This window comes from Chenopodium quinoa, unplaced genomic scaffold (assembly GCF_001683475.1).
Source record: "Chenopodium quinoa cultivar QQ74 unplaced genomic scaffold, ASM168347v1, whole genome shotgun sequence".
NCBI lineage: Eukaryota > Viridiplantae > Streptophyta > Magnoliopsida > Caryophyllales > Amaranthaceae > Chenopodium > Chenopodium quinoa.
The window spans coordinates 37993-110081 of NW_018745137.1; the positions used below are offsets into that span (position 1 = coordinate 37993).

A 72089-nucleotide genomic window follows, 5' to 3' on the forward strand; every position below is an offset into this window, starting at 1 on the left:
CTATAATTTTGAAATTCTATTTATTATTTTTTTTTAAATATGGGAGGATACTATCCGACTTACTCCGAAAAAAAACGACACAAAAAAAGACTACCTTAAAATACGGTCAAAAAGTGGTGCACGACTAAAGAAAAAAGTGTGTGAACACGATATGTGAGTGATTAAGTGAGGTTATGGACGCGTGTTTTGACCGTACAGCTAGACATGACACCAAACTGGACATATAAACTACATACGTACGCACAAAAACCGAAAAAAGACTAACGGGACACATTTCCTGAGCACCGTGTCACGGTGCTAACTGCCGTGACACGGTGCAGTCTACCGTCAGACGGTAGAAAGCCCCGTGTCACGGCACTGTTCACTGTGGCGCGGCAGAACATGTCGTGACACGGTGCGCAGTTCCAGGTCTGTTTTGTGATTTTAATCGATTTTTGTCGATTTTAGGTCCGTACTAGTTACTATGTGATAATAAAAACCCTCGGCCATGGGTTAAACAAAAAAGAGTAAACACATGAAGGTTAGCACCAAACAGCCATGTAGCACTTAGTCACGATGATATAAAAAAAGTTCGCAACCTAGAGTCAAGATCTATGTTCAACTTTTGGTCAAGCTTTGGGTGTCAAAAGGGTACCATGGTTAAGAGTTTGGACGCGTTAGCAAGGCAGCCTCCCCTTGAGGGTGTATGCCAACAAGCGGCTCCGCGAGTTCGTGATGAAATCGAACTCGACGGTTTGGGTGGATTTAATAACTTGGATGAACCCTTATTGCCATGAGCGTTTTTGGGTTGATAGAGCTTAAACCCCCCGGGGCTAAGACGCATGTAGAACACCGGACTGATTTTAGGACTTCCGTGACACGGCAAAAATTCCCGTGCCACGGTACAGCACACCGTCAGACGGTGTACTAAACCGTGTGACGGAAAATTTTGCCGTGGCACGGCAGTCAGAAAATCTGACTGGTGCCCTAATTTCCTTCGTACGAAATCAAGTTATTCAATTTTTTCTACGGGGCAGACCTAAATGCAACGTTAAAACGTCTATGCATATGCAAAAATGCCAAATTAATCACAGGAATATTTTTCAAGAATCTTTCAAGTCTCATCCACTCATCTTAATTAAATACTGATCACTCAAATCAATAAATAACCAAGAATCCTCCCAAGTAGAGTCGTCGCTCGAAGTGCGCCTACGTTAAAAGCATGTTGTGAATTCTTGGTACTCATAGGAAGTGGAAATTGACATATACGATTAGGGACAAGGAAAGTAGGGAGCCGCCAACAAGTTTTTAAGGAACTTGTAAACCGTTCACGGATCATAAAAGGCAACCACGATAAAGGGACAACGAAGGCAACAACGATTGACCCGTGAAGGTTACACCCCATTCATAATCCATGAGATTACTAACTCCATATGGTTCGGAACCACGAAAGGAGGATCGGGGATGATGGTACGAAGTGAGTCATGGAGTCACATTCGCCCGTATTGGACTCTACTCGATTCTTATAGTGAAAAGCATTCCTGTGATCTCAAAGGCATACAAACAAAGATTCAATTTGCTCCAAACTATTATTAGGCTAAATTGGTTTAATATTAATGCAATATATCGTTCTAAAATATTGTGACCACTTGATTAAACAACAAGATTAAAAAGGAACCTAAACCGGTTGTCCAAATTATCTTATTAGGCGTGATTTTCAACTACATATTCCCTTTAACACGCAATATGGTGATCAATAAATAATAATTAATATTGGAAGCAATTTAGCAATAATTCCAACAATATAAAATCATTAGAAAAATAATAGAAATAAGTGGAACATAATTCTTACTTTGATTCTGTTTGTTTGCAACTACAAAATAATAAACGAGTTAGTAACTTCAAGGAAATAATAATAAAACAATAATCAAATTAAACTAAATAAATTAGAGTTGATTTGGGGCCAAACTCTCAAACAGTTCTACCTTTCACGCCTTGGCTTAAGGACAGAACCAAAAGTAAAGTATGGACTCCTGGGAGTGCTTGAAGAATGAATTTTGAAATAAAAAGGGTAGGCTAGTGTTTAGGCTAAAGCATAAAAGAGAGAAAAAACTAGAGAATTAATTGCTGCCCCGTACATCAGAAATGAGGGGGTATTTATAGAGAAAATGTGATGAGGGAACACACGGAACCCTAAAATGATAAAAACCCTAAAAACGTATCCCGCTACACGGCAAACTGTATCGTGACACGGGAAGTCCCACCATCAAACGGGAAGTATTCCCGTGACACGGTGCAAATTTTGAGTGACGCGGGAAATTTTTAGTAAACGGGGAAGAAAACGCGTTAAGGGTTTACGCGGAAAGGACACGGAAATTCCCGTGTCACAGCAATTTTCCCGTGTCACGGGAAATCCCACCGTCAGACGGGAATGATTCTCGTGACACGGTGGATTCCTGCCGTGGCGCGGGAATTTTCAGCCCGCTTTTCCGTCTAAATACATTTTTAACCCTAATTTCGTTCAGCATTTTAAGTGTCGATTGATAATTTCAGGCCTTTTTATGATTTATTATTATTTGAGCTAAAATAAGAAAATAAGTAAATAAAATAAATAAAAGGTTTGGGCCAAAATTAAATAATAAAACAATAAAATAAAAAAGGTTTGGGCTAAAATTAAATAATAAGTTTGGGCTGAAATTAAAACTATGCTTTTACCAAAAATCAAGACTAATCCATGGACTATTCAAAAATACGATTTTTTAAGCACTCTCGAGATTAAATACTGAACCCGGCCAATAGTGGCGGTGAAAGGTTGTTCATCATCGAGTTTGATTTTGGGGAGACATTTTTAGGTGTCTACACCCGCACCTCTACGTGAGGTTGCCTACGTATCCATTATGAATCAGGCCGAACGTAGCTCTATGAGAACCTTGCACAAGTGTGTGTATACCTCAAAGAGGTCTTTTAAGGGTTGTAACGTGGTTAGGCTAAAAGTTGAATAAGAAAGGGGATAAAGGCTCAAAATCCTATATAAGCCCTCAAGGTGTGCAACCTTGATTTTGAAATCTTTATATTTTTATGCTTAAGGTTTCCTCACTTTTTAACTCTCTTTTGTTTATTCTTTGCTCTCTCTTTTTTTGCTTTATCATTTTTTCAAATTCAATCCCTTTTTTATTAGCATGAGCAATCCTGATCAAGCGGTATATCACTCACGTGGCATTCATGTTTCTCAGGCACGGTACCAAGCACTGGATAAGAAACGCAATCTGAGACATGTTCATATCTATGACATGTTTATATTAAAGACATTGGAACACTTGCCCTTTTGTACACTTTTATTGCTTTCTTTATTTTTATTTTTGAGATCTAGGTAAAATCACTCAAGCTTTTGTATTTGCATAAGTTGCACACCATCCCTTCCCAAGGTTAGGTTGATGTGGGTTGAAAAAATAAAGGTTTATCGTTAGACAAGGCTCAAAGTGGTTTGTCAAGAAAGGATTATGTATTTGAAAGGTGAAGAGGATATGATATGGCTACAAGAGGTGCCTCAAGTCATAAGTATATCTTGTGCTTAGTCCGGCGTGGTTTTTTTTTATTTTTGTATGAATGCAATGCAATGATCATATGCAAGAAAAATAAATGCTCATTTTATTAAAAAGAGAAAGAAAAATTTAACAAAATAAAATCTAAGGAAAATAAAAGGTGTCTATGCTAGACTTATTGAGGAAATGGTGAATAAAGGAAATTTAAAAAGAGGCCACAAAATCTTGTCATTGAAGCTTGCCTCTTGTCTTGTGCCTTATCATCGCTCGGTCATCTTGCGAGCTGGAGGTATGGGAAGCTTGTTATTAACGATCAAATATTGGATGGCCTCTTTTAGCTTCCAAAAACTCTTAGTAGTATGTCCCCTACCTTGATGGCATTTTCAATGAGCATCAGCATTCCAGTTGGGTGACCTGTTTTGGGTGCTGGATCTTGAAGAGGTCCAATAGGAGTGACGAGTCCTTTGGCATGGAGTCGATCGAAAGTGGTATCGTAGTTCATCCCAATGGGGGTGAAATCTTTCCTTAGTTGTTTCTTAGGTCTCTGAATATCCATGGATAAGACTTCATTGAGATCAAAGGTTCTAGCATTGTTTCTAGAGTGGGTGTTTTAAGAAGAAGAAGGATTGTCGTTCTTCTTTCCTTTACAGCTACTGTTGTTGCTATTGTTAGTAGCTTTTTGTTTTGCAAGATCATCTTCAATATCAATACCTATGTCATAGACGGCCTTGAAAGTATTCAAATTGTGTTGAGTTTCAAATACTTTGAATATTTTTCTTAGAGGTTCTAGATGAACATCCTTACAGACTCCTATCAATCACTCCACTTATTGAAGAAAGAGGTGAATCCTTCGTTTTCTTTTCTTTAGCATCTCAAGTTGTCTATGGTCAGTTTCAACTTGAATGTTACATTTGTACCTATCAATGAAAGCATTTACTATTCCATCCCAAGTATAGATCTTTTCTTTGTCAAGGGAAAAGAACCATTGTTAGCAAATGTTTTCAAGAGATAGAGAGAACAAAGAGTAAAAGACTTTCCTATCAATCCCCTTAATATTCATTACGGTTTTAAAAGCTCTTAAGTGGAAATAAGGATTGTCAGTAGGTTTGAACCTAGGGAAGTCATTGGCATTAAACTTTTGCGGAAGAAGCTACTTGTCCACCGAGACCCCTGGTGAACTAATGCCGTGGAACTTGTAGTCATTGGAAAGCTTGCTCAAGATTTCCTCCATTCGCTGCATTTTTTATTGTCTTGCAGGGTCATTGACTGAAAGAGCCATAGCCTTCATCATTTCAGTTACATTGACCAAGTTTTACCTAAGTTCATTGACTTCTTTCTGAGATGCCATTTTCTTCTTAGCTTTTCTCTTTTTTCAAATCGATTTATCAAAAAGTAGTATTTGGATGAAAGTATGCACAAGTAGTCAAGTAGTCACAATATGATGCAATGAGTTTGCAACCTAACCATGGCTCTAGTTCTCTAAAGTTCAAGGATAAGGGTTAGTCAAAGAGGGTCCATGGTTATGAGTCCGGATGCACCGCTTGGAATCATTACCTTTGTAAAGGTTGGCGCGTGTGGATGGGACCCCGCGAGTTTAACTCGCTTCCACAGTTTGGTAAATTCAACAAACTCGAATGTACCCTTCGTTGCTATAAGAGTTCGATTGGGTAGATGGAGCGTGAATTCTCAGAGGGTTATGGCCATAAGTAGAACACATATGGGGTCAGAAAAGTGAGAAAAACTCAATCAGGAAGAAGAATAGAGAAAACAGTACTAGCATCGGTCGAAACAAAGAAGGTAGATTTCTAGCTCGGTATTGGAAGAACATTGGCGCGAGACAACAGGGCATGTTGCCAAAAGATAACCCTGTCGCCAAACCACATTGTTATCGCACGATGACAGAGCCATCGCATGGCGCTGGCACTGTTTTCTTGGCGCCGGTTCCTACATGCCTCAACAGCTTTCTGTTCTTTGAATTTTCCAATTGTTCGTAGAGTTTTTTCGATCCTATTTGTGAAAGATATTTCCCAAATTACCTATGTGTAAAAATCCTATGTTTTTTACGCATTATGGATGGTCTATCCAATGCGGACCTTTTTTATGCATATGTCAATAATGCCAATAAAAATTACGCACGTGAATACTTAGAATGTTTCGAGTCTCATCCACTCATTCTAAATTATTTCCAAAATAAATTTAGGAATTAAAATAGAAATCCTCCCTAGCGAAGTTGCCAAAAAAATGTAGAGAATATTTCAAGCATCCCACACTTGAGCCCCGTTGTGACATACACTTAAGCATGGTGGCGTCCAAAGGGAAGGAAGCTAACAAATTTTAGGAACTTGTAAATCGTTCATAGGGTGAATTTTACACCCCTTCACGATCCATGAGATTGCTAACTCCATAGTGGTCCGGAACCATGACTAGATATTCGGGGATGTAGGTAAAAATCCAACCTAAATCTTGTGAATGATGAATATTGTATTTTGAAAAGGGCTAGGCTTAGAAGAGGAATAGATAGGGAATAAGCTTTAGCTTATAGAGAGAAGAGTGATGATCGGTGATTATTGATGATTCTTGGTGAATAAAAACGGGGAAATACGACCCTATTTATAGAGAAAATAGTCCGGAAACGATAGAAAAAAGTTAGAATTCAAATCGGAAAAGAATTGGCTTCCATCGCAAAAAACAGGATCCAGTGCGAAACGACAGGAATCACGCATGGCGACAGAGTCTGTCGTAATGCGACAAGGCTGTCGTTTGGCGCTGCGATAATTTTTTGCGGATTGTTTTTATCATATCTCTTGATCCAAAAGTCCAAATAAGTCATATAATATGTTGTTGGAAAGCTCTTAAATTCTAATTTTTCAAACCTATTAGAATCGAATTGAAATCTTTTGTAGAATAAAATATATGACCGAAATAGTGGAAGGGTGTTAGTTTTGGATAGAGTTTCGTATTTCTTTCATCTTTTTCGTTATAGCTCGGAATTAATATTATAATATATCATTGGAAAGATCATTTCAAGATCTATCCAACCATATAAAATTTGGATAAAAATTATGATGCAATAAAATAATATCTGAACATATTCCATTTCGCACAGAACAAGGACTTTCAAAAAGAGAATTTTTATTCAATTTCGAATTCTTTGATCTTATCTTTTCAAAAAAGCATAATTAAGATATTTTAAAAACTTATAGAAGTTCTTAATAAATCCTATAAACTTATAGAATCTTCTAATAAATTCTAATTAGTTTAGGAATGAGATTAAACCTTTGGACCCTCCACATGATCATTGGGCCGTAGGTAAAATCCGGTTTGGGTCCAGTTTAGTATTTTGGCCATAACTTCCTCATTATTCATCGCAATTGGGGTTATAATATATCGTCAGAAAGTTCTTTTTAAGACACATCCAACTACACCATTATTAGACCCTTATCATGGACCAAACTAAATTGGACTTGCTATTTTCATAAATAGAGTTATAAATGAAATATTTTCAAAAAAAAGAATGAAGTATTTTTATTAAAACAACCGCATCACAAGACTTTTCACATTTCTCACCTTGTTCGATAATCAATAACGTGAAAGATATTCATCACTAGGTTTGGTTTTTTGGGGAGACACATTTGGGTGTCTACATAGGCCAAACTTAATTCGATCATGTGATCCTTGAGTTAAAAGAGACCTTACATGTGAGGGGGGAGTATTGAAGTATATGCTACCAAATAACACATGTAAGTGTCCCACATTGGTTGAATAAGAGAGAGTAAATCACTTTATAATGCTAAGGGGCTACTTTTCCTGTTGCCATATGATTTTGGGATGGAACCTCCTTTGGACTTGTAAAGTGGACTCTCTCTCTCTCTTAGCTTGTGAGTGCGACCCATACTCGTATTTAACATGTTATCAGAGTCAGGCCCATGGTTTGGGACCTCTAATGGCTTGAGTATATTGCTAGGCCTATGGTTTGGGACCTTTAATGGCATTGAGTATTCTGGGCCAAATTGAATTGGATCATGTGATCATTGAGTTTACAGGGACCTTGCATGTGATGGGGAATGTTGCAATATATCCTACCAAATAACACATGTAAGTATCCCTCATTGGTTGAAAAAGAGAGTTAATTACTTTATAAAGCTAAGGAGCTACTCCTCCTGTTGCCATATGGTTTTGCAATGGAACCTCTTTTGGACTTGTGAAGTGAATTCTCTCTCTCTCTCTCTCTTAGTTTGTGGGTGCAGCCCACACTAGTATTTAATATGCTATTAGATCCAGGTCCATGTTTTGGGACCTCTAATGGCTTAAGTATATTGCTAGACCCATGGTTTGGGACCTTTAATGGCATTAAGTATTTTTGGGCCAAATTTAGAATTGTTAATTAGAAATCACCTTTTATTAGTACTGTCAAACGGTTTGACAGTTCGGGTTCGGTTCGGTTTAAAAAAGGTTCAGTGTTAAATCGGGTCGGTTTGAAATCGGTTTAAGCGTCTCGCGGGTCAGTTTCAGTTCGGTTTAAATAATTATCGGTTCAATTCGGTTTCGGCTTATTCTTGAGCGGTTTTAATTCAGTTCGGGTTGTAAAAAGTTCGGGTAGTAAATGTTTCGGTGCATATGGGTTGCGGTTGGTTAACGGTTCGGTGTAAACGGTTTTTATCCCAGTTTAAACAGTTTTGGTTGGAAACAGTTTCAGGTTAGAAACAGTTCGGTTCTTTTTCGGTTCAGTTTATAACTAATTCGTTTCTTTTTTGGTTCAGTTTATAACTGGTTCGGTTCTTCTACGGTTTAACATTATTCGGATCGGATCCATTTCGAGTTTACTAAATTACAGTTCGAGTCGGTTTTCGGTTTAAAAAAATTGAATGTTTATCGAGTCATTTGGATTCGAGCAATTAAATGATTTTGGTTTGAAATTTGATAGAACTTGCTAACCTTTTGTTGGTTAACAAGTTTTATATTAAGTCGAGACTTCATCATTTCTTAAATAGGCATCGTATTATATACAAATTCTCAATGATTTTAGAAATACATATCATAATCTGTTTCATGTTTAGCCATATTAGTCTTACTAGTTTGTAGCCGATTCGTTTATAAGCGGTCTGGTTCATCAAATGATTCGGTTTGCAAGCGGTTTGGTTAATAAATGGTTCGGTTTATATACAGTTCGGTGCAAACAGGTTGCGGGTTGTTAACGGTTCGGTGTAAACGGTTTTTATCTCAGTTCAAATGGTTTCGGGTTGAAAGCGGTTTCGGGTTAGAAACAGTTCGGTTCTTTTTCGGTTCGGTTTGATTTCAGTTCGGTTTAGAACTGGTTCGGTTCATTAACGGGTTCGGTTCATTAACAGGTTTGGTTCTTATACGGTGTAACGTTATTCGAATCGGTTCGATTTCGGGTTCATTCACATACGGTTTGGGTCAGTTTTCGGTTTCAAAAAACGGTTTTTAATCGGTTCGGTTCTCATTTGGGTCGGTTTATTTCAGGCAGTTAAACGGTTTCGGTTTGAAATTTGACAGCTCTACCTTTTATACATTATTTTATAATTTTGATTGTATATGATTTGGTTTTCTCACATTTTATATTTCATTATTTAATTGTATATTATTATAAATATTAAACGTACAAATAAATGTGCTTAAAGGTAATTTTGTATAAAACAATCAATAGCCAACAACCATATTTACCAAACGAATTTATTAATAGCCAACCATCAATCAACCATTATAAAAAAAAGTCAATACAAAACAACTAATCAGACCGGTCAAGAAAAATTATTAATAACCAAACAAGGCTTATGTATTCAAGTATTTTAGTAAGGATTTTTGTCAAATTAAAGAACAATATCATTAGCTTGTCCCCATAGAATGGGAACAACAATTGAAGTAATTGAGTAATTGAACCACTATAAACAAGGTGTGCAACACAGACCAGATCGATATAGTTTTGACATAAGCTCCGAAGTACCAAATGGGATCCTTAATTCAAAAAAAAAAAAAAAAAAAAAAAAAAAAAAAAAAAAAAAAAATTGGCGTTTTTTCTCCCCTCTAAATTTTTTATCGTATATTTTCAGCTTTGTCATGAAGCTTCAATGAAATGGGCTAAAATAAGATATATGGTTGTAGGGAATATTTCAAGCATTAATCCCCTAGCTTGAACCCCACTGTGATCATACACTAAAGTACGGTGGCGTCCAAAGGGAAAGAAGATAGAGCAAAAGAGTCGCCAACAAGTTTTAGGAACTTGTAAACCGTTCACGAGGTGAAGGTTACACCCCTTAACGATCCAAGAGATCGTCAACTCCATAAGGTCTTGAACCAAATAGGGTTCGGGGATGAAGGTACAAATCCAACCTAAAAGAGATTGAACCTGCCCTAATAATAGGCCTCTACTTTATTCAGATCGTATTCATGTGCGCTTTCTGACTAACATGTAATCAATAGGTTTAACCCTAAACCTGTTTATCTATGTTGGTTGAATATTAATGCACAAACAAATCTATTATTGGCGATCACTTGAATTATACTCATATTAACCCTAAACAAGATTATTAATTATCTTATTAAGCGTGATTACAAGTACCAAATCCCTTTAAACATGCATAAAAGGCGTGATCAAGCAATAACAATAAAAATCAAGCAACATAATAAAAATAATAATTATAACCATAATAATTAAAATAATCATGATTATAACAATTATAACCTTAATTAACATAATCATGTTAAAGCATAATAATAATAGCAAGATCCTAGGCATGATACTAACAAGATTAATAACAAACCCTAGCATGTCACTAAACAATAAAAATCAAAGCTTTAACCCTAACATGATACTAACATGAATAAATATTAGGAAGAACATAGGAAGCATCATAACAATCATACTTGATATTAAAGTTACCCTAGACATGATACTAGGAATCAAAATAACAATCTAAGCATGATTTCTACATAATAACATCAATAAAAACCATTAAAGTACTTACTTGGATGCCTCGTACCTCTTTCTAATAACAAAATACACAAATTAGTAACTTCAAGGAAAATAATAAACAAGAATTAAATTAAATAATTGAAATAGAGATTTGGAACCAAACCCTCAGAAATTAAACCTTTCACGTCTAGGGCGAAGGCAACTTCGAACAATGCTAGGTGTTTCTAAATCTAATGAATGCGGAATTTTTATATTTGTGAAAAGGCTAGTTTAGAAAAGAGAGAAAGAGTAATCAAGAAAACTTGATGCGAGTTGGTGAAAACTGAGAATATTTGATGATTGTTGATGATGAAAATGGAGTTTCTACGACGCTATTTATAAAGAAAAACAGCCAAAAAGATAAAATATCAAAAACAGAGTTCTAACGCGGATAAAACAATGTTAGCGCCAACGCCGGCCATTGACGCCAGATGCCAACATTAGCGCCAGGCGCCAATGCTAGCGCCAGGCGCTACAGCTGGCATTTGGCGTTGACTCAGAAATTACACGCGTTTTCTTAAAATCAGATAGAAATTGTCGTACGGGAGGATAAAATTGTGTTTTTCCTCAAAATGTTCTTTGATTATTAAAACTCTGAAAAGTCAACAAAAGTCAATTTATCAAAGCTAATTGAATTAGGAATGAAAAGAACCTTCTAGAAGAATATAGAAGACTAAAATCATTCCTAATTGCATTAGGAATGATAAATCCATATTAGGCCCCTCCTCTAGAACATTGGGCCGCATATAAGGCTCAAACCGGGCCCAGTTCAGTAATTTGGCCATAACTTCCTCAATATTCATCGGAATTGGGCTTATAATATATCGTTGGAAATCTCTTTTCAAATCCTATCCAACTACACTACTATTGGACCCATATCATGGACCAACCAAACTGGATTGGCTGTTTTCTTAAAATAGGTTTTCAAAAATAGAGAGAAGAGAAAAGAAATTAAAACTTTCCGCAACACTAAACTTTCCACACTTTCACTTCATTCGATTATGATTTGACGTGAAAGGTACTCATCACTGGATTTGGTTTTGGGGAGACACAAATGGGTGTCTACAATGACCTTCGCTAGACTGGATTGCAATTGATACGTGCGGAATTACATACTACTTCCGTTTTATATTATTTACAACGATTACACATTTTTCCCCTCAACTTTATTATGTCAAATCGTTGTAACTAATATGAAATGGAGGTAATAAATAAAAGGAAAAATACTCTTTAATAATCTCAACTATTGGCGGAGGTTTATTTTTTTAAAATCCTAACTATGCCCTGACTTTGCCTCCAACAGTCCCAACGAGTCAACACCAAGTCAATGACTTTTTGTGACAGGTAACCAATACACATATCAGCACGTGATTGGTCTAAAATAAAAAATAAATAAATAAATAACTGAAAACCCCAATAACCACCACTACCTCCCCTTACGCCACCGCAAACGCCAAGGCCAACCCCCACCCCCGAAAGAAAACGGTTGGCGTTTCCCCTAACCTCCGAAAATGGCCAGCCGGCTGGCCGCTCCCTAGCCCAAAAAACCAACCTACCCACCCTCCCTTGAAACAACCTTCCCCGCCGTTGAAAACGACCCTCCTCCCTTCCCCAACCCCCGAATTCGTCCCCCTAAGTGATTTCCAAGGTGTGGGAGGGCTTGAGGAGCAGCGATGAAGGATTTTTTTTTTTTTACTTTGTTTTGATTTTCGGGTGAAGGGGAAGGGAAGGGAAGAGAGTGGTTTAGGGGGTGGGGTGGGTCGGCTATGTGTATGGTGTTTGGGAAGGACGGCCGACCATTATGAGGGGTTAGGGAGGTGGTCAGGAGGTATTTGGTGGGTTGTGGGTTGATTTGACGGTGGGTAGTGGGTTGATTTCACGGTGGAGATTTTTTTATTTTGTTTTTTTATATTAGGCCAATCATGTGCTGACATGTGGCATTTCAAAAAAAAATTACCCTTCTAGCAAGTAATCGATTTTTGAGACTTTTGGAGGCAAAGTTGAGGCATAGTTAGGATCTATAACTATAAATAAAGTAGAAACCGCTGACATCACCGCTGCAGATGTGTTAGTTTTTTATTAAAAAAAAATTCCCGCCAACACTATAAATGACATCATCCTTTTTAAGTGTTTTTCCCCTTTAAAAATACAGCTAATGTTTGGAAAAGCTAAATTAATTACATATTTTCATAAAAACTTAATATTTTTTTACTAAATTGACTAACAACACAATTTTCATATAGAGAAAAAAAATTACTACGTAATTGATAGTAGCTCTTTCATTTTTCCTTCCTTCCTCCTATATTAACCACTAAACACTAATCCTGTCATTTTTTAAATTTTATTTTAATTATGAATTTATTAAGCATATATAATATCATGTCTTCTACAAAGTAATATATATGATCAAATATCTTATTGCTAAAACCGTGCATCGCACGGGATTAACCTAGTTATTAAAATAAAAAAATAAAAATAAAAAATAAAATAAAAGATAGTTGGGATTTATTAATTAAAGTGTATTTTTTCCTAAAAAAAATTCGTTGGTCAATTAAAAATTTATAGCCCATTAAAACATAGTCAGCCTTAATTAAAACAAATTCCCTATGCTATTATCTTAAATTTCCTAATTCTGTTACATAATTAATGGATATTTTTAGATAAGCATTTCTCATTCCAGAGAATAATGGATAAAATTGTATGATGTGGTATAATCAATTATCGATTCATTTCCTAAACAATCAACTAATTATGTTTGTCACAGTTAAATTTTCTTAATTATATTCACATTATTATACCTACAATCTCCTTAATGAATTCACATTATAATTTCTTTACTATTAATAAAAAGATTCATTCATTTTTGTAAACAAACTAGCCATCAACTAGTACCTCTGCCTATATATACACACACATTCATACAGCAATTTGCAAGCCTAGCACTTTCTTTAAATTGTTATTACTCCCTCAAATATTAGCAAAAGCCATATCTTGTAAACCTACCAATTTCCTTTTGCCATCGTTAAACAATGTACACACCATAATTTTACAAATAAATTTTGTGCTGAATTAATCCTCCATTAATTCTAGCATAACAAGCTACTAATTAAGATATTCCTTCAACCAACGTTTATGCAATGGCTAGCAAAAGCAAAATTAAACGCGGTAGTCGAGTGCCAATTCCTAGCCAAAAGCCGTTCGCTACAACCTTGACGTCTAACCTCAAGGAGACGTTTTTCCCGGATGATCCTTTTAGGAAATGGAAAAAACAGCCATTTCAAAGGAGATTACTTCTAGGATTACAATATTTTGTACCAATCTTCGAATGGGCGCCTCGTTATCAATTCAAGTTGTTCAAAGCGGATTTGATCGCCGGGATAACCATTGCTAGTCTTGCTATTCCTCAAGGAATTAGTTATGCTAATTTGGCTACTTTACCTCCTCTTATCGGCCTATGTAAGTTTTTTTTTTTTTTTTTTTTTTTTAAGCAATGTAAGTAGTTTTAGATACCAATACTTTATAGTTTTCTATACATGCGTTACAAATGTTACCGATGGTCTTACAACAACATATACGATTATACGTGGTACTTAATTTATCATTGACATCAGTTTTTGAGTAGCAGAGTTCATAATTTACATAACAAATAGATAAAATTAGAGTGATTTTTGATTAAATTAGTGACTGATTTTAGGGTAATTGGTTATTAATTACTGAATGTTCTATTGATAGAATCAAGGTGAATTTTTATTAAATTAGTGACGAATTTTAAGGTGATTGGTTATTAATTGGTGAATTGGATTTGTGGTTAGTTTATGTGGTTAGTTTATCAGTTTATGTGATTTGTAGTTAGAGAATTGCACTTGCATTTGAAAAGAATTATGATACTCCGTAATACGGAGTACATTTATATGACTTTTAATTATGCCAAAAAAAAAAGAAAAAAAAAAAAAACTCCGTATAAATATATATTTGCGTAAAGTAATTTTCTTAAGGGTAACTTGTTTATAGCAAATTTCATTATCCACATAGTCATAGAGATGACATGTTAGTAAGATAGAAGGTTTAATATACATATCTTTTTTATAAATGGTAAGGAGAAGGATCTTGTTTTGATTCTCGTTAAATTTTTATTTTTCTTTTAATTTTTTTTTTTTTTGGTATAGTATTTACATATATGGTTCTCGGAGGTTAGAAGGAAAGTTAACATATCCTCACCCTCAAGTGTCATAGTTATAGGACCTTATGACCTCATAATTACAAGGTGAATCCGTAACCAATTACACCAAGCCGTATTTGATAATAATTCATATATAATATCCATTGTATTGATCAAAGCCAATGGAGTCAAAATTACACTTTGTACACAACCTTATCTAACACTTATATATTGGTGCCACATAAGATATGACTCATCATATCTATTTTTACTATCTATTCAATAGTTTTACTATGACTATGATAATAGAAATGGTAGTAAATGAGGGAATGAAATTTAAGAAAATTAATAAATATTATTGAAATTAAGGTATATACTTTATATCAATCACTAAAAATTTGGAAATATATCTAATAATTTATTGTCATTTTATTGTGTCGTCATATTCACTTTATCTTATTTTTGCTCAACTTAAATTATTTTATTATATGGTCATGTTCACTTTATCTTATTTTTGCTCAACTTAAATTATTTTATTATATGGTCATGTTCACTTTATCTTATTTTTGCTCAACTTAAATTATAGAAAACGAAGGTCATTCATATGATATTATTGTGCTTATTAGTTATTACCATTACTAATTGATTTGAAAATTGAAATACATATATAAAAAGTACTTACTAGGTTCATACTATCCAAATTCCAAACCAATAATAACAAATTATTCCTTTATTTTTAATTGAAAAACAACACAAGGGTTAAGGGTGCACATATTATATTCACCTAACTCATATTTATTTTAGTTGAAAATAAAATAGATAGTCTTTATATATTTTTGAGTTGATAAGGTATTTATTTTGGAAATGTAGACTCAAGTTTGGTACCACCATTGGTATACGCAATGATGGGGAGTTCAAGAGATTTAGCAATAGGCACAGTCGCAGTTGCATCTCTTTTGTATACTGATATCTTGGGTAAGGTCGTCAGTCCCACCGATAATCCTAGAGAATATTTACATTTGGCTTTCACGGCTACTTTCTTTACTGGTGTTATTCAAGTTTTTCTTGGCCTCCTCAGGTAATTACTTCAATCTTAAAACACAATCACGTAAAATTGTGTTAAATTTGTCTTGAATATTACTTTTTAAATATGCAATTTTTATACTAGGACATTTTGTCATTCGGAAATTGAGGTATTTTAATTACAAAATTACATTGAAATTCGTGTAGATATCAAATGGGACAAACATTAAAAAACAAAGAATATTTCAAATTAGCTTACCTCTATAAATGACATGGAAACTCCTTCCTATACAATATACTAATTCCATTAAATGTTATGTGCAACTTTGGCGTATTATTTATGCGATATAAAATATTTTAAAGTTGCACTTAACATTTAATGAGGTAGTACATGTTTATTATTACTAGAATTTATATATTGTTTGTACATTATACCCAAAACTTCGACCCTTTTAGCCTAATTTTAATCCTAAAATGATCGACTCATATGCATCAAAATACCCACCAACTTACAATTATATTTGTGCAAAATTAGCTTCTCATATAAACTTTTGTTTTTTCATGTACTTTTAATACTTTATCTCTCTACTTTTTTACAAAACCCATATGAATTTATCTTTCCAATATGTTTTTATTCTTTTTATTTAAGTTTCTTAATAATCGCGAAATCAACCCAAAAGGGTTGAAGTTTTGGGGACGGAGGGAGTACAATTTTAAGTTTATACTTCATACTCCATCTGTCCCTTTATTACATGCCTTTATTTATTTTTTTTTGGGGTGACCAAAATTAAGTGTCTGCTTCTATTTATAGGTTATACTCTCTCCGTCCTTTAATACAATGCCTCTTTCGAGCATTTATTACTCACATAATAAAGAGAAAGAAGCATTGTATTAAAGGACGGAGGGAATACTCTTTTACAATATTATTCTCTTTTCGATGATTTGTTACCCTTTTTCTTTTTCTTTTTTTGTACTTTAACATCAATTCTCAATACTTTCATTCTCCTAATTCCCAATTACTTTTTTTTTTCTCTTTATCTCTCTCTAACCCCACATCCATATTTATACTCCCAATTATTAGTTTTAAGGAATCTTTAACTTTCTTAATTCCCGTGCAAAATGAGAAATATGCATGTAATAAAGGAACGGAGGGAGTATTATTTTAAGGGTTATGCTATATGTAGTCCTAAGGGCTATATATAAGCATTAAATATACTTTTGGAAATTGTATAAAATTAGAAATTCATGATAAAAACACGCGTAAATAAGTGTAATTAGTGTTTATATTTTTATGATTTCTTAACTTTTTATTAATCATGACAAAAACACACGTAAATCAGTGAAATGGTACTTTGATTTTTATATCTTTTATAATTAGAAATTTATGGTATGATGAACAATAAATTTTGCCTCATATTCTTTCTTTTTTGTGGTCCTTCATGATTTTTTTGGCGACTATGATATTATTAATAAAGCTATAAAAATGTAGTACGAGTAATATCATAATATAAAAACAAAAATGAACTAACATTGACAAAAATTTGTATGTACAGACTGGGATTTATTGTGGACCTACTGTCGCACGCCACCATATTAGGGTTCATGGGAGGAGTTGCAACAACTGTTAGTTTTCAACAGCTTAAAGGAATTTTGGGATTAAGACACTTCACTCACAAATCCGATCTTATTTCAGTTCTAAAGGCTATTTTTTCCCAAACTCATGAGGTATTTTCTTAGCACAAAATATCAAACTTTCATGTAAAATAAATTTATGTGTAACAGTTGTTAAATTAATAAAAAAGAAATACAACATATCCAATTTCACATGTATATATATTACTTTGTATATTATATGAAGTCTTCCAATCATTTCACCTCAAATATTCATGTCAAATTCTCAACACTTAAAATACTTTATTTTTAGATCAAATATATGGAATTTTTTCACAAAATAGTCTAATTAGACACTTAGACACGTAAAAATCAATGTTGGATTGAGTACTCCCAAGTAACATATTATATGTCTTTCTAATTATTAAGTTTTTTTTGTAAGATTTGCAAACATAATAATAGTAGATAGTATTGTAATTTTGTAAGTAATTAATAGACAATTTTAACCTAAAAAAAAAAGAAGAGAGAAAATTGTGAAAAAGGACGTTTTAAATTGCATTTTGTTTGTATGGGGTACTTGAGTGACCTTCCGTGGTGGTCAATGTTGGAGCTCCGGCGTTGAGTATCACGTGTTAGTCACGTGACTTTTTTTTTTTAAACAAAAAAATCCCCAAATTTCCCTCCTTTCCCGACCTAACTCTTTCATTGGTTAGGTCAGGAAAGGAGGGAAATTTGGGTTTTTTTTTTTAAAAAAAAAAAAGTCACGTGACTAACACGTGATAGTCAACGTCGGAGCTCCGGCATTGACCACCACGTAAGGTCGCAAGCTTGCCCAAGTACCCCATATAAACAAAATGCAACTTAAAAGGTCCTTTTTCACTTAAAAGATCTTGTTTTCAAAAAGTCGACCAATTAAAAGGTCCTTTTTTACAATTTTCCAAGAATTATTTTACATTAAAAAGTAACATATCACCATTTATCACTTGCATGACTAAGAATTACTAATTTAATTCAAGAGCTAACCAAATATTTGACATATTTAATATAGCTAATCCGTAATAGTATTAATTAATTTTGATCTTTTATTTGTTGTTACAGTGGAAATGGCAACCGGCGATTCTGGGTTGTAGCTTTCTGTTTTACATGTTGTTGGCAAAGTTCTACGTGAGTATTCATGTCCTCTTAAGTATAATAATATGTAATTATAAATTCAATTTATTTAAGTTTCAGGTTTATAATTTGTTAATAAGTAGCTAATATGCTCCCTCAAAAATATATACGTAAATATGGCATAGTCTTTCTAAATAACACACCACAAAATAGCTGGTTCCTACCGGCGCCTGTACGGTGCAATGTACAGTCGTTTTGTAGGAAAGAACATGATATATAAAAGTAATGAACATATAGTTATAGTGAAATGAACATATTATTAAAATGTAATGAACATATACCTAAAGTAAAAATAACATACTACGGAGTATTAAAATGTAATGAACATATACCTAGAGTGAAAAGAACATACTTGCACCAAAAAAATAAATAAAAAGAACATATGTTTATGTTCTTTGATCGGTCAGTGTAATGTACTTTATTTGCAACATAATGATCATTGCTTAATGTAAAATGTTTATTAAATTTTGTCTTCAAATTAGGGTGGTTATATATAGATAAAGTTTATTACATAATATTATCATATTCTTTATTAATACTGCAGATGTTCTTTAGATATGAAAAAAATATATAAAATTGGATGTTCGTTACAAAACAACTATATGTCTTTACAAAATAACTGTATGCTCTTTACAAAATAGTTACATGTTCTTTTTGCATTTTTTGGCTGTACCGAGCAAGGTATAGCCACCTGCACCTTAAAATTTTCACACACCACAATGATAAAAGAAGAGAATTAAAAATTTTACAAGGCTCGTATTACTCCTGAATAGCCTATTGCCTTATAGTTTTGGAATTAAACCTCCATGTCTCCATGGGTCTTATGAAGTGGACTCTCTTATTGACGGTATAGAGCTGAGTCAGGTTCACAATTTTATGAGAGGGACAGTGCTTAAGAAATCAAAAGAAATCAAAGTCATCAATATATTACTTTGATCAAACTTATATTGACCCAATTAGGCTTCCAATTTTCAAGAAATAGGTACCTTCTTACAGGGTCATTTTGTTCGTAAAAATATACTTTGTAGTTATGTACTCCCTCTATTCCCTTTTTTTGCACCTTGGGCCTACTTTAGAATTTTGTGAGTCACATGGTGCAATGAATTGGAAATGGGAACAGAGGGAGTATGTTATACCATTTCAAAGTGATAATGTCATTTGTTTATTTGAAGATTTTTAGATATGTAAAATTATTTGAATTGAGAGAATGATTGACCAAAACTTAACATACGAGGTACCTATAGGGCTGTAGCTAAATTTGAACTTTCACGAGTATAGATATACTCGTATGTGTAATATGCTAAAGTGCTAAACTAAAGTTATCGATATCAATTCTTTATTCCGTATGCAGAGTAAGAGAAAACCGATTTTCTTTTGGACAAGTGCAATGGCTCCCCTCACATCTGTTATTCTAGGAAGCTTGCTTGTCTACCTCACCCATGCCGACAATCATGGTGTCCAAGTGGTACGTAAGCACATATGTTCTACATAATACATGTTCATATGGTGTTTTAACTTCACACAAATTTTTTTGTACTGTTAGATTGGACATTTGAAGAAAGGACTGAACCCGCCATCATTTAAGTATTTGGCATTCGGATCACCCTTCCTTGGCAGTGCAATTAAGACGGGAGCCATCACTGGAATCATAGCATTGGCTGTAAGTTTGATTAACTAGTCATCTGAACACTATCATTAATATGATTAGTATGCAGGTGTAAATGCATAATGCAGTAATATTCTAATTAGTCAAATGAGAAACATTGGATTTATTTGATTTTATAGTATAATTGCATGAATGCTGTCCAGGAATCAAACGTGCTTAATCCTATTCGTGCATTACATTGATCATTATCGTTTTATAACCAATAAGTACAAGTGCAAGTACAACTTCAGTACATTTAAACACTTTTTATTGATCTTAGTAAAAAAAAAAAAAAAAAAAAAAAAAAAAAAAGATATGTATGTCAAAAATACCAGTGAATCAGTATAAATCAATCAACTAGTAACAATCGATCAGGTGATCAGCTCAAGAGAACATGGCTTATATCATATGACCCTTACAATTGTAACAATATAGGAAGGTGTAGCAGTCGGACGAAGCTTTGCATTGGTTAAGAACTATCACATTGATGGAAACAAAGAGATGCTCGCGTTTGGGCTAATGAACATTGTTGGCTCATGTACTTCTTGCTATCTCACTTCAGGTATGCCTACGTTTTTACTATTGGATTTTATAACTTTCCTTACATGTCGTCCCTAAAATTTAATCGTTGTAACTTACAGGAATATTTTCAAGATCAGCAGTGAATTTTAATGCAGGATGTCAAACAGTGGTGTCAAACATAATAATGTCAATAGCAATGATCATAACATTGTTGTTCCTAATACCGTTTTTTAGTTTTACCCCGCTTGTGGTTCTTTCGTCTATTATAATCAATGCCATGCTTGGCCTCATCAAATACGAAGAAGTCTATCATCTATGGAAGGTTGACAAATTCGACTTTATCATCTGCATAAGTTCCTACCTTGGTGTCGTCTTTGGCAGTGTGGAGAATGGCTTGATTACCGCGGTATGTTATGCAAGAACAAATTTGAATCCCCCCAAAAAAAACCAGGCTAATGTGACATACTGATATGTATTGCAGACCAATGGTGTATAAAATATAGCTACTCTGTATTCTGGTTTTTCAAGTGCTCTAAAAAAATCTTATATTGTTTATGTGCAGTTTTGCCTATCCGTAGTGAGACTTCTGTTAGTAGCGGCAAGGCCTAAGACCGTGATGCTAGGAAACATACCAGACACCGTGTCCTACAGAAACATCCGACACTATGAATTTGCCCAGAGAGTTCCTGGGATTCTCATCCTACAGATTGATGGTCCAATCAACTTCGCTTGCACTAATTACTTAAGAGAAAGGTACGCGTATTACGTGGTTAGTACTAGCTCCCTTTATCCAAAACTAATAGCGATATCTTAAAATAAAACGTGCAGTTTAATCTGGACGAAGGTAGTATTAAACTTACTGTAAAGCTGCTTATTTAAGCTCAAGATTAATTCTTCACATTCTAAATTATTGCAGAATCATAAGATGGGTTGATGAAGAAGAAGATAGAATAAAAAATTGCAGAGGACAAAGTCTGCAGTATGTTATACTTGATCTAGGAGGTAAAGTTACACGAAGTACATCATTTCAATCAGCTGGTTTAATTTTTCGAATATTTAAATGACTTTATTTGTTATCGCAATCAAATTCAACCAATCCATACAATTACTCTGATGAAGTTTAAAAAGTAAAACATATTTATAGCAACTAGACATTTCTTTGCAGCTGTCGGTAGCATTGATACCTGTGGGATCAGCTTGTTAGAAGAAGTAACAAAACTAATTGAAAGAAAGAGTTTAAAGGTACAAATTTAGCCTTAAAATTCACACTTCTCTTTTTATTTTTTCTAGACTGTATTTACTTAGTTTTACTTCTGCTACTGCAGCTGATATTAGCAAACCCAGGAAGTGAGGTATTCAAGAAAATGCATCTTTCCAGGTCTACTGAAATCTTCGGCAGGAGCACATACATTCAACAGTGGCTGAGGCAGTCGAAGCATGCACATTCATGATGCAAGCGAGTGAATCCATGTCCACAACCACACAGTCTGAAAATAATGATCCATCAGATCAGGTTTAGTTCAAGGGAATCCTTTCTCAGCCACCACAATTCTTGCTTGGAAGAGCACTGAGTATCAAGAGTTCAAGGCTATCAACGATGGTAATCGATCTTGCAGGATATGTAACAAAGCTAGAAAGTCATTGCAAGATACACATTTTGTACACCGTGTGTAATCCTAGATTCCTAGTGAGTAAAAGAGTAGGGGGTTCTTGTTTCAAACTATGAAATGCCAATGGAATGGCATTTTGAAAGATCTGATTCTTCTTGGCTAGAACCAATATCACATGCATTTTTTTAAAAAACACACTACATATTAATACTAAAGCAAAATTAAATGTGCAACCGCTTCTGCAGCGACTTGATGAGCACGATGAACACGGTGACAGTATGCCTTATGAACATTGCAATACTGAAAAGATTCTCCAAGTCGTTTAATCTTGGGAATGAGCCAAAGGATAATCAATGTTTCCATGCCCATCTCCACGAAGAAGGGTAATAAGATTATAAAAATCCGTAGACTGTGATGGAATGCAATCCATGATCCCAAGCCCATTGAAGGCCATACATGCAAGCCATCGCCTCTGCATGTAAGGCTGACGTGCAAACCCCGAAGTTACTACCGCCAATGATTCGATCATCCAACAGATCATCATTATCTAAGACCCAGCCCATCCCCGCCTGAGCCATCTACCTGTAATGACTGTAAAGCAGAGCCTTGGCTGAGTAAACCAATATGAGCTATATGAAACCTGGGAGGGTGAGAAGCACCACCAACAGCCACCTCCGCAGAGAAGATACTTCCAGAAGCTTCTGGCGTAACATGAACTGTATGTGAATCCATAACCTCCTCAAACTGTGAAGAAAAGGGTCGTATTGTAGTGGATTCCGTAAAGATTCTAGAGTTCCGACATAACCAAAAACTCCATAGTGTACCCACGAAATACATAAGCGAGTACTAGAAGGGTCATCCTGACTAATAAAAAGTCGGATATAATCTTGGATCCAATTTGAGAGAGAAAGGTCTCCATTAATTTCTGAGCACATGCCCAAGCATACACCCCTCCAAACTGTTCGTGCGCTAACGCACATTCTGAATACATGTTGAAAATCCTCTGAGCTACAAGCAACGAATTCCCAAGCCGCCCGTACCACGAGGGAGATGCATAGTGTCCTTGTTAACCCAATGCATACCCTTAGCATCAAAATGGGCACAGAAGAAGCGCATGAGTAAGGAATCAATTTTCCCTATTACCGAGATGGGAAGCTCATAGCAAGCAAGAACATGTGACGCCATAGCAACCAAAATAGAGTTAATAAAAAATTAACTTTTGAGATTGAGAAAGCCGTATAGCATTTAAGCAATTAATTCTTCCGATAATTTGTCGATAAGAAATTGGAAGTGGTCCCTCTTTTTGCCGATGAAATCAATCGGAGCTCCCAAAAGGTGATCGAACATCTGAACTAGCTTCATTTGGAATATAGATTTGAAGCTCTCTTGGATAGGAGGAAAGTCATTTGGGATAAACTAAATCAAGGACTTTGAAAGGTTAAGTTCCTCCCCCGAAATCCTAGTAAACCGTTGAATGATCTGCATAATATTAGTACAGGAAAGAGTAGTTGCCCGGAAAAATATTAGAGCATCATCCGCAAAGAATAGATGTGAGATAGATGGGACTTGTTCTAGACAATGTGATTCCTTGAAACAACTTCAGATCTTGCCCAAGGTGTAGCATACGGGAGAATATACCCGTGCAGAAAAGGAAAAGGTACGGAGAGAGAGGATCCCCTTGGCGAAGACCATATTATGGTTTAAAGGCAGCCGAGGTAGTACCATTGACAAGGGATTTATAAGAAACCATCGATAGACATTGCTGAATCATCTGTAACCATCTATCTGGAAATCCATAGGCTCTTAAGATTCGCAAAAGAAAGCTCCAGTGAATTCTGTCATAGGCTTTGCTCATATCGATTTTAAGCGCAATCAGCCAATTAGTCCCTGAAGTAGAGCAATTTATTTTTTCCATTAATTCATGGCTCAACAAGATGTTATCAGTCATAACACGACCTTGAACAAAGGCATGCTGATAATCCAATATAAGAAGAGGAAGATACTGGCGTATTCTGACCACCAAGCATTTGGAAGCACACTTGTAAATAGTATTACAAAGGCTAATTGGTCGTAAATGGCCCATCTCTGTTGGAGTACTAATTTTAGGAATCATGACTAAGAGAGATTGGTTCCATTCTTTCAGGAGGAACCCTGTTTGAAAGAAACTTTGAATGCCTGAAGCAACCGACTCTCCCACGACGTCCCAATGAATTTTGAAAAATTCAACAATAATTCCATCCGGGGCCGGAGATTTACAGTTTCCCAAGGCAAACATGGCATTTTGAATTTCCGAAGCAGAGAAGGGACGGTCCAAATTATTGAGCTGCAAGGGCGTGAAACAAGGAATATCTAATTCCCATAGAACCATATCAATTTTCGGGTCATACGGAGGCATTGCATCACTCTTAAAGGTTTTATTTAGCGATTTCACAATAACTCGCTGAACGTCCGTGTGGCCATGTTGGATGACACCCTGATCATCAAGTAAAGAACAAATCTCATTTTTCATGTGGCGGCTTTTAACCTTCGAAAACAGGAGTTTAGAAGGGCAATCCCCTTTAAGAATCCAATTTTTCTTGCAATGTTGTCGCCAAAATTGAAGTTGCAACAAGATATTCTCTTTTGAAGTCACAATATTAGCCATATAGAGAGAGGCATCTGTAACCGATTGAATTGACTCACCCTCATTAGAAAGCTCTGAAGAGAAAATTTTCCAATCCACCCATGAAAATTTCTTATTGTTGAAACACCACTTCCGAACCAAATACTTAACATGTTCTAAATTCTTAGAGAGGCTGAACATAGGAGATCGAGCCAGAAAAGCTTCTCTACCAAGTATTACAGACAAAGTCATGATTTTATCGTAATGATGACACCAGTTATCCAACTGATAAGGGCGGTTTGACTACCGTTGAACGGGTGAGTCGTCAAAGAAAATAGTAGCATGGTCATAAATAAGGATCGGTTGATTGAATAACCGACTATCCGGATAATTATGAAACCAATCAGAGATCATATACGCGCGATCTAAACGCTGAAAAATGAGTTGATCTTCATCCCTATTATTTTTCCAAGTATACAGAGGCCCTTTAAAGGGTGTAGCCAGTAAACTAGATTTAAGTTTGAAATCAATAAAGGAATCCCACCCTTTTATGACATTTGACCCATCCAATCTATCGTAGTGATGCTCTATTTGATTAATATCACCAATAATCAAACAATTAGGAGCTATAGAAAGTAAATCAAGGATCAAACCCCGCACTTGAGGTCTATCTTCAAGAACAGGAGCATCGTAAACAAACATCACACATTTACTAATTTATTACTGATTTTTATATTACAAAGTACAACATTTGTACAAACAAAAACGCAAGAAAATTCATCCGAGCCAAACCCAAAAACTACTAGACCTCCGCTAGTACCAACCGAGTCAACCCCAAAAATGAAGTAGGATTAAAAAAAAACTAAGCAAGCTAGTCACAACTGAAACAGAAACTTTGGACTCACACAGAAATAAAAAATTAGGAGCAAAAGAGTTTAATAACCAAAACACATAGGGGAGCTTAGGAGTAGTCTGATCGTTTAGTCCCCGACAATTCCACGATGTTATCTTCATAAAACCTTAGGGAGCTGTGAAGGGCCAGCCGCCAAACCAGTGGTGCCCGAGAACCAGGAACACATACTCGGTGAGGTAGCACTAATACCATAAATGAGATTTTGAGAAGAAAGCTCATCCTTCGAAACCTTAACAATCTTATGAGAAGAAGATGCACTGCTAGAGTATCCTGCCTTCTGCTTATTCCTAAGGAAAACCTTAAGACCAGGAGGTTTGCAAGTCAAGTAAGAAGAACAACCTTAGACCCCCAAGTGAGCAGCTTTTGAGACATTCGAGCTACACTTGCAGTGAGATACCCTATGCGGACCAAAAACAGGCATGATGAAGCCATCTTTGCCTTGAAAATTCAAGGTATGAATTTTGCGACGTTTTTTAGACCAAGTGGAACCATAGTAACCAAAGTAAGGCACCTGATCATAAGACCTGCACCGATGAAAAGGGAGTGAACGACTCCGTTAAGGCGACCAAACCTCTGTACTTGATGGCAAAGGACTGACATTCTCAGCATTGTAAATTGATAGCAGGAGCAGCAATGTCGTGCTGTACAGAAGGAGAATCAGGGGAGTTAGAAGTAGAAAATTAGAGATGGCATCCGAAATATAGCTCCCCTCCAAGGCTGCTTTCATGCGAAAGGCCCCTGCAAGATTAATCCTTGACCGAATTTCAGTAAACGGAGCATAAGGATCGCTAGTTGGAATAGCAGGTCGTTTTTGAGCCCACATTGCTTCAGCACGGTTTTCTTTAATAAACCGCATTGAGAACGGGTTGTGATATGACTCCGGAGTAAAAGGGTCTATCTCAGAGGATGTGATACTATCAGTCCCCTGTTCAGAAGCAGAGCCATAAACCGAAGCATCTGACGAAGAAGTGGCAGCTGCATTAATAGGGTGAGACATGTATCCATTCTGATACACCCCATTAATTGGTATAAACTCAGGTTCCACATTATCATCATTATCCCCATTCGGCTTAGGTAAATTAGCATGACCAATAGGTTGATTATTGCCCCCTGATCCGGACGAATCAGAGTCAGAATTTTCTGGTTCATTCCCTCCCTCCGAATCCGAATTACCTTCATCATGTTGATCATTATTCTCAGGAGGTTCCTGGTCATCATATTCTCATGATTACCATCATTATCATCTGAATTTTCATCATCATTATCCATATCATTATTATCCCCATCCCCATTATCATTGTCATTACCAGAGCTAATATCATCGTACTCAAAATCTTGTGCTAAGACAAGAAGATTAACTCTTGTATTACGATATGTGAAAACATCCCGAGTAGCCTCAACCATATTGGTGTATAATGGTCTATTGTTTGGATTATATAGCACCGTCAACCCTTGCGCCTCAAAAGCTTCCATATGCGAATGAATCCTTCCGGCAGCCACATAATCCGAACAATGACAAAATTCTTTAAAATGACCCACCATATTACATTTTTTACAGTACATAAACACACCTTCGTAACGAAAATAAATCCAAATATGCTCAAATTCATCCGGAAAAAAACACCCATGGATCAAAGGTTTAGAAAGATCGACTAAAACTTGTCCCCAAAATTTTGGCTTAGTAGGAAGGCCATCACCATCATATTCGACAGTTTCAACTACCCCCACAAGTTTTAGAGTTTCAACAGCCCACTCTGGGTCGAGGAGCCCAAATGGAAGCCCATACACATGAATCCAAAGTCTAAGCTAGTCATGTCAAAAATGACATTGGCAGGAACGGTATACCTATTACATCTACGAACATTTCAATTATGTCCATCCATAACGAAAGTGTGTTGCCCAAGTAAAGCTACTACGTCCTCCACATTTGAGCATGCAAAAACATAGTAAAAACCAGTACGATGAACAATAATATTACCTCGTGATAGCCATTGAGAATTGACCATCTGTTGAACGGTCGCACAATATGGAGGAGTGGGACCAAAGAACCGCCCAACGACCGCTTTGTTCCGATCAATATTCGAAATATAATTCTCCAAAGGTTGATTTAAATAAACCCCGGATTGGTACACGGTCCAGCGGTTGACATGCGCCATAACAAAAATGATAGCAAAGGACAAGGTATTAAAGAAGAGAAGAGTTAAAGAGCAGGGGTAAGAACAGAGGAGTTGAGAGTATTAAATTTTGAGTTACAGAATGAGAAAAGAAGAAAGAGGAGTTGAAAATTGGTAAAACCAAATTACATTCCCCTAAAATTACTGGAGACACTAAGCTTGCTCTAGACCTTGCAAGGAATCCATGTGTTGGGCCAAGGAGAACAAAGAAGTGGCCAAGCTTGAGAAGTGGGGCTGAAGAACAAAGCCTTGAGCGCAAAGTAAACTTCCCACAAAGAGTAAAAGAATTAAAAAAAAAAAAAAAAAAAAAAACTCTAAAAAATGGATTGAGTAGTAGAAAAAGGCCCCTAACATCGAATATCAATAAGACAGATGCAAAGGAAACCTTATAAAGAAAGAATTAGAAGAAATGGAAGGAAAAACCAAGAACAACAGATAAACCCTAAAAACCTAGGAACCGACTTTGGTAATTGTTGAGAGAAAAGGACCTACTTGCTTGTTTTTCAATGTCTAGGAAAAGTTGTAATTTCTAAATTAGTAGCGGTAAAGATGAATAATGAGGAGCAAGAGAGTTCAACAATCATATACGAGTACAGAGGAAGTAATTTTTTGTCATTCTTATATTAGTACAGGTAGTGTTGTTAATCAGTCGTGAATTGCTTGAGACTCATCTTGGTCAAAGCTTAGAGATCTTAATGAGCTAAGCCTTAATCAGTCGTGTCTGCTCGTGAACTGCTTGAGATTCATCTTGGTCAAAGCTTAGAGATCTTAATGAGCCAAGCCTAAGCTATCCTTGGCTCGACTCAAAAGCTTATGAACAAGCTTTTTTTTTTGTATACTAGTTTACGTTCTCCCTCAGTTGCTGAATGTTGGAGATTTCATTCATAGTTTTTGTTGTTGAAGAACCAACAAAAGATGGAGAGAAAATAATCTTACATCGAAAGATAAGAGCAAGTGAAAAAATACGTAATGTAAGTTATAAAAGTAAAATTTGAGCCTTGTTGATCTTGGGTTTGACACGCGTTGATCTTGGCTCAAGCCAAGCCTACCTAAGCTTAGTCTTGGCTAGGCTCATTAACACCCCAAGTACAGGTGAGTTACTGAGTTGAGTAGTGTGGAACAGTATTAAGAGTTCATCTACCCTTCTCCCTTCGCCTAACTGACAATTATATTTTGACTCTATAGATTCCAAAATACTCCCTCCGTTTTTTAATACTTGCTCCACTTTTCTTTTCCGACCTTTTTTAAATACTTGCTCCATTTCCTTTTTTGAAAAGCTTTTATAATATTTAATTCATTTCTCACACTTAGTGGAACCAACATAATACTCTCTCTCCTCCTATTCTTCCACTACATTGGTTTTTTTATAATTTTTTATTCTTTCAACTACCCTATTACCTCCATATTTTATTACTTTCTCCAATTTCTCCTAAAACTTCACGAATAAATATGAAGTACTATATACTCAATTGTTATTTATTCAAAAAATATATATAAAATAAAAATAAAAAAATACTCAATAGTTATTAAGAAAACATATTTTGTGTAAAAGATTTGAATATATTTATGCTTAAATGTTGTATCTACATATGAGCATCAGTACTAAGTAATTTATTTTTCATATCCTCATTAGTAGGGGCATTTTGACATTAATATTTAATAGAAACAAAACCCTTCACAACTACAGCATCTCTCATTATGACCTGTGACAAAAAAGCAACTCATTATGAATTTGACAATTAAATCACAAACAATAAAATGCATGTAACAAAAAATTCGGCTCTTCAACCCACTTAGCTTAGCACAAGCAAAGAGCCGCAGAAACTGATCAGATGGAAACCTCATCATATCTTTTGTCAGCCACTCAGATACACACGTAAAAATATCTGAAGTCATTGCCAGTTCATACACAATACACTCGCTAACTAAATTGAATGGACAAAACTAAATCTGCATGCTACCCCTTCACCCAAAACTAAATCATCAGCAGTACATATTACCCATTAGGCAGAAGATCAACGAAATATACTGTGAATTTTCGAGCAATTACTCATAAAAGAAGATCTTCTCCATTGGCAATCCAGCAAGATCGGCCACAAATGCCATGACAGACAAACAGTTGACTTGGAATTATGACATTCAAGCAGATTTTGCATTCTCATCTGAATCCAGGTCATGCAATAATCCACAGTTAGTCACTTCAAACTGTCAGGAGGTGCTCAGTCATTCTTTAAAAAAGATGCAGATGTAGTTCATGGGCACCAATGTCTCAGTCATTCTTTAAATAGACGCGGAAGTAGTTCATGGGCACCAATGTCCAAAGCCTCAGGATCCCTAAAAGATGATTAGCATAAAGCACCTTGAGATTGCAGCATAATTCCATATATCATATAAATAACATCTTTTAGGACATCAAGGTTGATATAATCATAGTTGGAATATGAGATCCATGTACAAAGTACTAAGAGCCTATTTTCTTTATAAATTATTTTTACACCTCTTATTTTCACTCACAATTACACTTTCTTTATTTTATACTTCTTCCGTTTCTTAATTGATGCATTCATGCATCTCTTTTCTTTTTGGGATATTTCACAATAGATGCATCCTTCTCTTTCTAGTAAAATTTTACTTTAAACTACTATGTTGCCCTCAACTTAAGTGGGGACAAAGACCAACTCCACTTTTACTTTACATGCTATAATTAAAGGTTAGCACTGAACAATCATGTAAAATTCTCCCCTCTTTTTATTGGTTTGTTTGCCAATTTCCGAGAATATATCAATTGAGAAACAGAGGAAGTATTAGTTGTCCCACTTTGACTTTTGACACTATCCACAAAACTTGCTTTAACCCTAATATTTGCTTAAATATATGCACTAAGACAAATTAACTACAATTTTACATGATAATAATCTTTAAGCAAATAGTCTTAATTTTTTAAGTTTATTTATATGTGAAGTTGCAACACTTGCCTAAAATGGACATTCTTTTTGGTTACAAGTCTTACAAAATTACTCATGTTAGTAAGTTTTCCCTATCAATAATACCAAAAGTACCCCATATGGGGACTAACACCCACCAACTCTCTTTTCATTATACAAGGGCTTCTTTGTCTAATCTCGTATCCCACGAGGGGAACAAAATCCATCAACTCTATTTTCCTTAATCTTCTTACCCACACCTATGTTGCAACTAATTCTAATTGGAGGAAGTATATATATACCCTCATTTCAAAGAATTTTACACTGATTAGTAGAAAAAACTAGAGTCAAAATTTTGAGAAAAAAAACATAGCATGAAGAGGAAAGGCCAACTTATATTCTTCCTCTTCGGGAGCTTCAACAAGAAATCAACCCTTACGAAAAACAATAAGAATGTATGTCTTCTCCAATATAGATTCTAGAAACTATACAAAGTAACAGTTTACAGGAGATAAAGGAAGTGCGTGAAATTCTAACTACCTGCCATGTGGTCACCAAAATTCGCAATTATAGTTGTGAGAGAAAATATATAAACTTGCAAAAATAAGATTAAAAAATAAACATTCACACTCTTTGAAATCCAAACTGAAAAGAAAATAGGCCAAGATGTCACTGTTCGCTTATTTCATACCAAAATGTCAGTAATGTTTTCTTTATACTAAACTGACAAGAGGGTGGGTTTTTTTTTTTTAAAAAAAAAAAAAAAAAAAAAAAAAAAAAAAAACCAAAGTGGCTAATTAGCCACCTTGTGTCATACTTTCGTAAACTTTAGTAGAATACAACACACACAAAAAAAGGATGACCTCACTGACAGAGTACAAATGTATTGGCAGTGTTCCTTCTGGTCTAACAATCAAAATGAGCCACAAAAATTCAAACCTTAAAACTATAAAAAGAACAATGACACATGTGCTGTATTGACTAAAGAATAGACTAACAAAGATAGTCAGAAGTCAAAAGACATCACCTGCACAAGGCCTTTCCTTTCTCATTGCTACAAGGGATGAACCATAATTTTCGTAGAAACGGAGACTCGAATTGGACAAAGAATCCATCAGTCTGCCCATGTTTCCATTTCCTAAAACCTTGACCTTTCCACACCTGCAAATAAAGAAGCTTCTACCATCAGAATGCTACACACTTTTTAAAAGTATATTTCAATAAAGGACAAGAAGTCCACATTAGTCCTTTTAATCCGTTCTTCCCAACCATATCACTCGCAGAAAAGCATAGTCATATCTTAAACCCTACCTCAATCAAAGGAAATTGTCTCATTGTATAAAGCAGCAATGATGAGTAATTATATTGTGAAATGCTTTATTCAAATTTCACTCCTTGTTTATAGTCAAAATTGTATGTAAAATCAATAAATTTGTTCAAATAATGCTAGCTTGATTTCAAAGTTCTTAACATGTGACTTTTAATCACAAACTCCGCTTTGAGTTTTGACCATTATTTGTAATTTATATGTAAGTAAAAAGATTAAAAGATATTCATGTGAGGCCTCGTAAAATTTGTCTTAGTATGTAATGGAATTTCAAATTTTTAATTATTTACAAATATATACTTCCTCCGTTTCTTTTTAGTTGACACGTTTCTTTAATCACGTTTGCCAATGCACAAATTCAACCGTTAATATCTTTAATTATTGATAAGCAAAAATTATAAAAAGTTGATATTTTGAAAATATATACCGTGACGAATCGAGCAAGACCCCACACGACTATATTTTTCATCACGTATAAATCACAAAACACTGTCAAAGGAAAGTGTGTGCATAGTGCTAAAATCAAAACATGTCAACTTAAAAAAAACGGAGTTAGTATATGATTAGAAATATTAATAGTCTACATTGGCAAGCATGAATTGGTAAAGAGTTAAGTATTTTTAGAAACAAAGGTATTACCTTATAATTAATTATTTTTATTAGTTTGAAGAAACCTTATATTTAACTTCAGAGAATGATTTGCCCTTATCACTATAATCCAAATCAGCCTACAAATTAATTTCTTTAAAATGAGACTTGGGTATGGATGTGACAGGTATCAGTGTTCAATTTACCATGGCTTAATACATAGGACATGGGGGTGATTACATCAGTGATCATTCTCAGACACAAGAGCAGGCAGAAGCATTCCAAGTTCTTGAATATAATTTTAACAATAATTATAAAAATAAAAAATAAATAATAAATACATAACTCGACGCACATTTTCCAATTAATAACATGAATTGTGTATATGAATAGAAAATAGAATTCATCACATACTAGCTCCCTAATCAAGAAACTCTTAAAAGCCTCAGATGACATAGCTCATACCAGCGCTAAATAAGTGTTTGGGAAGAAGGAACAAGGATTCTTCACAGAAAACCCCCTTTTTAAGTATGATTCTTGTCCCAAACCAACTATTAAGAATTCTGAAGAGGAAGATGAAATATCTAATCATCCCAATTTAATGATGCTTATTTCATCTTGCTCATTAAAAACAACTCATTGATTGATAGCATTCATTTTATTTTATTTTTTTCATCAAAATAATGATATAAGATTAAGATTAAGATTCGCATTAAAATGACATCAGCATCATCAAAAACCAACGGGAGAGATTCCTGCCAGGATTTATAAGCAGAGGCTAGATGGTCCCTCCATTAGACCCTCCTGGAAACATAATGATTATCTACCAGACTACCACTACTAATAATCTTGAAGGAACTATACAAGTCAATTTAAGCAGCCCAAAGAACACCATGTCTTTTGTTTTCATTGGAAAAAACAGAGTATCAAAATACCTTTGTAAAAAGAACTCACAAACAAGGTTACTGCGATATTAACAAGCAAACCTACTGGCAACTTCAAGGTACCTGAGGGTAAGATATGCTGCTTTTGGGTGTGATTAAGCAAGCAGCTTTGCAGAATGAATCCACAGCATATTGCCTAAGAAATGAGAAGCAGTTGCTGTGTGTATGGGGTGATTCAAATGCCTGGAATATGAAACAATAATGAAACAATCAGTAAAAAGAAAAAATATGCATATAATAAAACAGCCTGGAGATTTATGATTCTATATCCTTAAAAATGAAATTTCAAACCAGATACAACAAGTTGACAATAATGTCACTTAGAGTGAGTCATTTCAGAAATACAATCATCGTTATTAAAAAGACTATTTTCTCTAAGTAAATACTTGTGAAATCATTTGAAGTCACAAGAATATAAGGTGTGAGACTGAGTAAATGGAAACAGTCAAGACCTTATCTATATTCACAGCAGGGGCATATTTCTCTGTATCTGTCTTTTCTTTGTCAAGAAGAAATAAGACTTGAGGATCCACTTTTGAGGCTCCATGCCATGTTTTTACAGCATTTTCCATCGTTTCCACAAGAAATGAGAACAATACACCACCCGACTCTTCACCTCCATACTTCTCAGCCTGCAAATATAGAAAATTGGTTGAAATCAAGCCCTTTTTATCAGTCAATTTAATGTCAAAAGGAAGCAGAGAACATCTAGGCATATGGTATTGATATGTAAAGTTACTATATACTATAAACTGGATGAGACCTGATATATAAAACCTAGAAACTTCAAAAATACTCCCATCTTTCTAAAAGGTTCTTCACATTGACTTCGTGTAATATCCAAGATGCATCAATCCAAGCGTAGTCAAATAAATTACTTGTTAATGATCTTATAATATGCATTAGAAAAGCGACTTTGGAAATCAGGTTTGCAAAATTGTTAATAGTTCACCATGTTATATGAGGAAAACATAATGAAACATGTATCGGTTTGACTCTAAAAGTCAGATCAAGACAATCTATTTGGAATAAAAGGACACAGCAACTGAATTATCAATGACTTGTGGAATTCAGTTTCAAAACCTTACAGCTAATAAACTTCTAAAGCTTTCAATTTTGACACAATGCAATTGTAAGCTTACCTGGTGATGGTAGAAGAAATATTAAATTAGACGAGATTTACATCAAAAGAATGATATAATAAGAAGGAACCTAAAAGCACCTCAGCGCAGTAACCAATATGTCTTCCTAGCATTGAACAGGGAATCGATATATTAAGTAATATCAAATAACACATTATATGTCAGTTGGTAGCACGGATCTGCCTGAAGCTGCCATCCAAACAATAATATGCTTCAAAAGGCTCATTCTACTTGAGCATCTAGAAATCAAGAACCACCAAACCATAAAGACTCCAATAATATGCAAGCCATCTGTACAATGAATGAATGAAACACGACGATGGGCTTTTATGTAGTTATCCTCGAGCACGTAAGCACCCAAACAGACCTAAAGAAAAATTCTATCACAGCCTTTAAGGTTGGAAGGTTAAATCTTAAGGCTCTAAACTTTGAAGAGTCTAAACACTCTAAATTTCATCTGCCAACATATAACCTATCTTTTATTGTGTCAATGAAGCATGCATCAGTCAAGCCTCAAAGACTATGAAACCATAGGAATTTTCCACAGGTAGCATCTGAGACAGTTAATATGTAGAAATGAACACGTTTGAATGCCCTTTCTAAATAAAATTCAGAAAAACATCTTTGGAAGTTATGAACACGTTTAAATGCCCTTTCTAAATAAATAGTGTTATGAATTGACATAAGGAAGGGCACTTATAGGTAGTGCAATATAAGTAAGCTAAAAATATCTTGAGATGGAATAATATCCATTAGTAAGGGAAAATGAGTAAGAAAACGTAAATACAGGAGACAGTAAGAAATGAGAAAGGCATCCAGAATGTCAAATTGATATCTTAGCTTAGTTTAGCTTTTGAGAGTGAGTTAGGCCATTCAATAGCTTGATAATAGATCCTCTATTTTGTTGCAAGTCCAAAATTATCCATCTAAGTAAACCTCACATTAAATTTTAATGTAGAAATTACAGTTTACAACAGATACCAGCTAGCAAGCAGCAGCATCAAAAATGCTGTTTAACTTTAATCAACTTCTAATAATTTAAGTTGCTTAAGGAGGGACAGACAAGGTGACTTGTTCTTATGGGAGATGTGACAGGGTGACAGTCTATGACAATGGTTGGTTACCATGAAATGTCCTTGGCGATATGATAATGCCCATATAAGAATTAGTTATCCATTATTGAATGTGGAGAAGACAATTCAAATTTCCACACTCCACAAAGTTCACAGGCCAACCTGCGTGCAGGTCTAGGGACTCAAAAGAAGTCGTTTCATTTCATTAGTTCCAATAATCAACAAATTGTAAGTCTTCGGCATAAAAGTAAATATCAAAATGAATTAAACTAAAGTTATTTTACTACCAAGGCATCAAAAGAACCCTAGTTACATGCCTACAACTAGGCAATCTAAATGTACAAAGATACAATATTTAGAAGCAGCATTGACTTACCATTTCAGATTTCACTGTACTCAAATGCTTCGCCGCGTCAACATTGGATCTCATCCTTTCTACTTCTTCAGATTGCTTCTTATCTCTGGCCATTAGAGATATTTTCTTTATTTTTTTTGACAATTCAGTACTTTGTGGATTATATTGCAATGCAACTTCAAATGCCTCTAAAGCCTACAAAGAATAGAAAATTTGTCATATACAGAGAAAACTTGAGCACTTAAGATATGAGCGGATGAGCCATCCATCAAAAGATAATACCTGATCATATTTCTCCATGGCTTCCAAGATGCATCCTTTTCTAAAATAACCCTATATGGAACAAAACAGAATTTTAGAATTAAGTAAAAGAAATATGTCATCAATATATGTTAATCAACATATACCTTCTCCCAGTCTGGACGAAGACTAATTGTCATCTCAGCATCAGCCAGTGCTTTGGTGAGCTTGACGAGGTTAAGAAAAGCTGCAGCACGATTGCTAATGCCAAGTAGGATAACAAAAATAAAGGAGAGAAGTATCAATATCCAAACATCACAAGGGCACCAACTTAAGAAAGCATTAAATTTCAGCCAAGAACCTTGAATGGCACTACATTTATTACAAGAGGTTTGACAAAGTTCACAGAAATATCCACTACTTTAAATTTAGTAAAATAGACGGAAATTTTGTTATTGGTACATTAAATTACATTCTTATAATTGGCGTTAGGAGTTAAACTTAATAAACTAACTTTGTGCACCTTTTACACAAAAAATATGTGGCTTATCAATGTTGCAAAGTCCATCCAACATAAAAACAACTATAAAGGGTACTAGGCCTATTCAAGTTTGTTGTACAGAATGACAGAAGAAAAAACTCAGGATCATCTGATGTACAAAACTAAAACCTAGGTGCCCTTTGGGTACCATGAAACCTCAAGCGTAACAGCCGTAATCCATAGACATTGCCAAAAAAATCCTAGCACATGCAAAGTATACTTCAACAGCAAATAGATTATAACCATGGTGTATAGGGAAAGAAACTATGCTAAACACAAATCCAACGTATTTCTCATTTGGAGAAATATGATTGGGTCAATAGAAAATTTATATCCCCTACAATAACCTACTTGTCTTTTTATATGTAAATCTACCTTCGGGTTTCAAAAATCAGTGAATCTCATATGGTAATAGAGGGTATTAGTTCCTCAAATATACATTATGCTAATCATCATACAAGAGATTGGCATGTCTGGAACTACAATATAAAAAGACAAGTGAATGGTATGAATAAGATTCCCTGCAAGCATTTGACAACAAAAGTGCACATTGCCATGTTTTATTTATTTATTACCTGTTTTTTTTTTTTAATTTATCTGGAAAGTACACCTCAAAATGCCTTCATCTATTGCAAATCCTTAGGCTAACGGCAATGACTTTCCAAGAAAAGGTATGATGCTTCAACACATGAAACTAAAATTTATAGAGAAGAAAATGCCAACAATGTCAATTAAAGAATCCCATATACCCCTAGAAACCTTTGATCAGGAAAGGTAAAGCGAATATCTTGATTGACTATTAGGAAGTTGACTGTGCACTAGAACCCATATGGCCATGTCTAATGGAATGTATTACTTTCCATACCATTCTAGAGACCCTTTATTTCTCATCAGCATTATAAATCAGCATTTTTCCTTACTCTTTATAAAAAAATAATGAAAAAAATAGAGAGAAAATAAGGAGATGAACAAGTGGATAGAATCATTGAAAAATCGAGAAGGAAATAGGTAAGTTTTTAACTAGAAAAACCATAGTAGGGAACAGGAAAAATCTCAAGCACGGAAAGCAGATCAAAAATCTGCAGGTGGTGGTGGTGGTTCATGAAGAAGAACAGTGAAGAAGACACAAGAAGAACCTACCTCAAGAATTAAGATTTCAATTGCCGGTAAGAAGCTCCAATTTCCCTTAAAGATTTTCTTATAAAATGAGTGTTAGGATTTAAATTCTTCTTGTATACCTCCAGGTGGTTCCTTATCTTCACTGCAGCTAGGACAGTTCGATACAATGAGGTCATTGCATCAACGCATCACTCCTAAGCATGCTTTATATACTGAGGATGAACCAATCTCATAATGATTATTGTTATAACTTACAACAGCTAATCTATAAATGGGCAAGAAGCCCAAACTGGAATCCACTCCACCCCTCCCCCCCTTGGCCCAACCAATCTCATAATGATTATCGTTATAACTTACAACAGCTAATCTATAAATGGGCAAGAAGCCCAAACTGGAATACACTCCACCCCAAACAACAACAACAACAACAACAACAACTTAATCACAAAATGATTTGGGGTCGCCTAACATGAATCGTCATAAGGAATCGTAAGATATGAAGAAACGGACAAAACTATTATTTAAAATAGTTTGAAAAAAAGTGAGTAAACGAAAGAGCGTTTAAGAAAAATTAGGGGAGTTATAAAGGAGAATCAAGAATAAAATTAAAAAAGTTTTTAAAAAGTGGTTAAAATGTTCAAGTTGATAACATACAGATTTGAGAAAACTTTAGCAAAGGAAAAGTGGAAAACAATACAATTCATAAAACATTGGTGGGCTAAAAATAAAATTTAAAACGAAAATAAATTTTTAAGTATGTATAATTACGACACATCGTTGACGTGCATTTTTTCTCTCACACCGCCCTATCCAACATCATATTTTGTCATTCTCAATTACCCTCTTCCAAGTTTTCTTAGGTCTTCCCCTAACTCTCGCAATCCCAACATGCCAACACTTTGCCATTCTTCAAGCCTCCTTACCAGAGCGTCACTTGGTCTTTTTCATACATGGCCAAAGCATCTTAAGCAATTCTCCTTCATCTTGTACTCAATCGATGTAATATGTCTTTTTTTTTTTTTTGGGTAAGGTAAGTAATATCATTAAAAGAATTTAGAAATGCTTATTACAAGGTTTGAACACAAGACCAGTAAGAATTAAACTAATGTTCTAACCATTTTTGCTATCATTTAATATGTTATTTAAAAGATTTGAATATGTTATTTAAAAGTGAATATGTAATCGATGCAAAAGATGCAATAAGTTATTTAAAAGTTGGAAAGTTGATTAGCTTTCTATAAACCAAAGACAAAACCTCCACTAGGAAGCCTATGTAAATAAGATGTATCAGAACTGCAGAAGGATAACAAGATGTCATAGCAACCTTACACTCCTCAAAAGGAAATCAATTTTTAACTTTGACTTCTTTTCATCATACCTTCAAAATTCTATATAATCAAAAGGAAAATGATTGGACTGTGTATGTGTATGTGTCTTGTTTTATCAAAGCCCATGGCTAGAATCACAGTGACTTTCTGAATGCTTTTATTCGGCCCAAGAGTCAATCCCATAGATTCCATCTTTAACCAATTAAGAGGCTTCCATAGCATTAGGCCAATATGTAAATGAAACCTATTATAGAATAGGTATTACATGGCTTCACAACTACATGTCGAAAAACGAAAGAGCAAACCTCATTCCCTATTTAATCAAGAAAAGCTAAAGCCTTGTCCTCTTGTTGAAAAAAAAAAAAAAAAAAAAAAAAAAAAAAAAAAAAAAGCTAACATGAACACAGAGAAAAAGTATTTGTGCACAGGACTTAGAATACAGAATTTCATGCTTTTTAGCCAAGTGTGAACCCCTTTCTCTAGTGAATATCCAAAATTTTCTTCATAATTCATAATTGGTGATTTTCTTCTAATAACTATTTCAACAACTACAAAGTGTGTTAGGGATCAAAGGGAAAATTACTCCATGTCATAATCAATCATCTGTCTAGGTCGAAACAATAGTAGCACAATCCACTGCAAACAATAACATTTAATCGGTAAAGGTCTCAATGCTGATAAATGCACTTTGCAGGTTCATCGGTTCACCCAAGTAGGCAAACATAAAACAATGTATGATACAATCTGATTGATCTAAGAAATCATCATCCAAATAAAGCAATTGACAATAGCTCAACGGACTGAAACAATTAACAAAAGGTAAAGTTTGACAGTGTGTCAACCACCTTAACCAAACGAAGCAGTCATAAAAAGGTAAAAAATTCACCAACACCAATAAGATTACTACTCAATCAGCCAGAGAAAACATCATAGTCAGAATTCGACAAATGCTAGCCAGCTCAACTAAATGAAACAATCCTCAAATAGCAAACTTTCCCGGCCATTTCATACTGTAATTAACAGATAATGTAGTCCAAAGACAACATCACCCAAGTTCGACAACCGCCAGTCAGATCAAAAACCGAACAAATAAAGCAATCAGCAAACAGTAATTGTCACTACAACAACATTTTATCAATAAATGGCTAACCAAAAACATAATTCTGTACAAATTCCAAATCTATATCAAAATTTTACCCAAACAAAAAAAAATCAAAAAAATAAACAATTAAAGCAAAACGAAGAGAACAAGAAGTAAACCTATAAAGAGTGGCGTTGTTAGGGTCCTTCTTGATGGCTTGAGTATATAAAGCAGCGGCTTTAAGGTAATTACCAGCTTTGAAAAATTCATTGCCTTGATCTTTGAGAGAGATTTCCCCACCTCCTGCTGCTGCTTCTGATCCCGCCATTTTAGTCCTTCAAGAATCCTCTGTTGGTGGATTAACTTCTGTAAGTGTTTGATTAGGGGTTTAGGGTTCTTAGTCTTCTTACCAAATGATGGATCAAAATATTTTACCGTGTTTTTTTAAGCTAACAAATCTTATTTTTATACTATTCATTTTACAAGAATTTCAAAATAAAATGATTTAATAAGTAATACTATAATACTAGTAATAAATTTACTTATAAATACGTCTTAGTCATATATTTTTAACCCTTAAAAGTCAAAATAATGATATATATAATACTACTTGAAAACAACTTCTTTTTTTAAAATGTATGGAAATATTTGAAAAATAATTCAACTCAATAAACTAACAATCAATATCCACATTAAGTCATATTTTTTCCCTCATTTCTATTTGCGCCACTGGTCACCTTATTTTAAAATTGAATTATTATTCTGTGTGGCTAGACACACCGTGTGGTCGGGGTTACTCAAGTTATTCGGACAGGGGTTACTTAAGTTATTACAAACAGAGTAACCCCTTAAATAACTCCTGACCAAATAACCCATAATCGAGTAACCCCTAACTGAATCCCTCAAGTAACCCATGACAACCAAATAAACCCTAACCAAACCCCTCAAATAACCCCTAAATTAAACCTTAACAGAGTAACCCGAGTAACCCATGACCAGATAACCCCTCAAGTAACCCTTGACCAAATGATATGAAATAACCAACAAAACCCAAGAACAAGGGAGGAGAAATCAAGTAACAACAAGTTCAAACCAACAAAATAAGGTAAACCTATCTCAAAATCACCAAGATAATGAAAATAGGGGTCTTAATCAAAGCCAACACCAAGTAAAGCTAGGATTAAGGTGTAACCACAAAGATTACAAGGTAGCAATCACAAAGAAAGCAAGATAATCACAAAGATTATGGTAGAGAGAGAAAGTCTCTTTGATTACAAAATCAAGCAAAGTACAACATTAATTAAGATACAAAACGTCTTAAAACAACTAAATAGTTCGCACAAACTGAAAAGAAAACGGGAAAAGGTTCGGCCGAACTAAGGGTAAGTCCGGTCGAACTTGTGGGTAGGTTCGGCCGAACTAAGGGTAAGTTCGGTCGAACTATACTGCTTCTGGTTCGGTCGAACCTTTGGAGTTCGACCACTGCTGCAAAACTGACAAAATCGGGTTGGAAACTGACAAAATGGTTCGGTCAGACTTCCTAGGTTCAGCCGAACCTCTTCAATTCTTCTTGTCTTCAAGTGTGATGATGGTTAGTCCCGAAAGGTGACCTCCAAGGAGCTTGGCCCGACTTCGTGTCACGACACGTGTCAAGTCTTCCACTTCTTCCACTAAGTTCCATGCACCTGCGTCAAACCCCTCCTCTTCAAAAGGAATTGCCCTCAATTCCGGCTCATCATCACCAATATCATCTTCAAAAAGAAAAGGAGCAAGATCACCAACATTAAAGGTAGCATGAACACCAAAGTCTCCCGGTAGTTTGAACTAGTAAGCATTAGGTCCAACTCTCTCCACAACTTCAAAGGGGCCTTCGGATCTTGGCATGAGCTTGTTCTTTCTCTTAGCCGGGAATCTTTCCTTCCGAAGATGGAGCCACAAAAGATCACCTACATTGAATTCCCTTGGCTTCTTGAATTTCTTTGCCCTTGCCTTGTAACTCTCATTCGCTTTCTCAATTCTCTTCTTGACATCTTCATGAAGCTTTTTCATCGTTTCAACTTTATCTTTCTCCTCAAAGATCAACTCCTCTTAAGGGATACTAGGCAACAAGTCAAGTGGTAGGCGGGGATTGAAGCCATACACTACTTCAAATGGTGTTTTCCCGGTAGCAATGCAATAAGAGCGGTTGTAAGTAAATTCAACTTGAGGTAGCTGATATATCCCATTTATATAGTGTTTTACCCCCGTCCCACGGTCATAATTAGTAGTGTTTTTGGCTCTTTAGGGCCACTTTTATTACTAATTTGTGTTTTCTAGTGTTTTCGTAGTTTTAGTTGTATTTTACAGGAAATTGCACTTTTGGAGCATTTTCCCGGGTTTTCATGGATCGACTACGGAAGCTAGAAGGACACGACCACTTTTGAAGCCCAGGATCGGTGAGAGCCGGTGATTAAGGGCTCGGTATGAGAAACCGAGGCTATTGGATCGATTAATCAAGACCCGATGAGGAAATCCAGATTGGGCCGAGGAATTGAGCCCAATCGAAATCCAAGCCTCGAAGAAGAAGATCAGGCCCGATCGGGCGGCTGCGCGCATAAGAACCCTCAAGGAAGAGGCGCGCCCGATCGGGTGAGCGTAAGCTCGATCGGGCGCGGCACACCAGCAGCGGGCAAGGCAAAAAGGCGGGCCTGATCGGGCGGCCCTTCGCCCGATCGGGCGCGTGTTTTTCTCAAAGCTGATTAGATTAGTTTTAATTTTTGTTTTAAGGAATGTTTAAGTACGAATTATGTACGTAATTTTGGATGACCTTTTTTCTTAGACTTTCTCTCTCTACTTAGGATATTTTCTCTCTCTTAATTTCTCTCTCAACTTTGTTCTTAATTATTTTCATTAATACAGATTTCCTTTGGTAAATATTTCTCTTCTCTTACTCTTAGTTGTTATTTTGTTCCTTTAAACATGTCTTGCTTTATTGCTTTGATTTGTTTAGTTTTTATTATGTGTGAGTAGTTCTATTTCTAGGGTTTATGGGGATCCATAAATAATATGAAGGGGTAATTTATTGTTGTTAATTATCAATGCTAGATTAATTTCCTATTGATTGATTTAATGCTCTGTGACTAGATTAGGCCTGATCTTTTATGCATGAGTTTGAAAATATTAATTCGAGATTCGACAGATGAGAATTGATGTTTAGTTCTAGTTTCAATAGGTAGGTTAATTTATAAATGGTTAGGTCGAGATTCGAAAGATGAGATTTAATACCGGTAAATTAATTGTGTGATTATAATACGTAGCGAAAGCCCTTTATAATCTGATTAATATATGCATTGATGAATGATTATTATATTCTACCCTGGAATATTATTTATTGGTGAACCTATGCCCTAAATCCTTTTATATATTATTTTCTTCTTATTCTTGATCTCCGTAGTTTAGTTTATTATTCAATTATAAATATTAGTTACCTCATAATCTAGGTTATAATAGTTACTTAGGAGTAGAAAGACTTGTTTCCCTGTGGAGTTCGACCCTACTTCCCTATCTACTTTAGTTAGAGGACTTAGGTAATTATTTTTTATTAGGGGATACGACTTTACCCTGTCAAAATTTTGTTTAGGTTATAATAGTTACTTAGGAGTAGAAAGACTTGTTTCACATTGCCGACTATTTTCAATATTGTAATACAATCAGTAGGGGTGAACATGGTCTGGTTTGGTGTGGTTTGAGTCTATACCAAACCAAACCGCAAAATACGGTTTGGTCAATTTTCCAAACCAAACCAAACCAAACCATATTAGTATTGAAACCAAACCAAACCAAACCGTAATAATGCGGTTTGGTTTGCGGTTTATGATGAGACGACATTTTTTCCTAAAAATTGTCTAATATTAATAAATTTATAATAAAGTTCAAATAATTAGGCCAAAGGGATTAAATAATACTACAAAGTTTTAATCAAAATAACAACCAACTAATCAAGTGCTAAGTGCTAACACAATAACACATAATAAAAATTATACATAATATATAATAACTATTTGAGAATGAGTATAGAATATAGTAGTATACTGACTGTATAGTCTTCTAATAATTTTTCATTTTTTTTTTATTTTTTTTAATAATATATAATAACTATTTTAATTTATTTAGAAATTATATAAATATTAAAATGCGGTTTACTGGTTTACGGTTTGGTTTGGTTTATAATTTTTGAAAAACCAAACCAAACCGCAAACCGTACTTCCCAAAAAATCGAAACCAAACCATATTTTTCTAAACAGTAAACCAAACCAAACCAAACCGCTAAAATGCGGTTTGGTCTGGTTTGGTTACGGTCCAGACCAAACTGTGTACAACCCTAACAATCAGGCAAGCCGGGGTCACTCAAGACCAAATCAGGGAGATTCTCTTTCCCTTCTCTTTAACTGGAAAAGCTAAATTGTGGTTTAATGGCTTAAATAGAACTGCACTTGGTATAACTGACTGGGAAACTCTTGTTTTGAATTTTTATAACAAGTATTATCCTGCAGAGAAAACAGCCGTACTACGGAGTGCGATTTAGAACTTTGCTAAGAAGTCGATGAATCCTTATATGAGGCTTGGGAGAGGTTCAAGGACTTACAAAGAGAATGCCCCCACCATAATTTAACACAATGGCAGTTAATCCAAGCCTTTTACAATGGCATTGGAAATTCTTCTAGAATAATTTTAGATTCTGCAACTAGTGGGAGATTTATGAATCTTAATGTTGATGATGCAGGTCAGGTTATTGAAGATATGGCGATACACAATTCCCAATATGGGAATCCTAGAGGATTTGCTAACAAGGGAAAACATAGTGTCGACTTTGTATCCTTTTTGCAAGCTCAACTGACCTCTATCTGCCAAAAATTAGATAATCTTAGCACTGCCAATGTAGCTAATGTTTCTGCAATTAATAATAATTCTAATGAGGCTTTATGTGAAAATTGTGGTATTATAGGTCATTGGGAACAAGATTGCAGGAGTTCCGTGGAGCAAGTTAATGTCTTTCAAGCTTATAGGTACAATAACCCATACTCCAACACCTACAATCCTGGGTATCGGAATCATCCGTACCTTTCCTACCAGAGTACCAACGTTCAAAATCCACCACCACAAGAACCACATGCGCCACAGCAACATCAGCAGAAATATTATCATCCCAATGCTGGCCACAAGAACCAACCACAACAACCCTCCTCATCTTCCGACCCTTCCTTGGTGGAAATTAGAGCGATGTTAGCTAATATGAGAAGCACATGGAGAGTAGAGATGCACAAATTGATCAAATTCTAGCACACAATAAAATTGTAGATAATCAGATTGCGCAACTTTCCGCTACTCTACAAGCCCGCTAGCAGGGAGCTTTGCCGGCACAGCCGACCAGGCCTACGGATCAAGCATATGCAATTACTCTAAGGAGTGGTTCAAACTATGAAGGGCCCCCCTATGCCCAGAGTTGATGAACATGTTTTATTAAATAATGCTAATCTTGATTCCGTTAAACCTGACAATGTAGTTAATAGCCCTGTAGGGCTAAAGCATAATACTAACATATATAATTCTACATTGCAGGGTACGACTCCAGAGAAGGTGGCTACTCCAGATAAGAGCAATAATGCTCCAAAGCCAATTATCAAACTTCCATTCCCCAATCGTCACGTGAAGACAAATTTGGATAAGCAGTTTGGTAAGTTCTTGGAGATGGTGAAAGATTTGAAGGTAACAGTTCCTTTCACTGAATTAATCACACAAATTCCTTCGTATGCAAAATTTATGAAAGAAATATTGACAAGGAAAAGGTCTATTAGTGAGGTAGAGACAGTAGCTTTCACTGCAGAGTGTAGTGTCGTACTTCAAAATAAGTCTCCACCTAAATTAAAAGATCCGGGTAGTTTTTCTATCCCTTGTCATGTAGGCAATCTAATGATTGATAATTCATTGTGTGATTTGGTTGCTAGCGTTAGTGTCATGCCATTATCTGTGTGTTCCAAACTGAATATGGGTAAATTAAAAGCTACCAATATTACTCTACAAATGGCCGACTGTTCTTTTAAATACCCCTTAGGTGTTTTAGAGGATGTCCCCGTTACAGTAGGTAAATTTTATATACCTGTTGAGTTTGTTGTTCTTGATATGGCTGAGGATGTGCAAACCCCAATTATTTTGGGTAGACCATTCCTCAACACCGCAGGAGCAATCATAGATGTGAGAAGCGGTAAATTAACACTATCAGTAGGGGATGATAAAGTTATTTTTAATTTTAATAATACCCCTAAAAGCTCCATGAATGAGGAGAAATGTTTTAGTGTTAATGTGGTTGAGAATTATTCTAACAAGCCCCAAGCTCTTGAAAAAGACCCCTTGGAGGCGGTATCTTGTGTTTCATCCCTTTCAGATGAGATAGACAAATGGAAGAAGGAAGTTGATGCAATAGAAAGAGCCCTCTACAATGTTGGTCTTGGTTTTGAGGACGAAAAGGTGGAATCAATCAAGCAAGTTGTACAATTTGAGCCTACGGTAAGTGTTTCACCAGATCGAGTTAAAAGTGTTGAATGCAATAACAATTTGAAGCAACCCTCCATCAAAGAGGGATCTTTGGTGCGTAGTATTGAAGACCTTCCAGTCCAAGTCGAGGAGGATCCACTAGATAAGGTGAAATTGGCGTCCCACAGGGCATGTCAGGAAGCCGCGTCGCAGCCAAACCACCGCTAGACCGGGTGAGAAACCGCCCGATCAAGCGTTAGGCCCTGGGTCCTAGTTATTGTACTTGGTAAAAAGGTCGTGCGGGACCTAGATAAACCAGCGCTTTGCGGGAGGAAACCCGTATTTCTTGCTTTCTAGACTAAAATTCTCTTTATTTTTATTTTTATTTCTTTTAGAGAGGTGAGGAGAGTGAATTTTACCTTTCGTGAGTGTGTTGTACAGGTTTTAGATCAAAAAGTACGGAGGTTTCAAGAGAAAAAGGCGAAGAAAGAGAAGCTTCAGGCCTGGGTACGGGCCCGATCGGGCGTGCACCTAAGGTCGGAATAGAAGAAAATTTCGCCCGATCGGGCAAGGAGTCCCGATCGGGCGCGAAATATTGATTTTATTGAAGCTTAATTTCTCTCGATCGGGCGGAATTTTGGAGGAATCGAGTGCCACAAAAAGAAATATCGGGCGAAGCTCGCCCGATCGGGCGAGCAAAGGGCGATTTCCAGGTTCGAGTTCTCACCCGATCGGGCGAAAGTCGCCCGATCGGGCGCGCACTTTGCAAATCAGCATAAGCCACCTTCGCCCGACCAGGCGCGCCTATTTATCCGGATGTTTTAAACATCCTTCCCCCTTTCTCTTTTCTTTTTTCTTCCTTACTTCTTCTTTCTCATTCACACTTTCTCTCTCTAAACCCTCCATTTTCACACCTTCAACTCCACTCTCTTTTCAAGATCTCCTCAAATTCACCCATCAAAACTTCAAATTTTTTACATATTCTTAATCCTCACACCTTCCTCTACATTTTCCACCCACTTTTCCCCACCTTCTCTTATACTTCCTTCAAACCCTTAAAGAGAGAAAGCTCCAAATACCCAATTTTCCACATACAATGGCTTCAAAGCGTTCTAGGACACAAAGGGGTGAAAGTTCAAGGGCACAACAACCCACGGTCAACCCGGAGCTTCAAGTACCGGGATGGGAGGAGGTTGTTATCACCTCGGAGGAGCAACGGGATAGGATGCTAAACCTCATCGATCGACAAGTAATCTCAACCCGCTTTGTTCATCATCCCACACTAGCTAGATTAGGTCTAGATAAATGTGTGGAAAAATTGTTTAAAGGTATAGGCATGAGTGGTTTCTTTCAAATGTGCCATGATACATATGACTATTTAACATTAGAATTTGTCTCTAGTTTTAATGTTATTAAAATGAATGCAATAATCACTCATGTGCAATTCTGGTTATTGAACAACGATGTGAGATTAACTCTTAAAGAATTTGGAAAGTTGTTTGATTTGAAATCGAATAAACCAATCGAACCCTCCCAAGACCACACTGGCGTGGTCTACAAGAGACTAACTGGGGAGGGATTGGCTAACCTTTAACACGCCAAAGGGACGTGGATTCAACATCCCGTCCCAAAGTTTTGGCAAAGATTTGCCGGCCTCACTATTTTTGGGAGGCATGAACCGGCAAATGTGAGGAGGGATGAATTGGAATTATTGGCATCCTATGTAATCCCCAATGCTGAAAAATTGAACATACCCCATAGGATAGCCAATCACTTCCAAAGGGCGGCCAATGCGGCTGAAGCGAGTAGGTCTAGGGCACCTATTTATTTTGGGGGGTTAGTGACCCATATTACCAAAAAACACCTAGGTTGGAACCCGGATGGGCATAAGAAAGTAGCGAGGTCAAACCTCATGGACCTAACCTATTTAGGGAGCCTAAACTGGGTGCAACACGTGGGGGGTGACACTTGGTGGATAGTCCAACGACAATCGGGTAGGAGGGACCAAGCCTTCACCTTACCCAACCCCGCCTTGACCAAATTTGAGAAGGGGATGCCTTCTTATACATTTGAGATTAACGGTCAAGGTGAGGTTCAACCACCTCACCCTTCACCACAACCCCACCAATCTCCCCAAGACCATTCCCCCAAACACTATTCCCCACACTACCCACCACCTCCACCCTTCACTTATGGCGTACCCACTTCCTCGGTCGACTATAACGTCGACCCGAATGCCCCTTATGACTTTTCGGCTTTTAGGAGCCAATTGGACCGTATAGAGATGGGGCAAGGGAGAGTATAAGGCATGGTGCATGACAGGGTAAAGTCGTATCCCCTAATAAAAAATAATTACCCAAATCACTAACTAAAGTAGATAGGGAAGTAGGGTCGATCTCCACAGGGAAACAAGTCTTTTGATTATCTACAATTTTATTATGCGTTAGAATTTGATCAATTGTCGCATCCCTGCTCTCCATGTGCTTTTGCATATTGACCAACATTGCTCTAATTTCCCCCAAAGAAGGGTCGGAAGATGAGGGGGGTTGTTGTGGTTGATTCTTCTGGCTAGCATTGGGATGATAATATTTCTGCTGCTGTTGCTGTGGCACCCGTGGTTCTTGTGGTGGTGGATTTTGAATATTAGTGCTCCGGTAGGAAAGGTATGGATGATTCCGATATCCAGGATTGTAAGTGTTGGAGTATGGGTTATTCTGCCTATAAGCTTGGAAGGCATTAACTTGCTCCACGGAACTCCTGCAATCCTGCTCCCAATGACCTACAATACCACAGTTTTCATAGAAAGCCTCATTAGAATTATTATTAATCGCAGAAACATTAGCTACATTAGCAGTGCTCAGATTATCTAATTTTTGGCAAATAGAGGTCAGTTGAGCTTGCAAAAAGGATACAGAGTAGACACTATGTTTCCCCTTATTAGCAAATCCTCTGGATTCCCATATTGGGAATTGTGTATCGCCATATCTTCAATAACCTGACCTGCATCATCAACATTAAGATTCATAAATATCCCACTAGCTGCAGAGTCTAAAATTATTCTAGAAGAATTTCCAATGCCGTTATAAAAGGCTTGGATTAACTGCCATTGTGCTAAATTATGGTGAGGGCATTCTCTTTGTAAGTCCTTAAACCTCTCCCAAGCCTCATATAAAGACTCATCGGCTTCTTGGGCAAAGTTCTAAATCGCACTTCGTAGCACTGCTGTTCTCTCTGCAGGATAATATTTGTTATAGAAATTCAAAACAAGAGTTTCCTAGTCAGTTATACCAAGTGTAGTTCTATTCAAGCCATTAAACCACAATTTAGCTTTTCCAGTTAAAGAGAAGGGAAAAAAAATCTCCCTGATTTGGTCTCGAGTGACCCCGGCTTGCCTGATGGTGTTGCAATATTGAAAATAGTCGGCAATGTGAAGATTCGGGTCTTCACCCTTGGCCCCATTGAATTGCTTCCTCTTTATCATCGTTATAAATTGAGGTTTAATTTCAAATTGAACCCCATCAAGAGCCGGAGTAGGGGTGAGATGTGGAAAATCCGTAAGCTTTGGTTGTGAATAATCACTAAGCTTCTTTGGAGCCGCCATCTCTGATTCTGTGTCTGATGATGTCTCTAAATCGCTAGAATCAGTTGGAGGATTGCGGTGATTATTGTTAGTATCACCAAAATCCGCCAGAAGTTTTTCTGTCTATGGAAGGAACGTTCGATCTCAGGATCGAATGGGATATAACCTGATCTGGAACACCTGGGCATAAACAAAAACTAGAAGCAAATATGAGATTTGTCTCAGAGAACTAACGCTCTCTGAGACAAAAAAGGGAAATAATCTAGACTACAAAAACAATCAGAAATAAAAATAAAACTGTTTCCCCGGCAACGGCGCCAAATTTTGACAGGGTAAAGTCGTATCCCCTAATCAAAAATAATTACCTAAATCACTAACTAAAGTAGATAGGGAAGTAGGGTCGATCTCCACAGGGAAACAAGTCTATTTACTCCTAATTAAATATTATAATCTAAATTATTTAAGTAACCAATATTTATGAATGAATAAGAAACTAAACTAAAAAGAGTAGGAATAGGGAGAAAATAAAATAAAAGGATCTAGGGCATAGGTTCACCAATATATAATACTCCGGGGTAAAATAGGGTAATCAATCATTGCCATTGCATAAATAACATGATTAACAGGCTCTCGCAATTTATTAATCAACATAGATCTAACAGGCTCACGCAATTTACTAGATTTAAGTTCTTATTGAAAATAGCCTTTAATATCAAATTAACATCTGCTCGATTCATCAATTTAATATTGCTATACTTTTACAAGCCGCAATTGTAAAACATTAAAATAATCCAATAAGAAATCATCATGCAATACCAACAATCAATAATATTCAATCATCAATGCATCAATTAACCAGATTGTAAAGGGCTCTCGCTACTTATTACAATCACACAATTAATTTATCGGTATTAAATCTCATCTCTTGATTTTTGACTTAACCATTTATAAATTAACTCGCCTATTGAAACTAGACCTATACATTAATTCTCATCTCTCGATTCTTGAATCAATATTGTCAAACTCATGCATAAAAGATAGGCCTAATCTAGTCACAGAGCATTAAATCAATCAATAGGAAATTAATCTAGCATTGATAATCAACAACAATAATTTACCCCTTCATATTATTTATGGATCCCCACGAACCCTAGAAATTAAACTACTCACACATATTAAAAATTAAACTAATCAAAGCAATAAAATAAGACATGATTAAAGGAATAAAATAAATAACTGAGATTAAGGGAAAAGAAATTGTTACCAAAATAAATCTGAAATTAATCAAAGAAATAATAACAAAGGTTTAGAGAGAGAGTTTAGAGAAAGAAGTCTAAGTAGAGAGAGAAAACTAAGAGAAAGGATTAAGAGAAGAAGAAGAGGTAGAAGATAGATTCCTAAAAATCCGTACAAAAACTAAGAACAACTCCTAATTAGAAACTAATTGCTCGTCCAAAAACACCTCTCCAGAAACACGCGCCCGATCGGGCTAGAGGCCGCCCGATCGGGCCCGCCTTTTTACAACGCCCATTGCTGGCATGCCGCGCCCGATCGAGCCTACGCTCACCCGATCGGGCCCGGTCTTCTTCTTCGAGGCTTGGACTTCGATTGGGCTAGATTTCTCGGCCCAATCCCGATTTCCTCTCAGGTCTCGAATACTTGGTCCAAATGCCTCGTGATCCTAATTACCGAGCCCTTAATCACCGGCTCTCACCGATCCTGGGCTCCAAAAGTGGTCGTGTCCTTCTAGCTTCCGTAGTCGATCCAATAAAGCCCGGGAAAAAGCTCCAAGAGTGCAATTTCCTGTAAAATACAACTAAAACTACGAAAACATTAGAACACACAAATTAGTAATAAAAGTGGCCCGAAAGAGCCAAAAACACTACTAATAACGACCAAGGGACGGGGGTAAAACACTATATAAAATAGACATAACAAACTCCCCCAAGCCAAACCTTTGCTTGTCCCTAAGAAAAGAGCTCATCAATGAACATATAAAACATACTTCACCCCAATAGTCAAATCAATAACCAACAACTCAAGGCAAATCTAATGAACACGCTTCAACATCAATCAATCTTATTCATCTAATCACCCTTCCTCCCCAACAATTGTCAAGTAGAGCAAACCACAAGAGCATATAGAATTCAAGACTAGTGCTCACACACTCGACTCTCATTTATGTGGCGAGTAAAGAATGTACTCGATCTCTCTCCAACCAACCCCTTTAATGTGAACAATGCCCTCCCAACTCACACTCTCGTGTGTATAAAAACATTGAACGCTCATCCTACTAGTCGACTCAAAATATGTCAAGTCATAACTTGCATTGAAAAACAACACTTTCACATTTACACAACTTCCATGCACAAGGTCGGAAGGTCTTTTAAGCTTGTAATGTAAGGTTAGGGTAAAGGGTACGATAAATTTGGGATCATGTGAGAGAAAAGCTATGCATTAAGGGAGAAAATCCTAATAAAGCCCATGATCAAAATAAATAATGATCAACATCTCCTACATAACCAACTCTAACATCAACCAAATATACTCTAATCATAATAAATAATCCCAACTCTTACAATTTCACTCATAAGATATAATAATGAAGAAGTAGAGTGAATAAACAAACTTTATTTTCCAAACTCGAATATTTCATTGAGGCTCAAAATTATTTTTCTTTTGATCACCCTCCAACTAGAACATTTGAACATTTTTTTTTCTCTTGAAGTTCACTTATTTTTTCACATTTTTTTCTTTTGAACTTCTATTTTTTTTCATAACATCATGCTTTATTTTTTTCAAGAAAATATAACTCTCAAACTCATTAAAAATAAACATGAATAATTAACAAAACAACTTCTCAAAAGCCCACCCAAATTGTGCAAATAATAAGTACACTACAGACTCCCTCACCTCACTCACTAATAGCTCCCCCAAGCCAAGCTTGGGACTAATAACCAATGGGGCAAAATAGGCTTGTAATGTGGCTGATAAACAACAAAAAGTCAAGGCAACAACATGGGTAGCAAGAAGGGAACAAATGTATCTACAATCATCTGGAGGCTACCTAAAAGAACAAATGCCTTCGTCCTCCTCAATGTGCATAATAATGAATCATATAAATATTACTAATAGTTACAAACCAATACTCAAATTCATTGACATACCAGGAACTATGGAACTATCACACATTCCCTAATCAAATCAACTAGTCAAGCACTATATTCACAAATAGTTAGACAAAATTGACGCATGTTTAAGATTCCAAACAATTAAACTTCAAATCATGATCAACAAATCCACAATATTCATCATTAAATACCAAGAATCAAAATAATTTTCTCAAGTATGGGGCACAGGGAAGCATGATTTACAATTCATTGGAACAAAACTAACCTAAGAAAGTAATAAAATCTATACTAAGAAAAATAAAAATAAAAAGAGAAGAGAGAGAGTGAAAGATGTACCATACGAACACGAGAACCTCCCCCCAAGCTAAATCAGACAATGTCCTCATTGTCTTAAAGGGAAGCTAGTAGTCAAGGTGACTACTCTTCATCATCACCACATCAATGTCACCAAAGCCTCGAGGATTTCAATCCATCTCTTTGGAACAAAATTGGGCAAGAAAGAAACAAAGTGTTAGTGGGAAAAAGTTCAAATTTGAGTCAGGTGCGCTATTCTGATCATAACTTTAAATATATAAATTATAATACAGTAATTCTAATTTCATTGGAAACTAGATTTGAATATCTTTCCAACGACAGGTCACACGCAAAAATCGGATAAGAAACGCAAAAGTTATGGTCTGTCAAAGTTGACAAAGTTGCTGACGCGTACGCGCGCCCGGTCGGGCGAGATCCGCCCGATATATCTTTTCATTCACTCGATTGGCGTTCGATCGGGCAACCTCGCCCGATCAGGAAAATTTTAAGCCAAAATTCTTCCCTTCTCGCGCCCGGTCGGGCGAGGCTTGCCCGATCGGGCGGACAATTAAGTCCGTAAACGTCAAGTTTCGCGCCCGGTCGGGCAAAATTTCTTTATTATTGAACCATGCTCTCGCGCCCGGTCCGGCGAGCTTCGCCCGGTCGGGCCGGAGACTAAATCGGGGAATGCTAATTTTCTTTTGTTCTCAAAAAGTTGTCTAACTCTTTTCCTTCAAACCTGTACAAACACTCATAAAACTCATTAAATTCCCTCATCTCTCTCACATAAGAAAACGAAAAGAAAAACTAGTCTAAAAAGCATTAAAAATACGGGTTGCCTCCCGCAAAGCGCTGGTTTATCTAGGTCCCGCACGACCTTCTTACCAAGTACAATTCCTAGGACCCTTGGCCTAACGCTTGATCGGGTGGTTTCTCACCCGGTCTAGCGATGTTTAGGCTGCGATGCGGCTTCCTGACATAACCTGTGGGACGCCAAGTTGCCTTATCTGGTGGATCCTCCTTGACTTGGAATGGGGGATCTTCAATGCTACGCACTAAAAACCCTTCTTCGATCAAATGTTGCTTCAAATTGTCATTGCGTTCAACACTTGCAACTCGATCTGACAGAACACTTACCATAGGCTCGGGTCGCACAACATGCTCGATCGGTTCCACTTGTTCATCCTCGAAACCAAGACCAACATTGTAGAGTGCTCTTTCTATTGCATCGACTTCCTTCTGCCATTTGTCTATCTCATCTGAAAGGGATGCAACACAAGATACCGCCTCCAAGGGATCTTTTTCAAGAGCTTGGGGCTTGTTAGAATATTTTACAGCCACATTAACACTGAAACATTTCTCCTCAGTCATGGAGCTTTTGGGGGCATTTTTCAGATTAAAAACAACTTTATCGTCCCCTACTGATAGTGTTAACTTACCACTTCTAACATCTATGACTGCTCCTGCAGAGTTAAGGAATGGTCTACCCAAAATAATTGGGGTTTTCATATCCTCAGCCATATCAAGAACAACAAAATCCACAGGTATATAAAATTTACCTACTCTGACGGGAACATCCTCTAAAACACCTAGGGGGTATTTGAAGGAACGGTCGGCCATTTGTAGAGTTATATTGGTAGCTTTTAATTTACCCATATTCAACTTAGAATACACAGATAATGGCATGACGCTAACACTAGCACCCAAATCACATAATGCATTATCAATCAGAAGATTACCAATATGACAAGGGATAGAAAAACTACCCGGATCTTTTAACTTAGGTGGAGACTTATTTTGAAGTACGACACTACACTCTGCAGTGAAAGCTACTGTCTCTACTTCACTAATAGACCTTTTTCTCGTCAATATTTCCTTCATAAATTTTGCATATGAGGGGATTTGTGTGATCAATTCAGTGAAAGGAACTGTTACCTTCAAATCTTTTACCACCTCCAGAAACTTACCAAACTGCTTATCCAAGTTTGTCTTCAATTGACGATTGGGAAAAGGAAGTTTGATGATTGGCTTTTTAGCATTCTTATTCTTGTCTGGAGTAGCCACCATCTCTGGAGTTTTACCCTGCAATGTAGAATTAGATATGTTAGTATTATCCTTTAGCCCTACGGGGCTATCAACTACATTGTTTGGTTTAATGGAATCAAGATTAGCAGTATTTAATAAAATAGGTTCATCAACTCTAGGCATAGAGGTCCCTTCATAGTTTGAACCACTCCTTAGAGTAATTGCAAATGCTTGATCCGTAGGCCTAGTTGGCTGTGCCGGCAAGGCTCCTTGTTGGCGTGCTTGTAGAGTAGCGGAGAGTTGCGCAATTTGATTATCTACAATTTTATTATGCGCTAGAATTTGATCAATTGTCGCATCCCTGCTCTCCTTGTGCTTTTGCATATTGACCAACATTGCTCTAATTTCCCCCAAAGAAGGGTCAGAAGATGAGGGGCGTTGTGGTTGATTCTTCTAGCTAGCATTGGGATGATAATATTTCTGCTGCTGTTGCTGTGGCACCCGTGGTTCTTGTGGTGGTGGATTTTGAATATTAGTGCTCCGGTAGGAAAGGTATGGATGATTCCGATATCCAGGATTGTAAGTGTTGGAGTATGGGTTATTCTGCCTATAAGCTTGGAAGGCATTAACTTGCTCCACGGAACTCCTGCAATCCTGCTCCCAATGACCTACAATACCACAGTTTTCATAGAAAGCCTCATTAGAATTATTATTAATCGCAGAAACATTAGCTACATTAGCAGTGCTCAGATTATCTAATTTTTGGCAAATAGAGGTCAGTTGAGCTTGCAAAAAGGATACAGAGTAGACACTATGTTTCCCCTTATTAGCAAATCCTCTGGATTCCCATATTGGGAATTGTGTATCGCCATATCTTCAATAACCTGACCTGCATCATCAACATTAAGATTCATAAATATCCCACTAGCTGCAGAGTCTAAAATTATTCTAGAAGAATTTCCAATGCCGTTATAAAAGGCTTGGATTAACTGCCATTGTGCTAAATTATGGTGAGGGCATTCTCTTTGTAAGTCCTTAAACCTCTCCCAAGCCTCATATAAAGACTCATCGGCTTCTTGGGCAAAGTTCTGAATCGCACTTCGTAGTACTGCTGTTCTCTCTGCAGGATAATATTTGTTATAGAAATTCAAAACAAGAGTTTCCCAGTCAGTTATACCAAGTGTAGTTCTATTCAAGCCATTAAACCACAATTTAGCTTTTCCAGTTAAAGAGAAGGGAAAAAGAATCTCCCTGATTTGGTCTCGAGTGACCCCGGCTTGCCTGATGGTGTTGCAATATTGACAATAGTCGGCAATGTGAAGATTCGGGTCTTCACCCTTGGCCCCATTGAATTGCTTCCTCTTTATCATCGTTATAAATTGAGGTTTAATTTCAAATTGAACCCCATCAAGAGCCGGAGTAGGGGTGAGATGTGGAAAATCCGTAAGCTTTGGTTGTGAATAATCACTAAGCTTCTTTGGAGCCGCCATCTCTGATTCTGTGTCTGATGATGTCTCTAAATCGCTAGAATCAGTTGGAGGATTGCGGTGATTATTGTTAGTATCACCAAAATCCGCCAGAAGTTTTTCTGTCTATGGAAGGAACGTTCGATCTCAGGATCGAATGGGATATAACCTGATCTGGAACACCTGGGCATAAACAAAAACTAGAAGCAAATATGAGATTTGTCTCAGAGAACTAACGCTCTCTGAGACAAAAAAGGGAAATAATCTAGACTACAAAAACAATCAGAAATAAAAATAAAACCGTTTCCCCGGCAACGGCGCCAAATTTTGACAGGGTAAAGTCGTATCCCCTAATAAAAAATAATTACCTAAATCACTAACTAAAGTAGATAGGGAAGTAGGGTCGATCTCCACAGGGAAACAAGTCTATTTACTCCTAATTAAATATTATAATCTAAATTATTTAAGTAACCAATATTTATGAATGAATAAGAAACTAAACTAAAAAGAGTAGGAATAGGGAGAAAATAAAATAAAAGGATCTAGGGCATAGGTTCACCAATAAATAATACTCCGGGGTAAAATAGGGTAATCAATCATTGACATTGCATAAATAACATGATTAACAAGCTCTCGCAATTTATTAATCAACATAGATCTAACAGGCTCACGCAATTTACTAGATTTAAGTTCTTATTGAAAATAGCCTTTAATATCATATTAACATCTGCTCGATTCATCAATTTAATATTGCTATACTTTTACAAGCCGCAATTGTAAAACATTAAAATAATCCAATAAGAAATCATCATGCAATACCAACAATCAATAATATTCAATCATCAATGCATCAATTAACCAGATTGTAAAGGGCTCTCGCTACTTATTACAATCACACAATTAATTTATCGGTATTAAATCTCATCTCTTGATTTTTGACTTAACCATTTATAAATTAACTCGCCTATTGAAACTAGACCTATACATTAATTCTCATCTCTCGATTCTTGAATCAATATTGTCAAACTCATGCATAAAAGATAGGCCTAATCTAGTCACAGAGCATTAAATCAATCAATAGGAAATTAATCTAGCATTGATAATCAACAACAATAATTTACCCCTTCATATTATTTATGGATCCCCACGAACCCTAGAAATTAAACTACTCACACATATTAAAAACTAAACTAATCAAAGCAATAAAATAAGACATGATTAAAGGAATAAAATAAATAACTGAGATTAAGGGAAAAGAAATTGTTACCAAAATAAATCTGAAATTAATCAAAGAAATAATAACAAAGGTTTAGAGAGAGAGTTTAGAGAAAGAAGTCTAAGTAGAGAGAGAAAACTAAGAGAAAGGATTAAGAGAAGAAGAAGAGGTAGAAGATAGATTCCTAAAAATCCGTACAAAAACTAAGAACAACTCCTAATTAGAAACTAATTGCTCGTCCAAAAACACCTCTCCAGAAACACGCGCCCGATCGGGCTAGAGGCCGCCCGATCGGGCCCGCCTTTTTACAACGCCCATTGCTGGCATGCCGCGCCCGATCGAGCCTACGCTCACCCGATCGGGCCCGGTCTTCTTCTTCGAGGCTTGGACTTCGATTGGGCTAGATTTCTCGGCCCAATCCCGATTTCCTCTCAGGTCTCGAATACTTGGTCCAAATGCCTCGTGATCCTAATTACCGAGCCCTTAATCACCGGCTCTCACCGATCCTGGGCTCCAAAAGTGGTCGTGTCCTTCTAGCTTCTGTAGTCGATCCAATAAAGCCCGGGAAAAAGCTCCAAGAGTGCAATTTCCTGTAAAATACAACTAAAACTACGAAAACATTAGAACACACAAATTAGTAATAAAAGTGGCCCGAAAGAGCCAAAAACACTACTAATAACGACCAAGGGACGGGGGTAAAACACTATATAAAATAGACATAACAAACTCCCCCAAGCCAAACCTTTGCTTGTCCCTAAGAAAAGAGCTCATCAATGAACATATAAAACATACTTCACCCCAATAGTCAAATCAATAACCAACAACTCAAGGCAAATCTAATGAACACGCTTCAACATCAATCAATCTTATTCATCTAATCACCCTTCCTCCCCAACAATTGTCAAGTAGAGCAAGCCACAAGAGCATATAGAATTCAAGACTAGTGCTCACACACTCGACTCTCATTTATGTGGCGAGTAAAGAATGTACTCGATCTCTCTCCAACCAACCCCTTTAATGTAAACAATGCCCTCCCAACTCACACTCTCGTGTGTATAAAAACATTGAACGCTCATCCTACTAGTCGACTCAAAATATGTCAAGTCATAACTTGCATTGAAAAACAACACTTTCACATTTACACAACTTCCATGCACAAGGTCGGAAGGTCTTTTAAGCTTGTAATGTAAGGTTAGGGTAAATCCTAATAAAGCCCATGATCAAAATAAATAATGATCAACATCTCCTACATAACCAACTCTAACATCAACCAAATATACTCTAATCATAATAAATAATCCCAACTCTTACAATTTCACTCATAAGATATAATAATGAAGAAGTAGAGTGAATAAACAAACTTTATTTTCCAAACTCGAATATTTCATTGAGGCTCAAAATTATTTTTCTTTTGATCACCCTCCAACTAGAACATTTGAACATTTTTTTTTCTCTTGAAGTTCACTTATTTTTTCACATTTTTTTCTTTTGAACTTCTATTTTTTTTCATAACATCATGCTTTATTTTTTTCAAGAAAATATAACTCTCAAACTCATTAAAAATAAACATGAATAATTAACAAAACAACTTCTCAAAAGCCCACCCAAATTGTGCAAATAATAAGTACACTACAGACTCCCTCACCTCACTCACTAATAGCTCCCCCAAGCCAAGCTTGGGACTAATAACCAATGGGGCAAAATAGGCTTGTAATGTGGCTGATAAACAACAAAAAGTCAAGGCAACAACATGGGTAGCAAGAAGGGAACAAATGTATCTACAATCATCTGGAGGCTACCTAAAAGAACAAATGCCTTCGTCCTCCTCAATGTGCATAATAATGAATCATATAAATATTACTAATAGTTACAAACCAATACTCAAATTCATTGACATACCAGGAACTATGGAACTATCACACATTCCCTAATCAAATCAACTAGTCAAGCACTATATTCACAAATAGTTAGACAAAATTGACGCATGTTTAAGATTCCAAACAATTAAACTTCAAATCATGATCAACAAATCCACAATATTCATCATTAAATACCAAGAATCAAAATAATTTTCTCAAGTATGGGGCACAGGGAAGCATGATTTACAATTCATTGGAACAAAACTAACCTAAGAAAGTAATAAAATCTATACTAAGAAAAATAAAAATAAAAAGAGAAGAGAGAGAGTGAAAGATGTACCATACGAACACGAGAACCTCCCCCCAAGCTAAATCAGACAATGTCCTCATTGTCTTAAAGGGAAGCTAGTAGTCAAGGTGACTACTCTTCATCATCACCACATCAATGTCACCAAAGCCTCGAGGATTTCAATCCATCTCTTTGGAACAAAATTGGGCAAGAAAGAAACAAAGTGTTAGTGGGAAAAAGTTCAAATTTGAGTCAGGTGCGCTATTCTGATCATAACTTTAAATATATAAATTATAATACAGTAATTCTAATTTCATTGGAAACTAGATTTGAATATCTTTCCAACGACAGGTCACACGCAAAAATCGGATAAGAAACGCAAAAGTTATGGTCTGTCAAAGTTGACAAAGTTGCTGACGCGTACGCGCGCCCGGTCGGGCGAGATCCGCCCGATATATCTTTTCATTCACTCGATTGGCGTTCGATCGGGCAACCTCGCCCGATCAGGAAAATTTTAAGCCAAAATTCTTCCCTTCTCGCGCCCGGTCGGGCGAGGCTTGCCCGATCGGGCGGACAATTAAGTCCGTAAACGTCAAGTTTCGCGCCCGGTCGGGCAAAATTTCTTTATTATTGAACCATGCTCTCGCGCCCGGTCCGGCGAGCTTCGCCCGGTCGGGCCGGAGACTAAATCGGGGAATGCTAATTTTCTTTTGTTCTCAAAAAGTTGTCTAACTCTTTTCCTTCAAACCTGTACAAACACTCATAAAACTCATTAAATTCCCTCATCTCTCTCACATAAGAAAACGAAAAGAAAAACTAGTCTAAAAAGAATTAAAAATACGGGTTGCCTCCCGCAAAGCGCTGGTTTATCTAGGTCCCGCACGACCTTCTTACCAAGTACAATTCTTAGGACCCTTTGTTTGGGGGTATTTTATGTCCTTCGGGAGAGTTACAATTTCCTAGCAGACTTCCTTCTTACGCCTGTACCTGCACCTAGCAGACTTCCTTCTTACGCCTGTACCTGCACAAGTAACGGAGGCTCCGGATGGGGGTGGGAGTTCCGCCTCCGAAGATTAAGTTAGTATCTTTTCGAAGTGGAATAGGAACAATAAAAGCTTCTCGGTTCGAGAGCGTTTTTGTGGTTTGGGCTTTGTTTGTTTTTTTTTTTGTGGTTGCAATTAATGTATGTCATAAATGAGGTCTACCCTTACTATTTATAGTAAGGGAGAACTGTACCTCAATTAGGGTATAAGGGACACGTGTCTGCAAAGGAATTGGGCCTTTGCAGACCGCTGAAAGATTGACACGTGTCAAGCCTTTATTGGGCCACGTGTCTTAGGGTATTTTCACCCTAAACATCTGCCCCTCACAGGTGAGATGTGGCAAACTCACGTGTCATCTGTGACAGACGTAGGGTGCATGGGGTAAGTGACGGTTCGTCTGCTTCCCCCCTCTTGAATTTCAAATTTTCGTGCAGAAGGTGACTGTTCGCCTTCTGCCTCTTTCTATAAGTAGGGTGGCTACCTCTTTCCTCCGCACTTTTTATTTTCAAAAATTTCCTGAGAAGAAGCTCTGATACCGGCTGCTTCTTTCAAGACTTTCGAGCATCCGGTTTTCGCAAGAACTTGACATCTGCCTTCCGGCTGAGTGCGGATTTAGTAAGGTATCGTCTGCTTTCTCCCTCTTTGCCCCTAGATTAAGGACCTCACTCGGCATTTTGCCGCCTGGGTATATTTTGTCCAAAATTTCTGAATTACCCCTACCTCATCCGGGATTTCCCGTGTGAGGTTTTTGAAATATTTTCCTAGTTGTAAAATGCCCTCATCCGTCATTTTGCCGCATGGGGCTGGCTTGGGACAAGTCCAAAAATCCCCCTCATCCGGCGTTTTGCCGTCTGGGATGTTTAATATACTCCCATCCGGCATTGTGCCGCATGGGACCCCTTTGAGCCAACTTTGTTTTTATTCAGACTAGTCATAAGTAACCCCATCCGGCCTTTAGCCGTATGGGGGTGGTTTGATCAACCTTTGCTTTCAAACATCTTTCAAATTGCCCCCATCCGGCATTTAACCGTATGGGGGTAGTTTGAGCAGCCTTGGCTTTTTCTCAAACATCATTCAAATTGCCCCCATCCGGCATTTAACCGTATGGGGGTAGTTTGAGCAGCCTTGGCTTTTTCTCAAACTTACAAATAGCCCCCATCCGGCTTTTACCCGTATGGGGGTCGTTTGAGCTTCCTTGGCTCAAACTTTGTTTCAAATTGCCCCCATCCGGCTTTTAACCGTATGGGGGTCGTTTGAGCAGCCTTGGCTTTTTCTCAAACGTTGTTTAAATTGCCCCCATCCGGCGTCTAACCGTATGGGGGTTGTTTGAGCAGCCTTTAGCTTTTTCTCAAACATACAAATAGCCCCCATCCGGCTTTTACCCGTATGGGGGTCGTTTGAGCTTCCTTGGCTCAAACTGTTTCAAATTGCCCCCATCCGGCTTTTAACCGTATGGGGGTCGTTTGAGCAGCCTTGGCTTTTTCTGAAGCGTTGTTTAAATTGCCCCCATCCGGCGTCTAACCGTATGGGGGTTGTTTGAGCAGCCTTTAGCTTTTTCTCAAACATACAAATAGCCCCCATCCGGCTTTTAACCGTATGGGGGTCGTTTGAGCAGCCTTGGCTTTTTCTCAAACGTTGTTTTAAATTGCCCCCATCCGGCGTCTAACCGTATGGGGGTTGTTTGAGCAGCCTTTGGCTTTTTCTCAAACATACAAATAGCCCCCATCAGGCTTTTAACCGTATGGGGGTCGTTTGAGCAGCCTTGGCTTTTTCTCAAACGTTGTTTAAATTGCCCCCATCCGGCGTCTAACCGTATGGGGGTTGTTTGAGCAGCCTTGGCTTCTTCTCAAACGTTGTTTAAATTGCCCCCATCCGGCGTCTAACCGTATGGGGGTTGTTTGAGCAGCCTTTAGCTTTTTCTCAAACATACAAATAGCCCCCATCCGGCTTTTAACCGTATGGGGGTCGTTTGAGCAATTTCCAGCCCATCTCTGCTAACCCTCATCCGGGACTCCAACGCTTGGGGGGCTTTTAAATGAGCTTCCAATTAAACATGTCTGATCTATTTTTCTTTATTTCAGCTTCAAACACATTCGGAGATTTCCGCCTGTGTAGGTTTCAAGCCACCATCTCAGCAAATTCCAACCTCCAAAGGTACCGTCTGCACCCTTTTTCAATTCTTTGTTAATTTTCTGGTTGCATAGATAGGATATGGACCCTTCAATTATACACTCGGCACAGTTTACGACTGCTGTCAGGCGGTCACCAGGCACGGCTGAGTCTAGGACTGGGACAGCCGTCTGGGGGTATTTTGGCGAACCTTCACCTACCTCGAATCCGACCGTCTCTGTTGATGTGCAGGACAGAATGGCTCGGATAAGATGGACGGCAGTTGACCCGGATTACAAGTCCGACGACGCAGCCGAAGATCCGGCTGATCCCAGAAACGAGGACCAGACGGCAGGACCGTCTGGTGAAATTCCTTTGGAAGAAACCCTGGGGACTCGTCAAGATTCCCCGAGTGGTCCGAGCACACCGGGTGACAGCATTTTAGAAGACTCTGATTCTAATGCCGAAGGATCCGGCGATGAATCTGCTGGAGAAGGGTCTGGGTCCGAATCTGAAGCCCCTGCACAGGAGGCTGAGCCTATTGTTGAGGAGGCCTACAAATGGCCGGCTAAGGGGGATCCGACTGACATGACCATGTCTGCAAGAGACGTGGTCACCCTTACTGCAACCCTTCCTGCCTTTCTTTTTAAAAGGAAACCAGTTGGGAAGGAATGGGAAATAAGAGTCCCGCCTGTTAATGCAGCCGTCGTATGGACGGACGACTTGGACCATGCCGATGATTTTTTCGGCTGTTATGAGGCGGCATTCAAAGCAGGCCTCCGGTTCCCCCTTCACCCCTGCATCAAGGACATATTGCTGGGGTATGACTTGGGCGTATGGCAATTGACTCCTAACTCTTGGGTCAATATTTTGGGGTACATTGCCGCGTGTGAGCTGCAGGAGGTAAACCCCAGTTGGGAGGCCTTTGCACACATGCATTACCTCAGCCGGGCTCCGGGTGGGTGGAATGCCTGGTACACCCTTACCACCAACCAAGAATACATGATGACTTTGGAGAAGCCATCAAAGTGGACCAACTGGAAGAGCAAATTTTATGTCGTCTCTTCTCCTTCCACTTCCCTAAATCACTGGCTGCGGCGGTATAATAAGCACCCGGCATTACTGGGCAAAAAATGCGCGCTCCCGAAAGTGCCGTCTGAGGCCTGGGACCAAATAATGGAGACGGGTCTCTTCCTCAAAACGACCCATCTGATGGAAGACGGTAGTGAAATCATCGTCCCAAAGTTCTGGGTACCCCTCCCGGAATGGTTAAGGGACGAGTCCTTCTTGTCCCTTTGCAATCTAAGTTCAATGTTTAAAAAGAGTAGGTTCATTAACCCATCCGGTATTTTGACACCTGATTATGCGTACACGCTCTAACTCGAATTTCCCTTTTTTGCAGGTAAAGCTAAAAGAATGGTGCCTCCTGAAAAGACACCTGCCTTCTCAGCTATTGAGCTGAGAAAGAAGCAAATCGAAGAGAAGAAGGCGGCACTGGCCGCCAAGAATGGAGTAAAACCTCTTCCATTTCTTACCGGATGACATATGATCTGCCTTTGTTTCTAACTGATTGCTTTGTTTTGACTATTTTCAGGGTGGAACCCAAGGCATGCCAAAATCACTAGCAAGCATGCACAAAAGACCGGCTGGTGTGATACCCCAGCCGGCTTCAAAAGCTCCAAGGCTGCCGGGTCCACCTTTGGCAGCTAGTCCTGCAAAGAGGACGTCTGACCCTGCCAGGCCAACCACTGCAGGGAAGAGCCTGCAGCTAACGCCGAGTGCTTCGGCGGGCCAGACCCGGATGGTATCTGGCTCAGATGCGGCTGGGGGGGATGGCACCCCACAGCCTGAACAAGGTAAAACCTCTGCCTTTGACCCCCCCTGGCCGCTTGGGCATATGAGAGTCAAAACTCAAGCAAGCCAGTCTGGGGGCTCCTCTGGCAGCCGCATGAATATAGGCGGCGCCTATGCCCAGTATCTGACAGATAACCCTTCCTTTGCAGATGACTCTACCAGCCGGCCCGACTACAACCAATACGCCAAGAGAATGGTCAAGACTCTGACCCGTTCTGAAAAGGAGGCGGTGCCGGCTGTACACCAGGTTAACCTGGGTCGCATCAACTCTCTTCTTGCTGAGGTAAATAACCCGAATGCCCTATGCTTGTCTCAAGCTCTGCTTCTGCCGGATGAGTAGTAATTATCATCATTAGTTCTAACTCCTTTTCCGGTTGGTACCATAGGTGATGCTGAGAGTGGACGGGCTCCGAGTCCCCTTGCGTAAAAAGCAAGAGGAGGTAAGAGACGCTCAGAAGCGTGCCCTTGACCTAATTGACGTTAGTCAATTTCACACTATTAAATATGATTTGGCAACTAAAGAGAGAGAGTTGCAACAGGAGGAATTACTGAAAGAGGCTGTGCTGGCTGGGGATGAGGCCAAGAAGAAAGTTGATGAACTTGAGCTTAAGGTCAAGGACCTCCAGGCTGATCTCAGAGCTCTGGAAGGAGCTGACAAGGAAAATGCCAACCTCCGCCAGAAGAACAGCGAGCTGACTGTCCAACTCACTAATATTCAGGCGGCCCACAAAAAGGAGCTGAACGAGGAACTCAGCCGCCTGATTACAGAGAATGAAGCCGACTGCGAGGAGCGCATGAAGCTGGCTTGGGGCCTCATCCATCCGGACTCTGACTTTGACTATTTCAACCTCCGTTACTTGTATGCTTCTGAAGTTTATGAAGCTCGAGTACTCGGCACTCCTGCCCCTCCTCCTTTCGACGAGTGGGCTGAGAAGGGGTTAGGGTCAGAGCCGGATGGGGTGCCAATGGGAAACCAGCCGGAGCAGCTGCAGGAGCAGACGGCTGAGACTCAGGTTGGGCAAGCTCAAGGGTTGGAGCAGCCTCAGCAACAAGAGCAACAACAAGATTGATATTTTCTTTCTTTTTTTACCGGCCTGCGTGCCGTGTATTTTCGATGTATCTTTCCCGGACAGGGGTCCGGCTAACATTTCAATTAATCTATTAACCGACACAGTCGGTTTTTCTATCTATTATTTGCAATTTTTTTTATATGCATTTTTACAAGTATTTCAGTCGTTCTATATATGCCGGATGAAGAAGAGATACCACAATATGCCCCTGAAATGGCTACCTGTTTACCCCAACAGTAGACAGGCAGTCGTTTCATGGAAGCCGGATGGGGGGTCAGTGACTGACCTAACCTTGCCCCGTCTGGTACAATTATATATAGGATGGGATGTAAAACCGTTTAGGTGGTTACGGTGGCCCATTAGGAATTTCATTTTTCCGGATGGACCTCTTTTGGGTCCTTGCCGGATGAATGCTAGATGCAAAGGATCATCTCTAACGGCTGCAAAATTGTTTGACAAATGCCGTTGAGTTATTGGATCGCTAGAACAATGTTCCACCCAGAAGGGAGCTGTTCTCTCCAGTGATTCACCCGGATGGACCTCTTTTGGGTCCTTGCCGGATGAATCCCAGATGCAAAGGATCATTTCTAACGGCTGCAAATCGTTTTAGACAAACGCCGTTTGAGTTATGGGATCGCTAGAACAATGTTCCACCCAGAAGGGAGCTGTTCTCTCCAGTGATTCACCCGGATGGACCTCTTTTGGGTCCTTGCCGGATGAATCCCAGATGCAAAGGATCATTTCTAACGGCTGCAAATCGTTTTAGACAAACGCCGTTTGAGTTATGGGATCGCTAGAACAATGTTCCACCCAGAAGGGAGCTGTTCTCTTCAGTGATTCACCCGGATGGGTGTCACCGGATGACTGCTCTTTTTGGAGCAGTGGTTTTAACAAGTGTTCTTCCGTCTGTGTTCTTGCACTAGACAGGTGCAAATACAATTGTATGAATGGAAATTATATGCTTTCACATTTCAATCCTTAGAAGTAGTACTTTTTCAAGTTATCTACATTCCAGGTACGAGGCAGCCGCATTCCGTCTGGGGTTTCCAGGCGGTATGTGCCGTTTCTAACTTCTTCAAAAATCCGGTAGGGTCCCTCCCAGTTTGGGGTCAGTTTCCCTTGTTCGTATGCCCTACCGGTTGCTTCAAGCTTCCGTAATACAAAATCTCCAACTTTGAGGGGGCGTTTAAGCACCTTTTTGTTGTAGGCCCTCGTCATTCGAAGGCGGTAGATTTCATGACGCAAGGCGGCGTTGCCCCTTCTTTCTGGAAGAGTATCCAGAGACAGGCGCATGGCTTCCCAATTTGCCTCTTCATCATACAACATGATTCGAAGTGTTGGCTCATATAATTCAATGGGAAGCACCGCCTCTGTGCCATATGCCATAAGGAATGGAGTTTCACCGGTTGACCCCTTCTCAGTAGTTCTGATGGACCAAAGAACGTGAGTTAACTCTTCTGCCCAAAGCCCGCCTGCCTTCTCGATCTTTTTCTTTATGCCGCCTGAGATGAGCTTGTTGAAAGCTTCAACTTAACCGTTTGCTTGCGGACGGCCAACGGATGCAAAGTAGTGGGAAATCCCTTGATCTTGCAACCAAGTCTTCAGGACAGGCGTTTCGAACTAGGGGCCATTGTCAAAGACCATTGACATTGGTACACCGAACCGGGTGATGACATTTCTCCAAATGAAGGAGATGACATCCTTAGTTTTGATGCCCTTTACCGCCTCGGCCTCAACCCACTTGGTGAAGTAATCAACAGCCACCAAAATGTATCTTCTGCCGCCTGGGGCAGGAGTGTATGGCCCCAAAATATCCATGCCCCATTTTGCAAAGGGAATTGGGTTGTGAATAGCTGTCATATCAGTTGCCGGCTGCCTTATCAGCCGGCCGAACCTCTGGCACTTGTCGCATCTTTTCACCAGATCTAATGCATCCGCCTCTAGTGTAGGCCAAAAGTATCCTTGCCGCCGGGTTCTTTTGGCGAGGGTCCTCCCGCCAATGTGAGATCCACAGAAGCCGGCGTGGAGATCTTCCAGTAGTTCCTTGCCCCGTTTCTGGGGTAACACACTTGAATAGCGGCTGCAAGTAACCCTTCCGGAACAGTTTCTCCAAGCACCGGTAGCTGATGAGGTCGGATGAGCTCCCAGTATCAATCAAGATCCGGCCAACTCTTTGATTGGCGATTTTGCACTCGATGACTATGGGGTCATTATGAGGCCGCCTGACCTCGCCCCTATCTCTCTCGGAGATGTTAACTTCCGGAAATGAATATTCAGACGACTGGCCCTCATCCACTGAGTTGACCAGTTTCCGAATGTTGTCTTTTGTGCCCCGGATGGTAGGCCCACCTCCCGCAAATCCACCGGCTATGGTCAGGATGGTTTCCTCATCCGTATCCGATTGAGTAGCCGTCTTCTTTGGGGGTGGTCCTCTTGCTTGTTTAGGAGTACCCCTTGACTTGGAAAGATAAGATTTGAGAGCCCCCTCATCAGCAAGCCGGTCGAAGAGCCGCCTGAGACTAAAGCAACCCTCAGTGTCGTGGCCAATTTCCTCGTGAAAAAGACAATATTTGCTCTTATCCCGGGCGCTTAGAGGACTCTTCATAGGAGACGGTTTTTCAAGATTCAACCGGTCCTTTACTTCGTTGAGAATGGAGGCACAGTCCTTGTTGAACTCGTACTTCGGCACATACGGATCCGACCTCTTCCTTTTCTGGAAAGGTTGTCCGGATGAGTCTGCCGCCCATACCCCCTTTCTCTTGTCTTCCTTTTTGGCCGACTGGGTAGGCCGATTCTCTTTTTTATCGGATCTTTTGTAATCCGTTGGAAGTTTAACAGCACACAATTCCACTGCCTGAATGTAGGCCTCCGCCTTCATGAGTGCCTCGTGAAGAGTGGAGACCCTCTTCCTAACCAAGTCAAACTTAAAAGTTGATCCATCTTTTAAGCCTTTGAAGAAATCAGTATAGGCAACGTCATCAGACAATCCATGGATTTGGATCCTCATCAGGTTAAACCGCCTGACATATGACCGGAGCCCCTCTTTGTCTCCCTGTTGTATTGCCCCTAGATCAAGGCTTGTTTTCTTGGCAGGGATGTTCATAGAAAAGTTGGACGTAAACCAGTAGGCCAAGGTCCTGAAATTATTGATGCATCCGGCTGGGAGGTTACCAAACCAACGTTGAGCAATCCCTTTCAACGTAGCCGGGAAGCACCGGCACCATGCGGCGTCATCCAAACCCTGCAAATACATCAGGTTGGTGTATGCCATAAGGTGATCTTCCGGGTTGGTGGTACCGTCGTAGGCGCCTACCAACACGTTTTTGATTTTAGACGGCTGGGTCATCTCGGTGATTTCTCTGGAGAACGCCGTTGGCTGTTCCCCAAGGTTGAGCAGCCGGAGCTGCCAGTCCATAGGCTGGACGGGCGACTGATGCTGCCCCCCGAAAATACCTGCCTGTGCATAGGGGGATCCAAAGGGCGTATACGGTGTTCCATGCACTGCCGGTTGGATCATATGGGGGCCGGATCGAGCGGAAACCTCGCTCGTCCGGCTGTCATTGTTTGTTCTCGAGTGCCTTCCTGAGGTGGCATTGAAGCTGTCTCGAAAGGTCGATGTTGATGCCGACTCGGATCGCTGAGTCTTTTTATCTTGGATGAGCGTCCGGGCATCAGAATAGACTTTCTTGGTTCCATCCGACTGAATGTGCCGGACGGGCTTTCTGACTCCATCTATAGGAGTGTGCATCTTTGAGAAATCAAAGAGCCTAGCTGGCATGTTTGACTTCGGATGTGGGGTAGATGCTCTACCCTTTACTGTTTTGGCTGTCTTTTTACCGTTACGCCTTTCTTCCGCCTGACCCTTACGGGGGCCGGCTGTGTAGTCCAGAAGGCCTTTGATCTCTCCTTTGAAGCTCATCATCATATTCATGAGCTCATCTCTGGAGACTGGGGAGTCTCCAACGGTAGAGGTTAACCCAAGCGGCCCCCTAGTTGGCTTGCTAGGAGCCGCCTGGTTCCCTTCCCGTTCTCTCTTATCTTTGGAACGGGTGTTTTTGGTCCTTAAAGAGCCATCCGCAGCAGTGTAGGCTTCCAAGTCATAGTTATCGGCTGTATCTTGGTCCGAATGGACCTCAACCTCCCCAGTAGGCAGATTGCCTTTACCAGGTAGTATAGGCTCAGATGTCATCTAGAAAGTACTCTCCCCACAGACGGCGCCAGATGTTTGGGGGTATTTTATGTCCTTCGGGAGAGTTACAATTTCCTAGCAGACTTCCTTCTTACGCCTGTACCTGCACCTAGCAGACTTCCTTCTTACGCCTGTTCCTGCACAAGTAACGGAGGCTCCGGATGGGGGTGGGAGTTCCGCCTCCGAAGATTAAGTTAGTATCTTTTCGAAGTGGAATAGGAACAATAAAAGCTTCTCGGTTCGAGAGCGTTTTTGTGGTTTGGGCTTTGTTTGTTTTTTTTTGTGGTTGCAATTAATGTATGTCATAAATGAGGTCTACCCTTACTATTTATAGTAAGGGAGAACTGTACCTCAATTAGGGTATAAGGGACACGTGTCTGCAAAGGAATTGGGCCTTTGCAGACCGCTGAAAGATTGACACGTGTCAAGCCTTTATTGGGCCACGTGTCTTAGGGTATTTTCACCCTAAACACCCTTGGCCTAACGCTTGATCGGGTGGTTTCTCACCCGGTCTAGCGATGTTTAGGCTGCGATGCGGCTTCCTGACATAACCTGTGGGACGCCAAGTTGCCTTATCTGGTGGATCCTCCTTGACTTGGAATGGGGGATCTTCAATGCTACGCACTAAAAACCCTTCTTCGATCGAATGTTGCTTCAAATTGTCATTGCGTTCAACACTTGCAACTCGATCTGACAGAACACTTACCGTAGGCTCGGGTCGCACAACATGCTCGATCGGTTCCACTTGTTCATCCTCGAAACCAAGACCAACATTGTAGAGTGCTCTTTCTATTGCATCGACTTCCTTCTTCCATTTGTCTATCTCATCTGAAAGGGATGCAACACAAGATACCGCCTCCAAGGGATCT

The 72089-nt window shown here is 38.0% G+C and overlaps 1 protein-coding gene and 1 pseudogene across 1 annotated transcript; one reads left to right on the forward strand and one right to left on the reverse strand.

Annotated features, from left to right (window-relative positions):
- The first annotated feature begins 13631 nt into the window (after positions 1 to 13631).
- LOC110710106 lies at positions 13632 to 22324 on the forward strand (annotated as a pseudogene).
- A 7305-nt stretch (positions 22325 to 29629) lies between these two features.
- LOC110710105 (RNA polymerase II-associated protein 3-like) lies at positions 29630 to 41035 on the reverse strand. Its single transcript, XM_021888368.1, has 8 exons — positions 40765 to 41035; positions 36684 to 36777; positions 36559 to 36609; positions 36298 to 36471; positions 34159 to 34338; positions 33770 to 33889; positions 31875 to 32008; positions 29630 to 30257 (listed from the first exon to the last, which is right to left on the reverse strand). The coding sequence occupies exons 1-8, from the start codon at positions 40911 to 40913 to the stop codon at positions 30197 to 30199; spliced, it is 963 nt and encodes a 320-aa protein (XP_021744060.1). The 5' UTR covers positions 40914 to 41035; the 3' UTR covers positions 29630 to 30196.
- Between the last annotated feature and the right edge of the window lie 31054 nt (positions 41036 to 72089).

Excerpts from the sequence above, each read along its gene's own strand:
- LOC110710105 (XM_021888368.1), bottom strand. The coding sequence starts at position 40,913 with ATGGCGGGATCAGAAGCAGCAGCAGGAGGTGGGGAAATCTCTCTCAAA. Across the intron at positions 34,339-36,297 it reads GTACAGTGAAATCTGAAATG|GCTGAGAAGTATGGAGGTGA; the intron begins GTAAGTCAATGC and ends CTATATTTGCAG. Across the intron at positions 33,890-34,158 it reads CTGCTGTGAATATAGATAAG|GCATTTGAATCACCCCATAC; the intron begins GTCTTGACTGTT and ends TTCATATTCCAG.